Genomic DNA, 72,089 nt, shown 5'->3' on the forward strand with positions numbered 1-72,089 from the left:
CCACACCCCGTATACCGTAATGACTAAGCTTATGCAATAAAATATCACGATCAATAGAGTCAAAGTCTTTTGACAGGTCAATGAAGACAAATAAAATAAATTCTTTGTTTTCAATCCCTTGGATGATATTTTCCATAAATTCTAATACTGCGGAAGAAGTGGAGTGCCCGTTTCTGAAACCATACTGATTTGGAATGAGTGTATTGGAATCTTGATGAAATGCGGTAACTCTATTGTAAATGCATCTTTCAAATATCTTAGCAAATGTATTAAGAATAGATGGGACGATAATTACTCATAAGACTTCTATCACCTTTTTTTATATATTGGGATTACACGTGCAATTTTCATATTATTTGGGAATATACCAGTTAATAAACTTATATTGAAAATGTCACACAATGTTCTCACAATAAATGGTATAACTTGTTTCACAACCCGGATACTTATAAAATCAGATCCTGCACTAGTGTTATTTTTCATCTCAGAAACAATAGACAGAATTTCACCACATGTGATAGGCTTAAAGAATATTGGTGAATACACAGGGGTGCTTAAGAAGGATATAAACTCACCATCATCTTTAAAACCTTGATTCATTGACAAATCATGACCAATGGTTGAAAAATAATCATTGAACATTTATGAGATTTCAGCTTTATCTGTGACCAACTCATTATCTATCTTTATTCCGTGTGAACTTAAATTTCTATTCTCATTATTTTTTATGAGCCCATTTACACATTGCCATATTTTCCGAATATCATTCTTCACAATATCAAATTTATCAGAATAATATTTACATTTTTTTTTCAACTCATTCGTAACATAATTTCTGAATTGCTTATAAACATTTCTACGGTATTGAGTTGGATTTCTCAAATACTTCTTATACAAAGCAGATCTTTTCCAAACATAACTTCTGCAAGTGAAAAGTCATCCAAACTTTCTTATTCTTCTTTTTACATTTATGTTCCTTTAATGGAAAACACTTATTATTATCTCTTGCACATAATTATCATAAGATTCATTCACTTCATTTGTGATTTCTACTGATATACACTGACTTTCAACACAAAATTTATGAAGAGTTTCATTGTTGGTGCATCTTGTGCTAAAACAAATTTCAGAGTCATCCTTTGGAGGTAACAATTCAGCCATAATAACAAAGACCGGCAGGTGGTCATTAACGTCACAAACAAGTATACCAGGTGTATAATAAGTATCTGTATTGAGGAATATACGATTATTGTCTATAGTAGTTCTACTTTTGTTTGTAATACGAGTTGGGGAGCTTATGACTGGATAAAATGAAAAACATGACATACAATCAAAAAAAGGCATCAACACTTGGGTTTTGAGTAATTTGAGATAGGTAAATATTGAAATTTCCCATAATACAGCAACCAAACTTATGAATATCAGTTTCATCAAACACTTGCATTATTTCATCAACAAAACCATAAATGGGTAAGCATGTGGTGGACGATAAATTATTCCAATTAACCTGTTCTTGCCTTTACGTGGTGTTTCTATGAATAAACATTCAAAATTATTGTACTCTTTAGTCAAATCTAGTCTCACAACATATCGAACAGATTTAAGGATATACACTCCAGTTCCACCTCCTCGTCCATGAATTGTATCATTATTTTCAAAAACATAGTCTTGCAGTTGATACATTTGTAGAGGAGATGACTTTGTTAACCATGTTTCGGTCAATCCTATATTTCAAATTTATAATTCAAAGTATTGATATATGACTCAAAACTCTCATTTTTTTTTTGTAATACTACGGCAATTAAAATGAACAAAAGATTGATGCTGATATAACTGATCAAATTTATGATTAAATTCATGCATAGTATAATACTGCTTGTATACATTTCTCATTATCTCACTTAGGAATGTTCAAAACATGAATCCACACCTCAACCAGTAGGCCTACTTTTCAGTCCCTTTAAAATAACAGTTCAGCTGAGCACGATGTGCTGAAGAAATGGAGGTAAATCTTAATGTTCAAATAGTGAGCAGGCCTAATTTATACAATATTATTGCTATCAATGATTTTAAACATTCCATTAGAGTTTCTAATTGAATGTTGTATATATTTCGCATATATATGGCTGTTTGCTTATTTTTTTTTTATTTCTATATACATGTAGTATCACCATTTATAAATCAATGAAAATGTAGGCCTACTGCCAATAATCACCCATAACGCGAAGCTAAAGCTAAGATCGAAAATAGTGTAGGCCTATAAACACTCAAACATATTTCATTATTCAATTTGCAACACAATTAATATATTTTACACATCACTTGAATGACACAAATATTTTTTATTATTTTATTTTATATTTTTTTTTTAGACCTACTGCACGTGGCTACTCATCATCAATCTAATTGCCCTCTCTGCCCCAATTCACTCATATATCTTCCAGTACAAATTCTGCTAGGCATCAACAGAGGGATCAAAAGTTAGATACATTCATTGATTTGATCATTATTATTGTATTATGTCTCACAAATAGACACTTCACTGCCGTATAAAAAAAGGGTTTACAAATTACAGTTCACTGCTCTGCACAAACAGTGCACGTACAATCACAATACCCGTTCACGTTAATCGAGAATGAGCATTTCAAAGTATGAATCACCTAACATTCCCACAATACAATACGCGAGTTCTTCATCCGGGAACTTTTGTCATCTACGCATGCGCAGCCATCACACGGGTATTCATTGCAATCGTCCGAAAGACTGTCGAGAAGTCCGGACTTCCCTCCAAGTGTTGTGGAATAACATCATCGTAAGTAATGGAAACATTTTTCTCGTAAATGTAGTCTTTAAAAGTGTGTTCAATAGAATGGCACCGACGCCTTAGTCCTGTAGTTCATAACTATAAGTAATTTGTTTCTAGAAGGGTAAATTTATTCAAACCTTCAAACTACTAAGCCGAGTTATTGTTCGGATAACGGTGTGTTTTGGGCGGCTCGCCATTGACTTTACGTGTGTTGCGATTCGCCTGTTCCGTGTCATGTCACACATCAGCAGAACATCACACGCTTGTGTATGGGGTAGGCCAATGTACGCGATACGTACGGTAGATTTCTATTGATGTCACGAGTCTATGGACTATCAATCAGTTACCTTGACGCACGAAAGTGCCCACAATTTACAGGTTTCCCAGGTTTGACTGGCAAACTTTCATGGAAATCTTTGACGATGGTGCAAACTTTTCCATCGTACTGTTGCATGTTGTCGAAAAGTTTGTACTAGATCTATGAATTAAATGCCAGGAACTGTGTTGACTGCTTAGTAAACATTCGTCGATTCGTGTGTGCCGCGTTAGTGTTCGCTGCTTGTTGAAAATGTTGATGTTGTAGGTACCTAACAATAGTAACATGTTAGATCAAAAATTCTAACGTTAATCAATGGACATCGATCGAGGCTTAAATAAAGTATTAAAGACACAAGTCATATTCAGTAGTACACACTGTATACATGGTATAGCTGTACTGAACATTGCAGCATTGCCATTGGATTGCCTTTCTTTGCCTTTCTGCCTTAACCGACAAGTAGGCCTAGATATGACTAATCCCGCGAAAAACTTCTCATTTATAGTAATGACATTTGCTGGGTCAGTTTTTCGCTTCTGTAACAACTGACCCAGCAAATGTCGTTACTATAAATGAGAAGTTTTTCGCGGAAATTAGACATAGGTCCTACTTGTCGGTCAACTTTCTGCCTTGCCAAAAATGGTGGCACACGCACACACACACACATGTCATCCGTCAAACTCGAAGTACATTGTACAGGTTGGCGTTGCGTTGCACTCCAGCCGGCTGACCAGTTGCAGTGCCAGTGCCTCAGTGGGGATGATACTGCCCTTTAAAAAGTAAACCTAACATTGCAGGTTTAGACTCTAATGTTAGAGGGTGTCTGTAGGTCTTGTATGTTGTAGAGTTCTACCCATTCCATTTAGGTAGCTGTGGGTTTCATTTGTGTGGAATGAAGTGTACTTTTATGTTTTATGGTCATTTCTTTTTGACTGTTTTGTCTTTTAAAGTTTTACAATGTCAGAACAGGTGAATGGTAGATCTATGTGATGACTGATGGATGAATTTTACAGATGGTAGTTAGTATCTTATAACCACTTCACTTTTTCCTCCTTGTCATCCAATGAATGTGATTTGTTTTATTTTTCTTAGAGTTTATTTATGTTAGGCTTGGTCTACAGTAGATTTTAAAAGCAAGCTAATGGTGCGAGGAATTTGCATCAGAAACCAGTAAAAAATGGATTTGTAGTCTAGATCTCACGAATTTTGTGAGCGCCAACATTCTTGCCTACACTTTATGCATTGGATGCCAGTGGCAATTTGTGAAAATTTTGTGTTGCGAAAAAGGCCATTGGCTGCCATGAAGGAAATTTTCACGTCGCGAATATATCATGTTTTCCATTGTACAGTATACATAGTATTAGTACATGGGTATTGATGTGTACAGGCATTAAACGGTTGACTCCAGTTGAGATTGTGTGGGTGTGTGTGTACTGTACTTGCATAGAGATCAGTGTCAAAGCTGTTACATTTCATTACTATGATACTTGCAAATATCCAAACCAGGCCAGTCTTTCCATTCCATGAATCCCCATGCTGTCTTTGAAGCAGATTGCTTCACTTGTATCTTTGATGTGTCACCATGGTAACCCCGGGACGCTCCGTGTACACAGTTATACTGTGGGAGCATCCTAAGTCAATAGAGTGCTATATCGGTAAGCTTGAAAAACGTACACAGTCTGTCACAGATTTTGGCGCCTCCGTAAGTTTCGAATATCACTAGAAAGAAACTTACTTTTATATTATACATAGGATTATTATGTAATTCCTACCATTCGTTCACCTTGTTCTTCTTCACACTGGTCCAATGATCTTGAAAAAACGATTTTTTTACGGGTCCATCTCTTAGCTCCCCATCTCATTCACCATTTTCGAAGTCAGTATGCAGTACACTGCGCACGTAAATATTCATGTGCTGGCGGAGTCGCAATGCTTTTAGCCTTCTGACAAGGCCTGCGCGCGCGCACCCACCCAGAAAGCAAAGCAATATACAGCGAGAGGGTTTGCCAGCAGTATGATAAGGCCTTGCCATAAAGCTACCGAATTGACGGCCAGCGCATGCGCACAAATTCTAATCCATTGACTGTATAAGATGTCGTTCTCCCGAGTTCCCCTCGACCGAGTCGCATTTAACTCATCAATTCGAGCAGTATCATAAAACTTTATGTTCATTATTCACTCATTCAGTGAAGTAACTTTAAGTGGAAGAGTCATGTACTCAGTGTGGGATATGCTCAAGAATACTTGTAGTCTATGAATCAGTCATCTCAGTAAGATTACATTTAATTCAGTTTTATTCGTCCTAACATTTTCTCCGCTGTTTCCGATATATTCTTTTTCCAGTTTTGACAGGAATTAATCCTGCGTCTGAAGAGTGCTCATCGGTCAGTTTTCACGATCACCATCTTTCTTCCCTTTACCCGTGCTACTGTCCCTCTGGGTAACCAGCCAAGCCACACTCATCATGCTGAACATTGATGATCAAGCAGAAGTGAGTATGGTCGGCGTGACAACAAGTATCTCCAGGGCTTGACCCTCTCTTCTTTTCTGTGGCAGCTTGTTTGGGCCATTAAAGGGATGGTATAGTATTGGTGGAGATGAGGATTGGCCTTTTAACTTTTTGTGAGACACCAAGAAATTATTTGTGAACACAAGGGTGTACTATTCCCAGAGGAATTCAAAGTATATTGTTTTATGCCATATATCTAGTGAGATAGGTCTCAACCAAAACTATACAATCCCTTTAAAATTTGTAAATCTGAAATTTTGGTGGTCCGAAGAAGAAATGTAGTAGGCTGATGTAAATGGAAACATAACCGTCTGTTTTGAATGCTTGATTTTGTTATGTGTATTGAGGAGCCAATGTTACATTTTACCTTCCACCATATTATGTGTTGATGATGGGTCGAATTCTTCCCTGGCTGATTAAACAGAAATAGCTTGTTTCAAAACTTGTGCACTAGACAGAAATCTCTCTGGTGGCAAGACAACATTGACTCTTAGCCCTTTGTACTGTACATTCACAATGTTTCTTATTGATATTAGAATTGCAGAACGCTGTAAGTTCTTCATTTATATTTTTGTGTTTCCCCCCCACCCCCTTTCTCCCTCCAGTGCCCACTGTGTATGGAGCCACTGGAAATGGATGACATCAATTTCTTTCCATGCACATGTGGCTATCAGGTTAGTGAATCAAAGCAGATTAATCATTTGCAGACATGCCAACTCTTCCTTTTTCGTTCTATTTTGTATTTTCTTTTCAACCAAAAATACTGCAAGGTTCATGGAAAATACTTTTTAGGTTGTATCACTAAACATACTATTTCGGAAAAGATCTATACAAATACTGGGATTCTGTTTACAAGGTTAACATCCCTGTGTTTGTAGAACAAAATAAATGTGCCTTTCTCCCATATAGTATTTCTGTGAGAGGTGGCAGCTATTAAACCAGACAAGCTTAACAAGACAGTGTTGTTAGATATGTCGTCTACACTGAGTAGATATCACTATGACATATTGCATTCCATTCTTTTAAATGATGCTCGGTTTAAACCACAAAAATTACATCATATCTTGATACAATATCTGCGATAATATTTCTTATTTTCTGGATTCATTTTCTGAATTTATTGATGAGACTGTCAAGTTGTCAGTGTGTACTTTGAAGTGTATTATTCTGTATTTCCCACAGGATGTTCTTTCTGTAGTATGTAGTGTGGATACTCCAATGTAGTCTCTGTGGGAGACTTAAGTACCACTGAATTATTTAGAAGTGTTAACCCGTTGAAGACGAGTCCTGAGTATGCTCGGGGAGGTGCGTGTTATAGCAAAATTAGTCTGTCCTCAACGGGTTAAGTCCTGTGTTTGTGTAATCCTATGGGCATACGGTAGGCATACTGTATGTGTACCTTTCACCCGAGTGTTTCAGTGTGTATATATTATTGTAGGACTTGCTGCACTTGCGATGTGTGAACACATTCGCACGGACGATATAGGCAAAATCCACAAGCTAAATTTAAACTCCTTTTGTGAAATCGGGCCCGAGAATTCATAGCTCCGTCTAAAAATCTACTTTCCCTCCGCTCCTCCTGCAGATATGTCGGTTTTGCTGGCATAGAATCAGAACAGATGAGAACGGTTTGTGTCCAGCATGCAGGAAGGCTTACCCGGAATGCCCTGCAGACTTCAAGCCTCTCTCAGAGGAACAGTGAGTCCATTTTCATAGCTCTTTATACTGTAGTCCCATACATGCCTTTTCATGTTTGTTGTACAGTGTGTTCATTATAATAGCTTTTACTGCAGTCCCATACATGCATTTTCATGTTTGTTGTGCAGTGAATCCATTGCAGTAGCTTTCACTGCAGTCCCATACATGCATTTTCACATTTGTTGTACAGGGAGTCCATTGTAATACATGTAGCTTTTAGTGCTGTCCCATACTTGCCTTTTCGTGTTTGTTGATAGGGAGTGGAGAGATGCAAACTGATACTTTATGCTGTATTTTGTGAATTGCGTGAAAGGGAAATATACTTTTTTTTCCCTTTCAAATAGCTATGCGCTGGTAAATTCACAAGTAGATGTTATGATATTATGTATTTGTGAGATTGTACCATCTATTATGATCAATTAACAGTGGACTCCACATTAATATCTGTAATATGAACACCACAAAGGTTCATAAAATGTTAATATGTTTTATTTAAGTTTGCTCATGTAATGAATACCGGTATTGTACTTGGACGGAAGAAAAGGGTCAAGAAAGAGCAATTCAGTACCTTATTTTTGTCCTGTCCTATCAAGGTTGCATCGGATAAAGAATGAAAAGAGGCAGAAAGACATCCAGCGCAAACAGAAGATTACAGAAAACAGGAAACACTTGGCAAGTGTAAGGTGAGTTCAGTTACTGTGGGCGGTAAGAACACACCCTATTTAGACTGAGCAGTTAGAACACACCCTATTTAGACTGAGTAGTGAGAACACACCTTATCTAGATTGAGTAGTGAGAACATACCTTATCTAGACTGAGTTGTAAGATCATGCCCTGTTTAGACTGAGTAGTGAGAACTCACCCTGTCTAGACTGAGCAGTGAGAACATGCCTTACATGTACATATTTAGATTGAGTAGAAAAATCATTTCCTGTTTAGACTTGAGTAGTAATAACACACCCTTTCTAGACTACCAATAGTAAGAACTCACTCTGTCAAAACTCTAAGTAGTCAGAACACACCCTGAGATCTAGACAGGGGTTAATAAGAACAGGCCCTGTCTAGACTGTGAGCAGTCTGTCTAGACCTTAGTGGTTTCCTCATTTGTTCTATCACAACTATCAAATGACTCTGAATACTGGTACAAGAATGGCTTTTGTCTCTGCATACCATGTAGAGCAAATGGATCTTAAAGTTTGACACAACAATCATTTTAATGGAGAATGCTAAATTGTGTGACAACTTCTACTTTCTAATCCAATGGAGAACAGTGAATTCTATCAAAAGTCACTTTTAAATCTAATAGAGAACAAAGAATTCTCTCACAATTCCATGTAGGAGTTTCTGACAACTTTGCCCCCTCCTGACTGACTGTGGATTGTGTTCTAAACAATTAGTAACACCGTATAATGTAGTAATTGTACATCATATGGTTAATGATCTTTTCAACATTCAATACCTTATCTTTGGAATCAGCTCCCTGATGATATCAGAGAATGTTCATCACTAGATCAGTTCAAGTCTTCATTGAAATTTCATTTGTTTGTCAAGTAATTTCCATTAGGTAAACTAATGATGTGTTTTCCAGGTAATTTTGCTTCTATGTTTTTGTGTGTTCTTATACACGTATCTGTCTTTTCTCATTTCTGTAAAGTGCATAGAGACTTGAATGTTGTTTGTGCTGTACACAAATATTTACTATTATTATTATTATTATTATTATTATTATTATTATTATTATTATTATTATTATTATTATTATTATTATTATTATTACATACTTGCCAACTAATAAGATTTTATCAGATTCAGTAAGATTTTTTACATTAAGAATAGCAAAATAAGATTTTCTGTCTTAGAAATAAGATTAAAAAAAATACTGAGATGTACCTTCCATGTGTATTTTCTAAAGATTTGACTGAAGTAAGATTTTTAACTTCAGTTTGCATTTTTGCAATCCACGAGTAAGATATTTCATCTTGAAATTTTGGCAGGTACGTTATTATTGTTATTACTATTATTGTTATTATTATTATTATTATTATTATTATTATTATTATTATTGTTATTATTAATAATAATAATATTATTATTATTATTATTATTATTATTGTTATTATCATCATCATCATCATCATTATTATTATTATTATTATTATTATTATCATCATCATCATCATCATCATTATTATTATTATTATTATTATGATTATCATTATTATTATTAGATTTTGATGCTCATTGATTGACTTGCTTTGTGTGTTATGTGACAGGGTGGTGCAGAAGAACCTGGTCTTTGTGGTAGGTCTCTCACAACGATTGGCAGACACAGAGGTGAGTATTTGAGGGCATTGGGATATTATAAATCATTGGACTAGTGAGGGCGCTCTGTGTATATTTGTGTCAGTGCCGTATATTAAGAGAGTCTGGCCAACTCATAAATTGGACGCCATGTCGTTACCCAGCGTACAGTGCGCTTATGGTTTTAGCGTGTGCGCTTGGAGGGTTAAGTGTGTACGCGCAGGCGTCCCAAAGGCACGGTGTTGCTTGACTTTTCTTTCTCTTGCCCAGAGAGGGAGAGAGAGAGAGAGAGAGGGGGGGGGGGGGGGGAGAAAGGGGGTAGGTTGAGGGAGGGACATTCTTTCATTCATGTTGAACAAAGCCAACAATCAATCATTTTTACACATTCAAATAGACACAAGCACACAGGTATACCGTATAAATAATAGGGAAGCTGTCTAAAGGACATAATTCCTGAATATAAAAAATGATGAATTATTGCTGTGAAAATAAAAGAAGAATTCACAGTAATTCGTATCGTAAACTTTCACTAGACTGTATGCTACAATGTATGTATATTGTATTTAGCAAGTTGTCCAGGGAACAAGAATATTGTATAACAACATGATGTATTATATAAATTTACAATTCTAGCTGTGCAGAGGATAGACGAATTCCACAGTTATTACTGTTTCCCACGTAAATACATTGTAATCATCAATTACCATAGTCCCATATATGTATGAAACTGACATGAAGGCCGAATAGTATGTAATTCAAAAGGAATACACCTATGTACAATGTACAACATGAAAAAGTGACGTCACCGATATTAAGGTATATGTAAAATGATCTAAAATTGTTTAAAAATAATATCTAAAAAAGACATGTTGAACGAAAGCACAAGTACTTTACCTGGATAACATAATATGAGGGATATCCTCAGTGACATCTGTACCAAATGATAAAAAAAAAAACCACACAAATAAAGATGTCCTAATGGCGACCGGTATTCCTCCGCCATATTACATTGTTCTCTTAGCAGGTGTAGAGTACGTCTTGACAATGTTACACGACAGTTTCACATAATTGGCAGAAAAAATGGCAAATTCTTCTCTAAATTTAATGCGTCGAATGTTTACTTTCCATGAACTAGCTATGAATGGATGTCTTTTATTGTTTAAGAGAGCAAGTATTAAGGAATTTGAGCATTTTTACTTTTGCTTACTTCTTCTCACTACTTTTTACTTACTACTATTTTCATGGCAATACTTTCAACGGTTATTTTAAAAGTATATAGAAAATTCTGTCATTTTAGTATTTTCACCTACCTTTGACCATCATGGCCAAAATCTTTCCCTATCACGCGTCATTGTGTAGTAATGATGGCATGCAAATACGTGTACCATATTTGGTTTTAAGTTTGTGAATTGGGTAATTTCCAAGGTATTTAGGAACTGCATGGGTAATAGTATTTCAACAATAGAGAGTAGAATTTTAATATTACATTTTACCTGACATTGATCCTTGACCCTTACCCCCCTCCCATACCCCCCCCCCAAAAAAAAAAAAGAAAAAGAAGAAAAAATAAATAAATAAAATAAAATCACGAGAAAATCACGGTCCTATAAGCCCTATAAGCTAAAAACAAAACTTTGTCCACTCACACAAGCATACATGTCAAGTTTCATTTCCTCAAACGGTGTCCACAATATTGATTGCGATATGAAGGACAGACGGAAGGACGGACGGACGACCAAAACAAATGCCTCAGGCGACACTTTCGTATGTTATGGCGGAGACATACAAATGTGAATCAAAACTTGGATAGTCTGAAAGACACCGCGAGGAATCCAAAGAAAACAAATCAGATATATTTTTCCCGTGGCACTCTGATTTCCCGCTTTTTCCTTTGTTTTGGATCTGTCGGAAAGCGGTGCATCATTACACGAAGAGCCAGGTCGGTTCTCGCAACGCCATGCTGCGCAGGAAGGCATGACTAATCTTCAGTTTATGGCAATAAGATATCAAAATATCTTTCGTGTTGTACCTTCTATATACTTAAATAAAGTTGACCATCTTACGGCAATGACATATCCCCACTGCACCATGACTGATATTCAGGGGAAGTCCCCAAGGCAAGCAATATTAGCGCGTAGCTGCGCGTAATGAACAATGGGCACTGCGTATGAGCTCTGCTCGCGCCTGCGTGATTGACTTTGGTAATGACATGGCGCCTGTAGGTCATGGGACCAGCTTTTGACCAATCACAGGCTTCAAAACACGTAAGCCGAAAACCGAGTTGGCCAGACTCTCTTAATATACGGCACTGATTTGTGTCAGTGCCGTATATAAAGAGAGTCTGGCCAACTCGTATATTGGACGCCATGTTGTTACCCAGCGTATTACGCATTGCAGGGTTAGCATGTACGCTTCGACGTAATAATGAATACCTACCAAATAAGGGATTGGCCGCACTCTTTTTATATACTGTTGATTTTATTTGTGTGTGTGTGTGTGTATATACTGTTATCTGTTTATATTATTTCTTAGCCCCGATTCAGCCCTTTGTTCCCTTTCTTTTCTTATGTTTTATCTTTGTCCTTTTTATTCCCCTTTTCAAGCACAAAGGGACTATTGTGAAAAATGATATACACTAAATGAGAATCGTGTATTATCAATATAACCCTTAATTGTTTTGCCTTTCCAAGTACATATTTAATCATTCATGTCATCATTTGTTTTCTATGTCTTCCACAGATTCTGAAGAAGCAAGAATATTTTGGGAAATTTGGGAAGATCCTGAAAGTCGTCATCAACCAGAATACATCATACGCGGGAAACCAATCACATGTAAGTTGACCACATAGAAGTATTAATTTCTTTGATAAAGGGAATACTGCATCACATATGAAATTCCATTTATGAGTATACTTTGCTAATATTTCATTTTTATCATACATAAACTTCTGGTCAGTTTCCCTTTATGTATTTAAAAAGCTGCATCACTTTAGTGATGCCTCTCATTCATCCTCAAGTTGTTTTCTAGTCGTTGGGTTAATGTCAGGTTTGTGTAAGCTTCATACCATATGAGCATTGAGGATTAAAGGGGTTTATGGGATGACCACCGTCCTAGCATTCTCCAAGGCTCAGTCGGTTAGAGCAATGGTCTAGAAATGTGGAGGTCGTAAGGTTGGTATCCGTATGGAATCACACACTAGTACTCTATGCTCACTTTTCATTTAAATGAGAGATGTTCTGAAAGTTCATTTCTACCATACGTCTGTAGCAGGTTCATGAGATGCGTAATTTTGTCTTTAAAAAGATGAAAATGGGTAGTGGATTATGTAACATTCTCCTTGTTTTCTTTTGCTTTCTTTAATTGGATTTATCATGCTTAGCATGTGGAATTTTTCCACATTTAAAGAATTTTTTTTTTTCCTTGCATCAGTATGTATTCAGATCTGCAGAATTTGGCTGTCATTAATACATATGCAACATAATTGTAAATACAATATATCTATAAGGGGGGGGGGGGGGGGACTTATACTTCTAATGCTATGCATGTATGATGTATTTTGTATAGGTGTATAGATGTATGTATTATATGCACAGACATATATTACTCCATGACCTGTATGCTAACAGGGTCCTAGTGCAAGTGCGTATGTCACATACCAGAAGGCGGAGGATTCGTTACGAGCCATTCAAGCAGTCAACAATGTCCATGTGGATGGGAGGACGTTAAAAGCGTCGCTGGGGACAACAAAGTATTGCAGTCATTTCTTGCGAAATTCACCGTGTCCAAAACTAGTGAGTGAGATGAGCACTATTTAAGATTCATGTTCTTTCAATTTGGTTTGTGATTTTTATTGATTTGCATACAGTATCTACTCATTTTAATATTACAAGTAATTTGTGGCCACTTTAAGGGCTTGCTTAAGAGGGCTACGAAAAGAAGATGATAGAAAGGTTAGCTGTTGTGGGTCAGAATACTGACCCCATCTCCCAGAATTTGTACCACACTGAACCACTGTACTGTCAGTATCAGTATGATAGGTCTTGTCATGTGGAGAGAGTACAAAACAAAGAGATGGTCTAGTATTGGTAGAGATGAGGATTGGGCTTTTAACTTCTTGTGAGATACCAAGAAAACACTTACATTGTATGAAGTAGTACAGAGCACACCATTCTTAGAGGAATTCAAAGTTTATTGATTGAAAATCGTTTTTGGAATGGCTGAGCCATCCAAACCAAAGTAAAACAAAGCGATCATAATAAAAGTGGGTCCCACCTTTTATCAGGATTGCTCTGTTTTGGATATCTCAGCCATTTCAAAACCAATTCTCATCAAGTGAACATTGAATTCCTCTTGGAATTACATGCTGTTTCAAATTTAATTACAGGTTTCTCATTGTCTCAGCAGAAAATGTTAGAAACCTGAAGTTTGGTCTCAACCAAAACTGTAAGATCCGTTTAATCTATTATAGTGTTTCAAAGAGCGTGCTTTTGCAGGTCACTGTTTCCATGCCAATGAAGAAGTCATATCTGGCTGGTGTTTCGTAAAGCTTTTCTTAAAGTTACGGAGGACGTAAGAACAACTGGTGATCAATTTTGATGTGTTATACTTATCAGAATTTCAATAACTCAGCACAAGAGCAGATCACCAGTTGTTCTTGGGGTCGTTCGTAACTTTAAGAACAGCTTTATGAAACATCCCCCTGATGTAATTTCCCTGATTCTACAGTGTACCCCACCCATACAGATATCATACGTAAACCTGTATTAAAGCCGCATTTCCCTTGCATGAGGTAATGGGCATGATTTAGCTGACATGGGAAGTTTGATGTTGGGCAGAGGAGGGCGCTACATAACTTTATTTTACCACTTGCCCAGTCGGGCAAGCAGATTTTCAAATTTGCTGCAAACACTTGCCCAAACATTAACCCGTAGAAGACGAGTCCCGAGTATACTTGGGCAAGTGTCTATGGGAAATACGTGTTGTAGCAAAATTAAACCGTCCTCAATGGGTTAATTTTACTTGCCCAAGAAGTAAGTCCAAAATGTAAGGAAATAATAAAGAAAATCATGTGTTGGTCAAGGGCTTAATAAAATACAATCATTTGAATAAACAGCGCACATTGATTTGCATGCTAAAAACAATGGAATAACAAACTTGGTCAAGTGTTGCCGTTGCATTGCATTGGAGCTCCTGTACGTAAGGTTTGGAAAGTTGCTGAAATGAAACATAATGTGTGCTCCCTCACTTAACAGCCATTATCCGTGGGCTTCTGTATGGTTGACTTTGTGGGTTTGTTGGGGGGAATACTAAGTGAAAAAGGATGGCTTCAAAACTTTCTGCTAGCCCAATACGGGTAAGCATTTGTTATTGTTCAAAAACACTTGCCTGAATTGAATTTCACTTACCCCAGGGAATCGGGCAAGTGCTTATGAAGCACCCTGCAGAGATTTGGCTTTGTATTGTGTACTCCATCCCTGATGCCTCTGTCAAGCTGTAGTAGTTACAACATTATTTCCTGTTACCACTATCAACAAACTATTATTACTCTGACTGCTACTACTGCTGCTATTGTTACAAGTTCATTTTCTACTGATTGTAAATGCACACGATTGCTGGAATTATTATGATCATTATCACTTGAGGTGGTACTTGCAGAAGTAATAACAATTATAGTAGTGGAAGTAGTCAAAGCAGTATTGCAGTAGTAGAAGTAGAAGTAGTAGTAGTAGTAGTAGTAGTAGTAGTAGTAGTAGTAGTAGTAGTAGTACATGTAGTAGTAGTAGTAGTAGTAGTAGTAGTAGTAGAAGTAGTAGTAGTAGTTCTCTCCCCTGTGATGTATATTTCATCTCATGCGTGGCGTACAAGAAATCTTTAACATCAAGTCCTTTTTTGTCCCACCTTCCTTGTGAACAGGACTGTATGTATCTACATGAGCTTGGTGATGAGGCGGCCAGCTTCACAAAGGAAGATATGCAGATGGGGTAAGATGATGTATTACAATTGTGCCACTTCAGTAGAGGAAAGTATGCCATACGTCAAATTGAACCTGTGGGACTGAACTACTTTGACAAGATCAGTTTCAAGTTAGCCTATGGTTTAATGCCTTGTGTTGCTTTCTACTTAATTCATATGCCACTGCCTTCTTTCCACGTGAGTTCCCACTGGCATAGAAAACCCCATAGCATTCTACACACTGTCTGGCACAGAAAGGAGTACTGTAAAAGTGGATAATTTCACGCAACAATTTTTTTTTTTTTTTTTGCACTCGGTCGGGTAAGAAGAGTTTTGCATGTTTTTAATGCCTTGGAATCCAGACATCAACAGCTGGGACATATGGCAAGCTGCTTTTATAAGACACGTCTTCTAGATTTCCACAGGGAATATGGTGTGTTGACTGGGAAACTGTGAATGGAGACCTCATTCCCTCTCTTCAAGAAAGAAATCAACACCTTTTTGTTCCAGTAATTCTTGTTTTTCTTTTCAATCTTGGCTCTTTCCTACTGAAGCAATGTCGAAAATTGGTCTCACATTTCTGTGCAAAGAGAGTCACTGTGTGACAGACATGTTGCATTAGAAGACTCCATTATTATTACCTCAGCCAAGGAAGGAGGAGGTTATGTTTTCATCGGTGTTTGTTTGTTTGTCTGTTTACCAAATATCTCAATAAGCTGTGAACGGATTTCAGTGAAACTTGCAGGAAAGGTTGATAATGGTACAAGGAACAGATTTTTGAATTGTGGAATTGAGGAGTTATAATGAAATTTGAAGGAATTTTATTCTTTTGGCAGATAGGGTCAATGAACTTGGGAGTTCAAGCTGCGCATATTTGATGTTTCCCTGCGCGCATTAAAGCGCATGCTCTGCTCAAGGTGCTGCCCAGCATGCAAGAACCTGTGTGACATAAACAAAAGGCTTCTATTGAGGGTATCCGGGGAATTACCCCCGGAGGGCAATTACTCTCCGGCTAAATACTTGTTATTGGTAAGGTTAAAGTAAAGATTAGGTTTAGGGTTAGGAGTTTGGGTTAGGGTTAGAATTAGGTTCAGAAGTAGGATTAGGATAAGGGTCAGGGGAAGGGACCGGGTTATTGCCCAGGGGGTAATTGCCCTACACCCCTATTGAGAAGTGTACACTACTTTGTAGTACTTAATTTTCAGCATGCGTGCATGGGTAGAAAGGAGCTGCTTGGTTTAGGTTTGCGCTCTTCAAGTGTTTTTCTACTTATTATTACTAGTATGGAGATGTGTGTTGTCATTGTTGTAAGAGTTTTGTCTGGATGTCTGTCTGTGTAGGAAGCACCAGGAGTATGAGGAGAAATTGTTGCATGACTTGCTGGGTGGCGGCAGTGGTCAATCCCACAGTCCAGGGGCCGCCACTCACAACCACAACCACACCACCACGGCTGCAACATCGGCCACCACAAACTCATCAAGTGCTGCAACGAATGCTGCCACGTCGGGTGCGGGCGGGACGACAGAGAAAATAAAATCGCACTCGAGGTAAGACAGTTTGAGAGACGATTGGGCAGTTTGCCTGGTGCTGACCAACCATAGGAGAAATAGTAGTCTTTGAGGAGAGGTATGTAGCCTTCCAATGCAAGTTTCCTTCTAAGTCTGCTCCCTCCAGTAAGATGATGTGTAATTACATAATTTCTAGTTCAACTGAGTGATAAATTGCCCTAGAGCGATGTAAATAAGCACCAATTTATGTTTTGGTATATGTAGTAAACATGATGAAAATTTCACTGGCCCGGGGACTATTTGGGGCTAGTGGTGCTGTAAAGATTTCATGAAAATTTGATTTTCCTCTCCAAAATCTGATGTTTTTAGGATACTCCGTCTGTTTTTGTTTTGTTTTGTTTTGTTCTTGTTCTTTTATGTCAAGAAGTAAGCTTGTTCAGAAAAGACTCAAGACAAACTAGCGGGTCTTGGAGTGTTGAAGTATTTGTATGAAAGCTGCCACAGTATTTTAGATTTTTTATATTTGCTTTTCGCTCAGAACACAATGCAGATTACCTACTGTAAAAGTGGATATTTTCGCGGGACAAATTTTTCGCGCTTGGCCCGGTGAGAAGAGTTTCACATGTTTTTAATTTCACGGAATCAAGACAGTAAGTACAAGAACATATGGCAAGCAAAAATATTCGCGTGCTTTTATTTTCGCGTTAGTTTCGGGTTGCGCGAAATGCGCGAAAATTACAACACCGCGAAAATTTCCACTTTTACAGTATTATAAAGCAAATTATTACTCTGTTTAATGCAGAAACTTCAGTAGAAAGAACAGCAAATACTTTGTAGTCTTACAGAAAATTCTTAGCACTAATTCTGTGGCTGCTAGAGTAGACAGTGAGTTGAGTGGCTGGTATAGACAGGTGGCCTCTAAGACAGGTTTAGCTTTATATCAGAGATACCTTATCTCTTATGGCGTGTGTGATTTGTTATGGGGCATGGGGGGGGGGGGAAGCAGGAAAAAAAACAGAGGAACGCAAGGATTTCGTGCATTACTTGTCGTAATTGTAGAAGCCTGCTGTAGCAATTTGACTGATTATCTGTGTGGGTGGCCTCTTTTGGGGGTAGTCTAGTCACAAGGTCAGGCCATACTTGGCAAACACATGCTGGTATGGCTGATACACAGGACTGGAGATCATGACACTTCAGTGATATTTATATTCTGACTTTGACCTGATTAGAGATTTCCCCTTTTAAAGGAAAAGGTACCACTTTTGGGAGCTATTAATCAAGTATGGGTTAACCCTAAAAAGACTGGGCTATTTTGGTAGCTCGAAAGACTGGGGGGGGGGGGGGCCTAAAGGGCCCCCCCTTAAGATCTCGGCCGTGGATTGCGCGATCGCCGCGGAAATTTGCACAATGGTAGTGTGCGATGTAATCTACAAGATCGTGTATTTAGATTTTCCAAAATAGTCTTATTTTATTTTATTTTGATTAATTATGCTAATTTATGCGAGAAATCAGACTCTTTGATCTAAATCAGTAAATAAAGCTCCAAAAGTGCTCATTTTTGGTCTAATTATTCTTTGTGGCATTCTTCGCAAATGTACTTGAAAAACAATTCGGTATCAAAATTAATTTCTTATTTATTTTATTGTTTTATGAATTTCTTATGTATTTCTTTGTTTTTTCGACCTTTTGTTTTTGCTGTTTTTTTTAACAGAATTTGTGGCAGACACTTTTTGAAGCATAATACTACTAAAACAAATTAATTTTAGCCATTGAGAGTAAAAATAAGCATATATATATATGAACCATGTGAAAAAACTCAATTTGCATTGACTTTGTACACAAAATCACATTTTTGAGCCATTTTCGGTATCACGTGCATGTACAAAAAGTTATGTAACTTCAGAACCGTACCCCCGGGCGTCACAAATTTGGCGTCAAAATGTGCGGGAAACTCGAAAGAAAAAAGTCATAGAGCATCGCGGCGAGAGCATTGCGTGTTGCAGAGTAATCGCGAGAAATGTCGAGGGGGGGGGCCTTTTAGGCCCCCCCCCCAGTCTTTTTAGGGTTAAAGCAACAAATATATCAGAATTACAATGAAAAATAGTGAATTACAAATGGGAATCCTGTAGAGTATGTATGCCCATGATTTCTTTTGTCATGGTTACTACTGATACACTAATTAATGCAGTGCTGACGTACACTAATAGAAGGCGTTTTCACATCAGCCCGATAAAAATCCAAGCTCGAAATATTTTCCGCGATTGCGAATTAGAGCGCTATTTCATTTCTTATTCACATCAGCCCGAAGAGGGGGTAGCCGGAATAGTTAAAAATTTTGAAATAGCTAATTCGACAGCTGAGTATGTGCAAACAGCATCAGTAATGTGTGTGCCCTCTCAAAAATTCCTCATGATTTGTGTACAGTTTGCCTCGATCGATCGGGTCACACACGCTCGGCATGATGGAATTCATCGCGCTAATTTCTCGAGTCGTTTTCACATTATCAAATAGTGCGCTACTATCCCGCTATTTTAGAAATTTCCCGAGTTGGAGTCGAGAAATTTTCTCGATCAGAGCGATACAATTAGCGCGCTAATTTGCATTCACATTATCAAATAGCGCGCTATTTCGCTAACGCGAAAATTTCCCAAGTCAGAAAATAATGCGATATTTCGAAACATCGGGCTGATGTGAAAACGCCTATTATAGAGGAATTTGCCAATCAGTTGCAATAAAAACAACTGGACACAATTTCATGACTGAATAATGACGCACTACCCACTACATGCTGTAAGGATTAGAATCAACACTTGCTGTCGGGCGGAAGCTCGGTGGTCTCGTGGATGAGACACCTGTCCGGTAATCGGGAGATTGTAGGTTTGAATCCAGTATGAGTATATATGCCCATGATCACTTTTGTTATGGCTACTACTAAAATCTGATTAATTTAGTGCTTATGTACATCATTATAGGGCAATTTGTCAATCAGTTGCAATAAAAATTACAATAATATTTGAATTTCTTGGAGGAAGTAAAGTCCATTTTCAAGTAGAAATCATTATTAATTTCTCTAACTTAGCATTTTATGAAGACATGCGAATATGTGATCACTTGACCATGGCTTGTAAACAAACTGAGCATCACAGCTTCCTTCATTATGGTTTTGATTTTGCCCAAATGTTTGTGATCTGATTTTATTTACTTATTTGGTTTTCTGTTTGTGTGTTTGTGTGTGTGTACATTTGTATGTGTGTTATATCAAGGTTTCAATCCATAACCAGGTCAGGTTTCATTGTCAGTCAGTTCTAAGACCAAACGAAAATGTCTTCTTGGACTCTGTACTTCTTGGACTCTGTGAGTGACTGCTATCATGTCTTGCCGTTGTTTATTTATAGAAAAAAGCAGCCCTCCCCTCTTACGACACAGTCCAGCAATCGTGCTAGCCCCAACCCAGCGTCAGAAACGTGGCCATCACTCAGTAAAACAAACGGAACGGTGGGAGGCGAGGCGAAACCTCCGGAGGACACAGCCACACAAAACAGGTAATATTTCCATAGAAAGTCTGTGGAACTGTCCTGTGATAGCACACAATGCAAAGTTTTTAGTCATTTGTTAGGGCAGACACAGTCTAGTGCCTTCGACAGATTAAAAACATGATTAAAGGGCTTTTAAATTTTTTGAGAGATGCCAAGAAACCACTTACGAAATGGTACATAGTATGTCATTCTAAGAGGAATTCAAAGTTTATTAGATGAAAATGGGTTTTGGAATGGCTGAGACATCCAAAAACAAAGTAAAACAAAGTGATCATGTAATAAGATGTGGGTCCCACGTTTTATTAGTATTGCTCTGTTTTGGGTATCTTTGCCATTTCATAACCAATTTTCATCAAATGAATAATGAATTCCTCTGGGAAGTACATGTTATTTCATATTTCATAAGAGGTTTATCATTATCTCACCCAAAAATGATAAAAACCTGAAGTTAGGTATCAACCAAAACTATACGATCCCTTTAATGCATGTTTGAAGAAAAAATATGTTGTGTATGTTTCTAAGTAATTAATATCATGTACACAATGTGCATTTGATTAATGATTTTGTCAAATTTGGTATTTTAATCTAATAATTTAGATATCTAAGTTAGATGATTGATGTACTCCACTGACTAGCACTGTAGTCCTGTGATTTTTCATCTTGGACTGTAATAATATGAATGCATTTTATCTGCACCATGAAGAGTGTGTACTGTATATTCCTTGGTTGCATGAATTTACTTATTCTTTTCAATCTGTGATAACTTTATGCAGTCATACCACACAACACACACCGCCAGCAGAGAACAATGAACAAAGAGATCCCCCACGTCAACCGATACCCGCAGCGACGCACACCACAAATGGACCCGTGCCCCATATAGCGGACACGGCACTCCATTCTCGCGGCAGTGCAGCGCCCCCTATTGACATCCCCCCGAGAAGGGTGTTAGGTAACGGCACAGCCTTGGCCACCACTCCCCAGGACTCGTCCCCACAGGTAGGGGCCATCTAGCTCTCACAGTCTTGGTTATGAAAACATTTTGGTAGCCAAAAGCAGGAAGGGCGCCACTTGGTTTTCAGATCTGAGCATAAATGAAAACGAAACAATCCATGTTTATGATGTATGTATGTTTATTTAATCAATTATGGGTGGATTTATAAGCATTGTTCCTAATATAGGGTAAAAAAAGCACTTTTGTGGTTTCAATTTCTAGCATTCTTTTGTAAATGAATATAACTTAAAGGACAAGTTCACCTTCACTAACATAAGGATTGAGAGAATGTAGCAATATTTGTAGAACACATCATTGAAAGTTTGAGGAAAATCGGACAATCCATTCAAGAGTTATGAATTTTTTAAGTTTCTGTGCAGTCACCGCTGGATGAGAAGACTACTGCAGTGTATGATGTCACATGCGTACAACAACATGATGACATAAATAGTATCCCGGGGTACCAAACAAAAATCAGCCATTTTGTTGAATTATTTTTTTTTTTTTTAAAAAGGTTGTACCCTGGGTGCCAAAAAGAGGAAATTACTTTGGTGCTGGAGCTACCGCGCGCTAGCCACTACACTGCACTGCACTAAAGCACACGCTAGTGGTATCGCAGCTTCCATGCACACATAGTATAACATGCAATGGCATGGGAATGCCATGTACACGCACACACAGTGCATGCATTTTTCTCTGGCTGTCCTCGAGAGGACGTGAGGTGGTGCTACACAACGTGGTTACCCGGCGTACTACGGTACCCCGGGGTAACGTGTGATGCATCATATAAGGAAAATATAAAGAAAATTTCACAAAATTTCATCTTTTGAAAAAAGTGCGCATTCCCTTGACTCGTTACCGACATATGTTATGGGTAATATTATTCCCATTGTCTCTAGAAAGAGGCAAGTCAAGTGCTCTTTTATTATGCGAAAAAAGTGAAAATATGCCGAATTTTCTTTATATTTTCTTTATACTGTTGTACTCATATGACATCACAAGCCTTTAATAGTAGTCTCCTCATCTAGCGGTTCCAATGCAAAAATTTCAAAAATTCATAACTTTTGAACGGATTGTCCGATTTTCCTCAAACTTTCACTAATGTGTTCTGCAAATATTGCTGCATTCTCTCAATCCTTATGTTTATGAAGGTGAACTTGTCCTTTAAAATTGACACCATAATGTAGAGGCGATCTCGCTCTACAATTGATACCAATAGTTACGTTCAGACGACAAGCCTTAACCTCGAGGTCAGGAAACTCGAGGTTACATGTAAGTATGTAGTTAGGGACCGTGAAGATGCACTTGTAGTTAGCTAAACTCGAGGTTAGCTTGATGTTAAGAGCCACAAGAAATCTTATGGTTTCACAATTTTTTTTCTGTCCAAAATTCAAATATCCTCACTGTTTGTGTCTGCTATTCTTAGACTGTTTATGTTTATTCAATGGACGGAATATGATATGTTACCATTATTATAATTATGTAGTTTGTTAGTTAAATTTTGATTTTATTGGTCGGCCATCTGAGTAGTTATTCATAGAATTGGCCAAAAGTTATCATTAAAGTCTTAACATGCCCAAATTAGTCAGGTGCACTGCGTAATATACGCAGAGTCCGTAGAGTGTAATTTCGTTGGCATGGTAAGAGTTAATGCAAGGTTTGTGGCTGTCTTGACTTCTCATCCACAGGTGCAATCTCTCCCAGACCTTCTTCCTCCCCCGGTAACCGACACCAGGCAACCAGCAGCTCCGCCCCCTCTCGGGGCCCCACCCAATCTGCCCCCTCCAAGGCAACCGTTTCCCGGCGACCTAGCGAACTTGTTTGGTGGGAACGGGTTCTTCCCACCCCAGAGCCTTGCCAGACATGTGCCGTCTGTACCAGTTGGAATGCAGCCACACGGTGGTAAGTAGATTTCCTCTGCATTTATCAAAGATTGGATACATTGGCTTGACCAAAAGTTCATTTGAACACTCACCTTATCGTACCGTAACTGTGCCAGAGGAGCGTTCGAACACTCCCAAAGTGTTCTGTACTCTGCCATACCCAGTAGTGCCATAGCTATACGTAGTGAATGAAATGACATATAAACGACGTCAAACCAGAGTTCTTTCACCTTCTAACCTTTGACAACATATCCCAGAATGCTTTGCTACACTGTCTGCGATAATTCAAGAAGGTTTTGTCAGTGGAACACCAACAATATTGTTAAAATCATCGAAAAAATGTGTGTTTACATGGAATAACACGAATAACCACGAAGCGTCAGTGGGTGCTATGTACAGCTGTACGGAGTGCTCGATTTTGGATTTTCTGCATCGGTTTTTGAGGAGGTTTGGACACTTGCAGGGCGATTATTCGAAAGTGATAATAGTCCCACATGTACATCCCCATGTATGTCCAATAATTGTATTTAATTCAGTCGAAACTGAAAAGCTGTAGCTGTATCTATCATGACGAGTTTCGCTTTAAACTATAGGATGCACACATTATACTATTGATTTCCTGTGCACTCGCAATGGCTTCATCGTCATAAACATAAACATCAACCTGCAATTATTGTATCAATGGTCATGATATTTATATGTCCAGAAAGCTAACACTCTGATCATTTCATTTCCGGTGCTGGATGTGTAAAATTACAACATTTGCTATTTTTAATCCATGAATGAAAGCAAACAAACAAATTGATACGTAACTTTTGGATTTAATACTGTACTTCATTTCTGCTGAGTACTTTGACTGCCCTGTGTATTGAATGGCAGGATGTCATACATACCATTTTAAAGGGAATTTTATCTTCTTTCAAATGACATATAACTTTACTATGTTTTGTTCATTGCTTGCTAATGAAGAGCAATTGTTTGGAGAGTTGTCTGCCTGTTGCCGTGTTTGTGCAAACGGTGCTGGGCCACTGCGGTGTTTGTTTACACAAGTGTGTTGGCCCGATATGGGTTAATAGCCTTTTATCCAAACTTAGACTGTATATGAAGAGTTTGTTCGCAAAAACCGATAAGTCCATTTTTGAAGATTTTGAAGTACGGTCTTTGTCATAAAGTACAAAATAATACCTTTTAAATGATATATCTGTCACTACATATAAAGGTACATTTTTAAAGTTATGGTCAAAAGAAGCAAAATTTTTCTTATTATTCTCTTTATTTTTCTTGACCATTAATCGCAAATATCTCCATTTGGCAAATATGGACTTATCGTTTTTTGCAAACAAACTCTTCATATACTCACTGTTTTGATATATCAGAGTGGAGTGAAGGAGGTGGATGGACCATGACCCAGGAGCTCCTACCTGTAGAGAGCCAGACAGACTGGCAGGCAGCTTTCGGCTTTGCTTCCGAGGCCAAGGACAAGCACAATGATGATGATCTTGGTACGTAAGACCTCAACAAATATCCAATTCTTAGTATTTCCAGTGCGCAGAAACTTCTGAAGAGCACTGTCACAGATGCACTGTGGATTCCGTGGTGCCATTGTTGCATCCGGTTGTCTCGCGCGCGTTTCAGTTCCCATACGATTCAGTGGAGTTATTTGTCTGCTTTTATGTTTTTTTTCCTTTTTTCTTGGCTATAATTCAGCTTTAAAAGAGTTGAAAGTTTCGAAATTTTACTGATTTGCGGTCACTAGAGTCATGGTTCACAACTGCAAGGCTTCGATGTGCTGGTCACATGATGGGAAGCGAAGAAATCTTCAACAAAAAATACCCCTGGATAAAGACAGAACGTGACCTGAATGCATAAGCAGCCAAAACTGGGGCAAGTTTATCCCCTGAGCTATCCCATAATGCATCTAAATGCTGCTCTGCGCATGGCACCTAGGTAGTAGCGATACGGAGAATTCACAACTTAACCCATTGAGCATGGACTGATTTTACTGCAACATGCATGTCTCATAGACACCTACCCGAGTATACTCGGGACTCGTCCTCATTGGGTTAACATTTTTCTTAGGTGACTCATTCAAACCACTAATATCTTTAAATCTTCAACATTACAATCCATAAATTTTTGTCCCCGCCGAACGAGTTCGAGCAGGGGACTATGAAACGGGCTCCGTACGTGTGTGTGTCCGTGTGTCCGTGTGTCCGTGTGTCCGTCCGTGCGTCCGTGCGTCCGTGTGTCCGTCCGTGCGTCCGTGCGTCCGTCCGTGCGTCCGTGTGTGATCAAAATGTTCAAAATGCTACTCCTTCGCCATTTCTAACCCGATTTTGATTCTGTTTGCTTTATATGATAGCACTACATGGGAGCTTTGAAACTTCTATAAAGAATTTCAGTTGTGACCTTTGACCTTGACCTTTGACCTATATTGTACATTTTGCTTCAAAATGCTACTCCTTCGCCATTTCTAACCCGATTTTGATTCCGTTTGCTTTATATGATGGCACTAGGTGAGGGCTTCAAAACTTCTACACAGAATTTTGACCTTTGACTTCTTTGACCTTTGACCTTGATTTTTTGCCTATATTGTACATTGGCTACAAAATGCTACTCCTTCGCCATTTCTAACCCGATTTCGATTCCGTTTGCTTTATATGTGACAGTGCACCTCAAAACAAACAAAAAGTCGCCAGACATGAATTTTTAGTTAAGACCATATTCTGAAAGAGCAGACTTTAAGCTTTAAAATGATGTATAACTCAAATCAAATGGACTCTTCTAACCTATCTAAATATCGGAAAGAAAGCACAAACTCAGGAAAAGTGTGAACTGAGAAAAGAGGCTCTGAAGTACAGTGTCTATTCAAGCGCTTAATCTTTACGAAACCGTGCTGGCTGTGCGATGAATGGGACAAAAATGAGGAAGTAAACCACCAGAGTAACAACAATGAAGGGATTATCAAATTAAACTGAAATTAAGCATGCCTCATTAACACATTCTGTCCATAATTAATGCCAACATTCAAAGCAGTAGTATCGTCCTTTCAAAAGTTATTAGAGTTGAAAGTGAAGAGTGTGGACAAGGTTTTTCAGAAATGAAAAAGGGATTCTAAAGACACACCTAATCACACTATTCTACCAAAAATGTTCAAGATAAACTGCTAAAAAAAACCCACTTTCCTGCCCGTTTTATGATACCAAATTTTAGCATAATGTAAAAGAAGACCCGCTCTTTCAGAAAATATGAAAAAGTCAAGTTCGGCTAGGTTGACCCATTTCAATTATTTTCAGTCCTCACGCAAAATCAGTGTGTGCGACTTTATGTTCGTTTTGAGGTGCACAGTCACATATGATGGCACTAGGTGAGGGCTTCAAAACTTCTACACAGAATTTTGACCTTTGACTTCTTTGACCTTTGACCTTGATTTTTGACCTAAATTGTACATTTTGCTACAAAATGCTACTCCTTCGCCATTTGTAACCCGATTTCAATTCCGTTTGCTTTAAGTGATGGCACTTGGTGAGGGCTTCAAAACTTCTACACAGAATTTTGACCTTTGACTTCTTTGACCTCTGACCTTGATTTTTGACCTGTATTGTACATTTTGCTATTAAATGCTACTCCTTCGCCATTTCTAACCCGATTTCGATTCCGTTTGCTTTATGTGATGGCACTAGGTGAGGGCTTCAAAACTTCTACACAGAATTTTGTCCTTTGACTTCTTTGACCTTTGACCTTGATTTTTTACCTATATTGTACATTGGCTACAAAATGCTACTCCTTCGCCATTTCTAACCCGATTTCGATTCCGTTTGCTTTATGTGATGGCACTAGGTGAGGGCTTCAAAACTTCTACATAGAATTTTGACCTTTGACTTCTTTGACCTTTGACCTTGATCTTTTTACCTATATTGTACATTTTGCTACTAAATGCTACTTCCGGCGGGGACATATATTACGCACCGCGTAATTTCTACTTTTCCTTGTAAATTCTTTGTTGCCCAAGTTGGCCACTAAAAGATAACCTTTATGAAAATGTGGTGGCCCAATATCAATTTTTAGTGGCCCCGAGCCACTGGGACATTTCTAAAGTGGAGCTGTGATATGCAGTTTATACCTGCATCATCCGCAACCAGTTGTTTTTCTCGGCTCTTCTAGTTTTGCTTGATCATGTGACTTTGCTATGTTATACTGCGCTTTTATCGCAGGCAAATTTTTGGAATCTCCTGGCACAGATTTGAAAGCCTGCTTGGAAAAGTGATCTGTTGTCTGTTTATACTGGTTAGGCTGCGCCTGAATGGCTGCATTTTCATGGTAACCGAGTTTTCCTCCAGTAGACAGCGTGGGCTATTGAATTTCTTACATAACCACAGTGGTGATTGAGCATGAAAGTGTACAAGTTGTGCAGCATTTAGTAGTGGCAGTCAGTCAGTTACTCCAGTTTTATTATTATTATCTGTCTTTACTTCATATGATCATTCCATGTTATCTTTCCCTGTTACCTTATGTCACATTCCAGGACCATTCAATGTAATGTGTGTATCGTGTTTTTCCTGTGGTCACTTTGTCCTTCAGGCTTTGACCCGTGGAAGGAGTCCAGTCAGGGTCTGGCTGACCTCTTAGAGAAGGAGCTTCAGCTGACCCCACCCACAGCCCTCACCCCGCCCACCAAGCTCACGCAGCCACCGCCCGGTTTTGGAATGCCCAATCACTGTCTGCCATTTAGCTCCGCCCCTAGGCTCGTCAGACCAGGTATGTACAGACCATTCCCATTTTCGGACCTACTGACCATCAAAGACAAATTGACCATCAATCTCCAAACAACCAGATCGCATTTCATTGACAAGTATTTGTTAACCACTTCACTTTATGTGTACAGGTGGGACTAAGGACTCATCTAACAACAGAATATTCATATCCATGAATATGTGATCTTCACCTGACTGAACATCGTTGTTTTCTTGTTTGATGAAACCAAACAATATTCTACCTTTCTTCATAGGATGTGGTCAGAACAAACAAAAAATCGCCAGACATGGATTTTTAGTTAAGGGCAGATTCTGAAAGAGCAGACTCTAAGCTTTTAAATGATGTATAACTCAATTCAAATGGATTCTCCTAACCTATATAAATACTGCAAAGAAAGCACACACTCTGGAAAAGTGTGAACTGAGAAAAGAGGCTCTGAAGTGGAGGGTCTATTCAAGTGCTTAATCTTTACTAAGCTGTGCTACCTGTGCCATGAATGGGACAAAAACATGATGTTAACCACTGTAGCACCAACAATTAAGGGATTATCAAATTAAGACCTCTGACTGTGACTACTGATAATACTCCTGCACTCAAAATCTATTCAAGCAACTGAGGAATGGGGTCAAAAGAAGTAGATAATGGGAAGAAATTCCCTGTGTAATGAATGCTTCAGTCATGCAGTCCTCTCTGTAAATATGAAATTTGTAATTGTTATAAGCTTGTGGCAAATGTCCTTTTGATTAGTATTTGTTAGGTAAGTCAGGATTTAAAACAAAATTACCGCAGGGCCCTTTTTCACAAAAAGTTAATTTGATAGCAATTCTTGCTTGAATGACAGTTGCCATGGTAACGACAAGAATCCAGCTTCCTGATTGGCTGTTACTATGGGAAGTTGCCATTCCAGCAAGAGTTGTTATCCTTACATCTTTCATGAAATGGGACCCTGATTTCACTTGACTTCTGTCTCACCTTGGTTGATATTTCTTCTCCATTTGCCAGCAGTTTAAATCTCTTCTTGCATTATTTGGGAAATTCAGTGTTCAAAATGTCAAATTTGATGTGAAGAGTTTGTAATGAAGTGATATATTCTGTCAATTGTTGAAGCTTTTTCCTCATTTCTTCCAGATGCCGGTGGCAGCAAAATTCTTCCCTGGATGCAGAGCCAGGCTCCGCCTCGGGGCCAACCCACGTCAGAAGCCCCACCCACTCAGCCCCTCCCACACCATCCTACAGCCAATCATGTACCGAGGTTTCATCCAGTGTCAGGCCACTCTCCCCAAGCAACACACCCCATGGTAGGGTGGAATTCACCTTACAGGAAGCAATCAATCTGTTCTTTACAAGTATTGCTTTAAAAAAAGATATGGAAAGTTTCTGTTTACAATAACTTTCCTCAGGTTTTATGAAACTAGACAAAAACCCTGTAATACTGATTAAACAACTATCAGTAGGGGAAAAAGAATAGTTTAATTGTTTAACTTTGAGTGCTGTTAGGGCGAGTGAGAATTGATAGTGGGAGCAGTTTCTTGTGAAACTTTACTGACTCAATTCTTGACTAACTGTAGTGTCTACAGTATGTGCTTTAAAACCAGAAGCATTTGCGGAAGGAAGCATTTGAGGCAAGAAACTTTTGCCAATTGAAGGTGACAGCCTTTTTCCTGGCATTAAACTTTCCAAAGTGGCTCTTGCATTGAATGCATTGTGTAGACAAAACTTTTGCTTACATTTTACTTCCGTGAATCATGGCTTCTTGCAAAATTAGCAAAAATTTCTGTTTTGAGGGTTAGTGATATATTTTGAAATGAGATGTGCAGTAATCTGCCAATGTTTTAGTATTTACACACCAGCTTCATTCTCAAGATTTATGTTCACTTAACCTTGTTGATCTTTATTATTTTCTACCCTTTTAATCAAAATATATGTACTTTTTTACTCATTTTAGTAGAAGTGTTTCTTGTCCAGGACACTAGAACACAAGAACTAACTACACCAGCAGTACTGTTCATGGCTTGAAGACATGATAGTATGTAAGACTCTTCATATTTTGGGGGGCCTGGTTTATGTTAATACTGACAATTTCCCTTAGTCTAACTAGAATAATGTTGAACGCATGTAGGACTGGACATCTCCGATGCGCATGTGAATTCAGTCAAAATGAAATGTATGCTCTTGTGTTCTTTCGCTGACTCGTACCTCTGTTTTTTTGACATAGGCACTAAGTAGATGGTGTTTTGTAAAAGATTGTGGTGTTCAGCGAACAGATGTTCCATGGTTTCTCATGCCATGAGGTCTTTAATTTTGTTCTTCCTCATACCAGAATGACAACGTGCATCTCAAGAACTGGCAAGATGGACTGCGAGCTCTCTTACCCAACATCAACATCAGCTTTGGCCCCTCCCAGCAACACCAGTCATTCATGTCTGAAATGTCTCGAGTCACGGCCCTCCAGAACTCAGGTAGGAGTCCAGTACTTGAAGGTCAAAGGTCACAGGTCAATAGGCACAGGTCCTTCATAGGACTTTCATAAAATAGACCCCTCGTCTCTTGTTTATTATGTTGTAAGACCATCCCCTAACAATGTCTAAGGTGACAAAAAGAAATATATGTATAAATGGCAAACTGCATGAAAATAATACAGAGATCATAGCTTGGTGAAGGTACAATGTTCCTCGAGTCACCCAAGGATTCTGTGTCACTTGCTACAGGTGACTCATGGGTGGGGTCGCCAACGGGGTCATCGTGGGCAGTGCAAGACCCAGCCATTATCAGCATACGAACAGCGCCCTCAGCGTCAAACTCAAGAGAAGCCAGTAGCACAGAAGGTAGGATTGTTAACAAATGACTTGATAAAAGTGTCAAAACTTCCATTGTAGTACAGTGAATTGACATCTTTACTTCACTTTAAAGGGAAGGTAAACCCAAAGAACAATGTGGATTGAGTGAAAGCAGCAACATTAGCAGAACACATCAGTGAAAGTTTGAGGAAAATCGGACAATCGATGCAAAAGTTATGAATTTTTAAAGTTTTGGTGTTGGAACTGCTGGAGGAGGAGACTACTAGAGGATATGACGTATGAGTGGACAACAATACAAAGAAAATATAAAGGAAATTCAACAAAAATTCACTTTTCTAGAATTATGAAAGAGCAATGGACCAACCGCTTTCAGAAAGCAGGGGGAATAATTGCTACCCTTAACATATGTCAACATCAAGTTGATGGAATTTGTAATTTTCATGAAAAATGGATTTTTGCAGGATTTTCTTTATATTTTCTTGGTATTGTTGTCCTCTCATACGTCATAACCTCTAGTAGTCTCCTCATCCAGCGGTTCCAACATCAAAACTTTAAAAATTCATATCTTTTGCATCGATTGTCCGATTTTCTTCAAACTTTCACTGATGTGTTCTACTAATGTTGTTCCTTTCACTCAATCCACATTGCTCTTGGGGTTTATCTTCCCTTTAAATGGCAGGCAAATAAAAATTGTGGAGCTTGTTTTGAATATGTTTAATGCTTCAGTTGTTATAGTCTGTGTGAGTGAGTGGTGATTTATCTTAATAAGCAGATGTGCTGTTTATTACTACTTCTACTGCTGCCAGTACTGATACTACTACTACTACTTGATACTACTTATAGTACTTCCACTACTACTGTCTTCCACTGATGCCATCTGTAGTGATACAATGATCATAATCTTTCCAGCAATTTTGTGAATTTATGATCAGAAAATGAAGTAGTAGTAATAGCAGAGTAGAGGTTCAAGAAGTAATCATAACTGCTCGGTCGTGATTTGGCAAAAAGGTGTATGTCTGCCGTTTTACAGCGACTACAAAGCCGAGAAAATCGACTTTAAAGTTTTGGCAGTTTCCTTGATCGTAGAAGCCACCTAAACTGTGCAACGCTCAGGGATTCAATTCCATGATTTAGTATACACTTCAAATTTCATTTCCTGATAATTTTCTTGCATCTAACTTTAAAGAATACTTCAGAATTAGCACTTTTAGCATGTTTAGAGACATACACCTTTTTGCCAAATCACGTTTACAGGGACTGCGACCCACGCTATTTTGGCAAAAAGGTGTATCTTCACATACACCGTAAGAAATCATGCATTTAACTTGGCAAAAAAGGTGTATGTATAGAGATACACCTTTTTGCCAAATCACGTTTACAGGGACTGCGACCCACGCTATTTTGGCAAAAAGGTGTATCTTCACATACACCGTAAGAAATCATGCATTTAACTTGGCAAAAAGGTGTATGCATAGAGATACACCTTTTTGCCAAATCACGTTTACAGGGACTGCAACCCACGCTATTTTGGCAAAAAGGTGTATCTTCTCATGCACCGTGAGGAATCGTGCATTTAAGTTGGCAAAAAGGTGTATGCATAGAGATACACCTTTTTGCCAAATTAAACTATAACAAAATATACCAGAGATTTTGTAGGGAACAGGGTGTATGTGAGACCATTTCTAATCAAATGTTAACTCTTGACAATCTTTACTTCATTATTACAAAAAGATTTAAAAAATAATAAAGAAAAATATCAGGATGCACAACTTGTTCATCAAACATAGAAAAATGTGCGCAAATTACAACTCACCCTAGAGTCTAAATATTAACAAAACATATTCTCATGGATATGCATGGTTAAGGATTACAGATGAAGAATTTTTCTTCTTCCTTCTCCTCCCTTTTTTCAAAAACTTCTACTTCCAATGAGATGATTCATTATATTTTTAGCTTTGTGCCCCTTTTTTTCGACAAAAGGTTCGTTTGTTTTCTCTACTGAATGCTTTAGCAAACAAAGAGGCAGTTGTTTGCACATCATGTATCTGTTCTTAAAAACGCAGTTATGCTGCTCCCAATTTTTGCAATAAATTCAATAAATGTGAAAATTCAGGTAGGATCATTTAACTGTTTGCATCCACTAAGCACTTTGAGCAGTACATCCAAGTATCATTTCCAAAGACAGGGACACATCTTTCTCTAGACCTTTGTGTGTAACTGCCACTAAATGTCTGTTAGGTAACAGCCCTATACGCATAGCGTAATGGGTAGCCGATCTTACAGTCACACAGCACACCATTACACTATGTACAGGCTTCTACATGCACTGCACAGCACGGACAGTGCAGGGATCACTGTCACTTTGAAGCGTAGAGAACTCTCATCCCACAGCCACACTTGCCGGAAAAGCTGTCATTTCAACAGAAATGCTAGATTTTACGAATCTGCGCATCTAATGGCATAGAAGTGGCCATAGAAGTCTAGGACAAACGTTAGATCTGAACTTCTAGATATTAGGTTCTATCTACTCACCGACTAGCAACAAGGAGAAACTTCTGCAGTGCAACGGGCTGCCAGTTTGAGTCAGGAGCATGGCCCGCTACCGCACCGACCGGTGAAACGGTATACATACATGCCAGCAGCACGTATAACAGAGTATATAATATACACAGAGTATAAAAGATACACCTTTCTGCCTTATCATACTTCGCAACTATAATTCATGATTCATTCGGCAGATGGATGTATCTAAAGATACACCTATCTGCCAAATCTTTAAGTTCTCCCCAGCGTGCACGGTTAGAGGTGTATCTAGAGATACACCCTTTTGCCAAATCATGTAGTTCTCTATCCTGGTACGTCATTGTACGTCAAGGGTGTATGTAAAGATACACCCTTTTGCCTAATCAAAAGCAGGAAAATTGATAAAATAATACAGAGATAGCCCCAAGTATCTCGGAATCAAAGGATCGATGACTTACGAAAGTTGGTCACATGAAAATTTCGGCATCGAAAACCCTCCAAATGGTAAAAACCAAAAACATGATATTTTTCAGACATACACCTTTTTGCCAAATCACGACCGTGCTGGGGTAATAATAGTGGTAGTAGTAGAGTAGCAGTAGTAGAAGTAGTAGTAGTGGTTGTAGTAGTAGTAGTAGTAGTAGTAGTAGTAGTAGTAGTAGTGGTAGTAGTGGTAGTTAAGTGGTGGTAGTAGTAGTAATAGTAGCAGCAGTAGTAGTGTAGTAGTAGTAGCAGCAGTAGTAGTGTAGTAGTAGTAGTAGTAGTAGTAGTAGTAGTAGTAGTAGTAGTAGTAGTAGTAATAGTAGTAGTAGTAATAGTAGTAGTAGCAGTAGTAGTAGTAGTAGCAGCAGCAGCAGCAGCAGCAGTAGTAGGAGTAGTAGTAGTAGTAGCAGCAGTAGCAGTAGTAGCAGCAGCAGCAGCAGCAGCAGCAGCAGCAGCAGTAGTAGTAGTAGTAGTTGTAGTTGTAGTTGGTTGTGTTGCTGTTCTAGAGGTAGTGGAGGCAGTAATGTGATAATTTTGATTGTTGTGATTTGTCTAGCAGGTGAAGAGAAGCCACACTGGTTGGAATCTCTCCAGAATCTAACAGAGACAGATTCACCCACACAGATACAGTCACAGCAAACGAATCATTTCTTCCCCGCAGAACACATACACAACAGGGGTAAGTAACACCACTTGTTTTCCTTAACAGGGGTACATCTGATCCTAACTCCACCACTTTTAGCAGGAGTGAGTCATACCACCTGCTTTTCTTACTGCGGTACATATAGTCCCAACTCCACCACTTTTTAACCCGTTGAGGATGAGTCCCGAGAATACTTGGGCAGGTGTCTATGGGAAATGCGTGTAATAGCAAAATCAGTCCGTCCTCAACGGGTTAATAGGGATGAGTTACACCACCTGATTTTCTTAATGGGGTACATACATTGTAAAGTTCCAAATCCACCACTCGTAACAGGGTTAAATCATACCACATGTTTTCCCTACTGGGTCCATTTACTCCCCCCTCCACAACTCTTTAACTGGGTAGCCTGCTAGATGTACCCTGGTAGGGAACTACCAGGGTACATCTACTCCCTCTTCCACCACTCTCATTAGGGGTAAGTCCTACCACCTGTGTTCCTTCCAAAGTTATTTATTCCCCACTCCACCACTCTTAACCCTAACTAGGCCGGGCTATTCAGGTAGATGATAGAGCCGGGGGGGGGGGGGGGGGGGGGCCTCCCAGGCCCCCCCTCCGGATCTCGGCTGTCGACCGTGCAATCGCGACGAAAATTGGCACACGCATTGCCTATGATGTAATCTAAAGTACCATGAAGTTAATTTTTTCAAAAATTATCATTTACACTAAATTATGCTAATTTATGCATAATGATGCATGAAATCAGACAATTTGGTATAAATCACTAAATAAAGCTCAAAACAGGCACATTTTTTGTGTTAATATTCTTTTTAGTGTCCTTAGCAAATGTAAGAGAAAAAAATTGTGCAATCAGAAACAATTTCCTAAGTATTCTATTGTTTTTTGAATTTGTTATGTATTTCTTTGTTTTTTCGACTTTATGTTTTCCATTGTTTTTTCGATGAAATTTGTCCATGACATTGTTCCGAACAAGAAAATGCATTTTTAATTGATTTTAATCAATAAAACCCCAAAATAATCATGCTTTTATGAAGTTTGCCTGTAAACACAGTTTGCATTGAAATTGTACACAAATTCACGTTTTTGAGCAATTTTTGGTCTGACATGCACGTGCATATTTATGCGCAACTTCGGAACCGCACACCCGGGCATCGCAAATTTGGTGTCAAAAGATGCGGGAGACTCGAAAGAAAAAAGTCATGAAACGTCGCGGCGATAGCTTCTCGCAATAGCGATACATCGCGCGAAACGTCGAGGGGGGGGGGCCTCGGAGGCCCCCCCCCCGGCCTAGTTAGGGTTAACTCTTTTTGTGCCACGTTCGCATGTCCGACTCATTCTGGAACTCCTGAGGAACATTCTGGAACTCCTGAGGACGGACAGTCAACTGTCCGAAACGTTGAGTCTCCTCTTACTCTCCTATACTTCCTTGGTTCTATACTTCCTTGGTTCACAGTCCTTTTCAGGACTACACTCATTCCAGAAAGAATACTCTTACTCAATTCTCACCTCTCATCCAACTTTTCTTTCTATCCTTCTCCTGTCACTCCAACAGTCCTTCTCAGGACTATACATACATGGTGAACCGCAAACCAAGTGTATCTAATACCACGCCATGCAAACACCTTCTCTCAAAAATCATATGTCCGACTCAGTCGACGACTTGCCAACTTCGCATATTCCGCTCAAACGCACAGACCCGCCCAAACCGATTGATAAATCGCCAAATGCCACAGTACAATTAAGGTGTTTCTGGTGATTCCGTTCCTCTCGTCTATAGCTTGCATTTTATGTGGTGATTGACTAACAAACAGTGTTTCATACTGGATTAGTGTGCAAATTCTTAGTTTCTGTCACTGCTTTGTGTGCAAAAGTCATACGTTTACGGTAATGTAGCGGCTGGGCATTTGAAAGAAAAGCAATTATAGATTTGTCATAGAATTTACATTAATGCCAAGCTTGGCATTTTCTCTACAACTATGCGCACTTCATCTACAATTTAACATAAATCTATAAAAGTCATATCGATTCGAAAAACAGACTGTTTTCTCAATGCATGACGACTTTGGTGTCTCAGAATAATGTGGCACACGGGGGGTTTCCACCATGGCACATAAAGAGTTAAGAGGGGGGTAAGTCCTACCACTTGTGTTCCAATGTCCATCTACTCCCCACTGAACCACTCTTAACAGGGGGTATGTCCTACCACCTGCTCTCCCCAGCGGGGTCCATCTACTCGCCTCCCCCCCCCCCCCCTCCACTACTCTTCATGGTGCTGTAGGCAGTCTTTCCTCAATATTTACTTTCCCGTCTCTGCTACACAGTGACTTGGTATTGTCTTTGAATATTTCTGTTCTGGTATCTTGTGATTCTTTGTGAAGGCATGCCACACTTCTTTGTGAAGGCATGCCACACATGATTTTTACCTTGCATGCTTCGCCTGTTGAGTCATCTTTTGCTGATTGCTTGCACATTGGAGATGTACTTTGGCTTCACAGACACAGTGTTACTAGTTCTCACATTTTTGTGAATTAGTATTGAAGCGATGTCAGAATTTACTTGTGGTGTTCTCAGTGATAGTCGTACAATTTTCAAATCTTCTCATCTATTCAACAATCGATGGAAATTCATAAGACGATACATACAGTCACAGATATGTGGAATTATAGAAAAATGAATTAAAAATAGCATTGCACCGGCAAACACAAGATATGAATTCCTGATATGAAGCTTACCTAGAGACAAATTGCAGCATTAAAATGGCTAACAGTGACCTAAAAGTAATTATAAATGTACATGCATATAAATTTTTGAAAATCTGAACCAAGGGAACTGACAAAGTTAACATTTATAAGATTGGACTGAAGAAGTGTAAACCCAATTTAGACTTGGGCAATCAGACCTTGTGATTTATAACTGTGGCCAGAGTGTTTTGTGTTATCATACATATTCTTTTCCTGTGTGTAGCTTTTGAAGATCTTGGACTGTCATATTGTATTGATTGATGGAAAATTGTGAGGTGATGATATCGTCTGCTCATTTATTTGCATAATTTTTATGCATTTAAAAACTGTTTTCAAATTGTTATGCAATATTTAGTGAATCTTTTCAATTTGCATACAATAACTTTTTTTGTGTGTATTTAAATCCAAGTTTGATGGAGCTTTCATCGCTGTGCTTGTCAATGTTCTCTCTTTTTTCTTTTTTTTTTTTGAATCACAGTGGAAACTTGATATAAAGAGATATGATGTAACAAAATAGTTGATATAACAAACTAATTTCTCCAGTTTCATTGAATGTATTTCCTTTGTTTTGTATTGTTTTTTGACCACTAGAAAAAAAAAATAATACAGAGAACAAATTGTCTTGGTCCAAAGGATCATGTTATATTGAATTTTCACTGCATTTCTGGACTTTATTTGTGTCTGAGGCATGTGTTTATCATGCATGTGAATATTCCTTTGATTTGGTTTGAGTGTATGGTGTCCCAGCTTTGTGTTCACATCAGTGTTTTTGTTTTTGTTTGGTTTGTTTTGCCTTGCCTGTCTTGGTATGCCCCTTAGGGTCATCATGGTCCAACCATCTACCACCCCCTGGGTTCAATCCCGCCGTCAGACCTCACTCCCAATCCACAGAACCACACAAGATTGAGAGTAAGTCACCCCCGCTACTGGATCTGAATGGATGAGTCCAAACCCCTAATTTGCAAATATGCTGCCTTCTAGACATGCATGTATTATTAGTAGTCAATTCATAGACAAAATTGTTGTGCCGTTCTATTTGTTTTGTTTTCTTAAAGGACAAGTTCACCTTCATAAACATAAGGATTGAGAGAATGCAGCAATATTAGTAGAACTCATATGACATCACGAGCCTTAGTAGTCTCCTCATCCAGCGGTTCCAACACAAAAATTTAAAAATTCATAACTTTTGCATTGATTGTCCAATTTTCCTCAAACTTTCACTGATGTGTTCTACTAATATTGCTGCATTCTCTCAATCCTTATGTTTATGAAGGTGAACTTGTCCTTTAAGCGCTTGAATAGACCCTATACTTCACGGCTTCCTTTCTCATTACACACTTTTTCAGAGTGTTTGCTTTCTTTCCAATATTTGGATAGGTTAGGAGAGTCAATTTGAATTGAATTACATGTATATATCATTTTAAAGCTTAAAGTCTGCTCTAACTAAAAATATATGTTGGTGACCCTTTTGTTGGTTTTGTAATGCAGGGTCACAAATATTGGGTTGTTTTCTGCTTTTCTTCTCATTTTTTTTTCTCTTTCATTTACTTCTCTGCAGACTTGTAGCAGTTCAGACGTCCACAACCAGGACCAGCATGCTGACACGACATTGACCTTTGAACTGTGACCCTCACGCCATCATGTACCAAACATCCTATCCACCCAACCAACTCTAATTTATAAAATGTCAATGTTTCAGTGTTAAAGGTAGGGAATACCTTTTACAGACCTCCCAAAATGCAGCAAAACATTGAATATGAACCTCAAGGGACTTGTTTAGGCCACTGCTGAGAAATTTGGAAGTCAACAGTTACCTACAATTTGAATAATGCACAAAACTCAACTACTCAGTAGTTCTGTGTATCAGCCACACTTAAGCCTTTTGGTTGCAGTCTTCTGTATTTTTTTATCTATAAACACAAATCTAAAAGTATAAGAGCTGATGTAATAACATATAGAGTGTGTGGCAAGAATGTATATAGAAATATTTGTAAGTTTTGATGAACTTTCTTCACAAAATATACATGATGGACACACATGCAGTACATGGGTCTGCAAAGGTAGCCTAGTAATGTACTGGAATTTACGGTGAGCCCCGAAAAGAATTCAATTCAAAATCTAACGGTCAATAAAAATGTACTAAATGTTACCTTCCACTTTCAATACTTTATGGGAGTTTCTAAAATGATACTCTCTTCAACATACCACTGTATTTATACAACTCTTCATTTAAGGCATGCAAATGGGATTCCCTACCTTTAACAACACTCCAGTTAATTTTGGTTTCATTTAGTGGGGTTTTCTTTTTGTACAAATCATAAAGCGATAATGGTTTGAAAGTTTCATGACTCCAGACAATAATTCAAAGGAGCTCAAATTCTAGACATTGATTGCTAGATCAAAGAAGTGAAGAATGAAATCTCCCACAATGCATTGGTATCTGGGTTCACCTTTCTGGAGGGGTGGGGGAGGGGGGGGGGGGAGGGGGAGGGGGTTTCCTGTTATGTATGTCTGCATTGATAACTCATAACTTTATTTTGGCCAGTCATCTCCCTTAAACTTTGAATCATAAGATGTCTTTCCTCTCCAGGATAATACAGAGAACAATGTATGAAGCATTATATGTCAGATAGATATTCTATTAGTCATCATTAGTACGATGAATTTTCAGTTTTTGATTGTTTGACTTTGGGAAAAGGATGAATTGGTAGTGTCCTTGAAATGTTTCTGTGAAAGATCTTGTTTTTAATCTTTATTCATCAAACATGTTTATTCCTTTATGAAAGTCTGCATGTGCTCACAGATGTGTAGAAAAGTAGAGCAAATTTCAGTGCTGTTCATCTTAAGACTCTTCAGGCAGTGGCCCCTATGAGTCAAATCATGGCTTCCGTTGGATGTGCCCATAATGGGGTCATGTGACTTGCCATGTGACCAGTCATATGACCAGTCACATGACTACACTCAAGAGTAAAACTCAATGTGCAAAGATGATGAATCAATGGTTTGCTCAGAATTGTGAAGCACATCCTTGTTGTCACCAAACCAATCCTGACTCTTTAAAAGGCTGTTTGATCCAAAATTTGACGAGCATTTCTTAGGTGCCAAAGACAGTAGTGAAAATAATGAAAAACCTGCACTGAACCTGAAAGTGAGTGTTAACGGGCAACGACATAAACTGCTCCCTTGACAACTGACTAACCCGTCAAGCCCTGGTTGATTTGCTGCCAAAATTATCATTCTTTCTTCATTAAATTGTCCACTCTGCATTTGACTGCATATCTGACGATAGGGAAAGATTGGATGGAATCATGGATAAAGTTAACCTGCCTTACTGGCCACCTGGCGATATTGGCCACTCTTTTGTGCCTCCCTTGGGTGGCTGGTATATACAGGACTGACTGAATGCTAACCGTACACCAGTGTGAACCATTCATCTGTCTAATGACATTTGTGTGACTAAAGACGCTGCTTGGGTTTCAAAAGAGAAAATTTGGTCATTGTCCAGCGGGGGTAAACCTGGCCCAAACTGGCCGCTGCTTTCAACAGGATAGCTGGTGTGGGATTCTGCTGCTGCCTATGCTACTGATGAATTCAGGCCCGGGAACCTCCATTATAGTGTGTTTGGTTACAATAAGATCCTGCTTTTACTGAGGTTAATTTGCCAATCCCAATTTCCCATTACTGTATTTAACTTGTGTCTTTTTAGCACGTGTTAATCAATGTACCAGTGATAATGAGGGGGGGGGGGGGGAAATGTTGTCCAGGCGACTTTGTTTTAACAGTTTCTCGGAACATTTCTCTTTTCTGTGACAGACAATTCTGACTGAATAAACTTGTATTTCAAGCTCCAGGTGAAGTCCATTGATAATTGTCATAAGATAGTGAGAGGATCTGACATTCTACATGGTCATCTCATCTGAAAATGTCATGATGTATCATCAATTTTGATTTTTGACTTCCGAGCAGGATGAAATTTTTGAGGCAGTGTTGTGAATGTCACTTATTCTTATTCAAAATTATCGTAATATCAAAGCATCGTCATTATGCAAGCATGGGTACCATTGACTGATTTATTTTCCTGGACCTTTGTTGAGATGGTCTTGGTGTTGACAGTAGGCTCTCTTTAAATGAAGGATGCAATAGAAGAAGAAATGAAATGAGAAAATGACTCATTCAGATGAGAACAGAGAACAAAGTGATGGTGACAAATCAAAGGTCAAAGGTCATAGGTCATCATCTCTTGATGCTGACGGGTGACAATCTGAGGAATGACCTCATAAGACTTGTACAAGAATCATCAGCCGTGCATGGTACAAGGCTGCCACGCCATCTTAATATTTGTTCTTCTGTTCTTTGATTGGTTTGTTGGGAGACAAAAGGGCGCTATACTCTAAAAAAAAAAAAAAATCTACCTTATTGAATTAACGTTGTTCTTGTTGCAAGCTGCAAATTTACAATCCTCTGAAGTTGTGAGGCAAAGCAAATGTTGCATAGGGGAAAGCAGATGTTCATATGAAAAATGCAAGTTAATAAAAAGGGAAAACTTAGGAATGTCAAAATCATACATTTCACACTGGAAAAACCATGGATGACAAGTGATTTATTTCTACATTATTATATACAATATGTTAGCTCCCTTCCATAGCATTTATGGCTATATGTTTCTCAGTTTTTAAGGTTTAGTTCACTGAAGTTGTAATGATCCCAATAGTATAGGGCTACTTACATCACTACTAAGTAATCAGTCATCCATTAAAGATCAATTGTCAAACGTGGCTATCTATAGATGCTGCTTTATGAAGCAAGCTGTTGGTTTGCATCAAACACTTTGCACAATATCTTTCTGCTGTGTTGTCTTGGCATTTTTTTTTTCCGACCTGGATTTCCCAAAATTATCATTATTTAGCTTTGGAGAGCATGTGTGTATGACCTGCAGTTCAAAATTTCAAAATCATTTTATTGGTAGGACAACAGGTACCAATTTTGTTTTGATTTAAAAAAAAAATGTGGACTGTTCTCATACTTATTTCTACTTTCTTTGAAAAGTGAATTAGAAGAATTATGCTATAACAATAAGTTATATTTATCCTAAAATTGGTATTCTAAAATTGAGAATGTGTAGGCATCTGTTATCTTCTGGCTGTGGTTAGCTGGACGGGTGCTGACAAGCATTGCCGTTGAACTGCTAGAGACTTACACTGAAAAAGACGTTTGACAAGCATTTGACAGATACTGTGGAATGTCTGCATATGTGTAACACATTAAAAGATATGCTAATATGAACTGGGTGTTTTAGGTATGGAGAGCAGAACAAAGAAGAGATATGAGTAACGATTTAAACAACTATGTATTCTGTTTATGAGAACGAGGTATTTGGAGACTGGGAAAATAAAAACAGAGGTTAAGAAAAGACCAGAAAATATAATCTCAAAAAGACAGAAAAGAATGGCCCCGCGTTTTGTTGATTTATTTGAATAATATTATTTGCAAATGTGTGTATGTGTGTGCTGTGTGTGTATGTGTATGTATTTCGATGGGGAAGTTTTTTTTTTTTTTGTTTTTTTTTTGCTTTTGTTTTGTTTTTGTTTTTTTTTAGCTCACCTGAGTCGAAGGCTCAAGTAAAGCAACGTTTACACTTTGGCGAGTTGGAGTCGCGAGTCGCACAAACTCGCGTGAAATGTATTTTTTTTTTCCTGGAATTTGCATGAGTGATATAAGAGTCAACGCCGAGTTCACTACGCTCGCTGTACGAGTGAACCGAGCTCGAAACGAGACATACCGAGCTTAGTATGAGTTGCAGTGACCTTTATACGACTTAAAGCGAGCTTTAAACGAGTTGTCGAGATTTTATTACGAGTAATAAGAGTTTTATACGATCGAGGGGCGGGAAATGCACATTTTTGGCGCTCAAAGATGGATGCCAGAAGCAATTTCGCTCTGCTTGAGGAAGAAGAGACCCTGATCTTCTGCACGATTGGTGCGACCCTGTTGTCAAGGAGGCGCCGCAGAAAAAGAGATGCTCAAGAGAGGACCAAAATGCTTCAAAGGAGGTTTTGGACAAGACCCTGGTTGTTGAGGAGGCCAAAGTACGAACACTATGAGACGCTGATGGCGGAGTTAGCTGGTGAAGACCTTGACGGTCTTGCGGGGGGATATGACAAGGCGAAAGAAGACCTTCGTAGATCTCTGACCTCATCTGCTCGCTGGAGGAGCTATAACATAATGAAAGGATACCAGTCACTTCAATACTCATAAGGGTACATCGTTTATATTTCACCATGTTACACAAAACTAGAAAGTTATTGAGCAGTTAACCAGGAATTATACGGTATCACGAAATTATCTCGAGAGTACTGAAACAAAAACAAAAAATCACAGTTAACCAAAATGTTCTGCACACGTAATAAAACATATTTTGAGATCTTGAGATTAATGACAGTAATGTAACACTTTACTGTTCCTTTTCTTTAATACAGAACAATGTTCATTATCATAATGTTTAATCACCTATTAATGTATCCCAGAAAAAAAAAAAAAACCCAAGAACTGAATAATTTTAGTAATAATTTTGTGCGTTATTTTAATTCATGTTATTGTATGGGACAATGTCTGATCAAAATTTTTGTTCACTGCAACACTTAGTGTTCAAAGCTTGTTTTAATATCGAGTGTTAAAATGTACTTGCGAATCTTTATTCCTTAACATCTGCCATATTAATTCAAACATAATTATGCAGGTGAATATATACAAAACTACAATATCAGCGAAATTGAGAACAGTTTGAAATTCACATGTTAAAAGTAAGTAACTCCTTTATAACATTGAGATTAAATATTTCCAATTACTCAGATACAACTGGTTGACGAAAATGTAAATTTTAAGAAATGCCTATCGTGAAAGCATGCATATAATTTTACTTTGACGGAGTTAACTCAAACAAATAAGGTTTCTGTGTGGTGAATCGCAATTTACGTGTTTAATCTCTTGTTTTGATGTTAGAGGTAATACATGTATTTAACATTATGTTCAGTTAAAAAAATGAGCTGCATGTCAAAGTGCTTTCAGAATATATGTTTGGATGTAAAAGTTACATTAAACATAATTATGCTTCACAGTAAGCATTCTTTCCTTCCAGAGTGAAAACCTAAAACTTCACCTCATGGACAACTGTACTGGAATGATTATTCTAGCAGATGATAATTACAATTTTCATTAAAAAAAAATCTGGGCTGCATGTCCTTACATGTTTTCAGAATATATGTTGGGATGTAAAAGTTAACCTTTGAAAAACCTTTGAAAAAAATGTAAAAGTTAACCTTTGAAAAATTATGCTTCACAGGAATCATTTAGTGAATAGGTGAAAACCTAAAACTTCACCCCACTGTTCTGGAATTATTACTGTAGCAGATAATAATAAAAAAGATTATAAACATCTTGGTAGTGAATGTGTGTCGTTCGTTATTTTCATATTCTTGGTTGTTTTAATCAATCTGAACATAATTAGACAGGCCATGCAGCTCATTTTAAGAATATTTTTAAAAATCGACCAACCACAATGTTGCAGTGGCCTTAATGGATATACGTGTTGAGTATCCTTTTCACCGGTTTTATATCATGGCGTTATCATGATAAACACACGAACGGAGTTTTACCCTCTAACAATATGGTGGATTAGTCATTTTTGTTATTCGTACATGTACTTGTATTGAAAAATAAATGTTCATAATAAACATGTATTACTCGATCCGTACTCTCTTTTCTTTACAACAATTCACCCCACATTCACCTTTTCCAGCAGTTCTCTGTCCTTGGCTTCTTCAGAGGCCACCTTGGGGGTTGTACACCTCCTTTCATTTTGCCCTTGCCCTTGCCAACAATTGATAAGTTGGTGTAAGAGGAACCAGCTTCATGCTCTGCTGGGGGTCATCAGCCGGGTGGTCTGGTCATTCTCACTGCTGTCATCATGCCCATCAGTCTCAGTATCCTGGTCGGGGGAAGAGTATTTAATTCGTCTTCTCTTGGTTGGGATGCTACTTGTCCTTTAGAGGTCTGCAAAAAATAAGTAAATCACTCGATCAACATCTTTTACAAGAAAGACACACGATGGCGATTTCTATATTTTGTTTAAATGTAGCTTATTACAGATCTTAATAAAATCAAATGCATATTTACCCTTCCCAATGTTCTCCCTTTCATCCTCACAATATGTCCCTCCAGGACGCGGAATGTATTGAGAATCCACTGATCTCTCTCACTGTAAGGTGTGTCTCTGGTCCCCTTTCCAGACTTTGGGTTCATCAGACGGCTGTACTGTGTCCTCATAGACTTGAGGAAAGTGTTCAGCTGTTCAACTGAAAAAAAAAAAAATCGAACACTGGGAATGTAGATCACATAAATTAATGGAAAGAAACAAATAACTTTATTAGATTCTTGTTTCTCATACAGTAAAGTATAGCTAACGGGATAAACGAAATGTGAGGATCAAAGTTTTTAGGACTAAATATTATGCATGTCATGTTGTCAGTTGTTTACAGGATTTTCGATAATTATGGCAATCATAATCATAGTAGTAATCATGGTAATGTATTCAACAAAATATATTTAGCGAAACTCCGTTTTGCCACCAGAGCCCCCCCCCCCCCCTAAATAATAGATATTAATATTCATCTTCACTTACCGGAGCACACCGGATCGTACTCCTTGGCCTTCGATCTCTTCGATTAGCGTTGTCTTCTTTGCAGTATCCTTGTATGACTTTAGTCGCCTGTTATACAGACAGTCGTGATCTCTGTACCACTCTGCTTATTCTACTTCTTGCTCTTCAGTGAATGTGTATGCAGTGAGGTGTTTTTCGTCTCTTCGGGGTGGACTTCTTAGGGGTGGACTTCTTGTTTGGGGTGGACTTCTTTGTTCTTTTTTTTTCCCGTCTTCCCTGGCGTGCCACACGGAGAACCTTGCGAGTGGAGAAAAATGGGTTCATTTTCCTCCCCAACCAGTTCAACAGGCGAGGCCTGATGCTCAGTAGTTTGAGCTTGGACCTGGTCTAGTTTGATGTCTTGTTCTTTTACCTGTCTCTGCTCGTCATTAATCTCCTCTTCCGTCTCCATTCTCTCTTCCTGCACTTCTTCTACTTCTACCCTTGTTTGGATGACATTATTCTTTCGGTGTTTAACTACCTGAATGGCCATAACTCTTGGATCTCTTTGGTCGGAGCATATTCCTCTCCTATTTTTGCTAGTTGTAACAATACAGTGACAATGGCCGTTTTAAAAGTACGTGTACATGCGTGGGTCGATTAAAATGTTCTCTCATTTTAAAATATATATGGAAAATATAGAATACTGGATATTCATTATTCAGCTGGCATGTCAATGTGCATTTGCAACGCAATCTGACTAAACTCATACGAAACTCGCTGTAACTCGGGGTGCTCGATCTGAACTCGCGCTAATCTCGCGGGGACCTCTCCTTCACTCGTAATACGATCGCAGTGCTCGTATCTCGCTCTAGTAAACTCGGAATGCACTCGCGTATACTCAAATATGGCGAGTTATTACGAGTTATTACGAGTTTATCTCGAGCTTCTTTCGAGTTATTGCGAGTACCGCGAGTATATAACGAGTCTAGCTGAGTTCAGCACGAGTTACAGCGAGTTAGCAAAAATTTTGAACATGTTCAAAAATTTTGGGACTGCTCACGACTTCAAGGAGAGTTGTCCCGAGCTTGAACGAGCTCCGCCGAGCCATGCCGAGTTGTCGCGAGTTATCCCGAGTTACATGGTGAGCTTCACGCGAGTTATCGCGAGTGCCTCATTTTGGCAACTCGCCTTAACTCGCCATAGCTCGCCATGTCAACTCGCCAAAGTGTAAACGCTGCTTAAGCCATTGCGGTCGCTCACCGTCTGGCGTCCGGCGTGCGTTGTCTGTCGTGCGCCGTCCGTCGTGCGTAAACTTTTTACATTTTCATCTTCTTGAAAGCCCCATGACAGATTTTTCACCAAACTTGGCAGGTAGCATCCCTAGGGGATTAGACTATCAATTTGTTCAAATGGGCATCATTCCTCCCTTGGGGGTCCCCAGGGGACCAAACCCCCCAAATTATAAGGAATCTTTAAAATTTTTCTCTCAAACCAGAAGTGATAGAGCCAAGTTAATTGCATTGATGAGTGTAGTTTCAAGTTTGTTCATAACGGATCAAGGGGTTGCCCCCTTCGAGCTCGGTGTGGGGCGGGGGGGGGGGCAAAGGGGGATCTGAATTGTACATTTCATCTTCTTCTTGAAAACCCCATGACAGATTTGCACCCAACTTGGCAGGTAGCATCCCTAGGGCGATAGAGTCTCAATGTGTTCAAATGGGCACCATGCCTACCCTTGGGGGTCCCAAGGGGGCCACCCCCCCCCCCCCACTTTCCCCATTAGTGAATCTTTAAAATTTTCTCTAGAACCAGAAGAGATAAGCTAAGATAGTGCTATGACAGGGCTCGACACTAACTTTTTTGTTTGATGGCCCGATGGGGCCACCAAAATCTTAATTTCACATTTTTGGTGGCCCGAGAGAAAAATTTGGTGGCCCCGAAAAAAAAAAACAATAAAAAAACATTAAAGTCCTGTTTTTCTAATGAGTCAGATATCTAAGTTTTATCCAGTCATAGTAAGAATTGGAAGTTGAACATATCTACTCATAAATAAGCCTCAACAAACTTGCAACACTCACTCTCAGGCACTCATTCAGTCCTTTTCATCCATCCTTTAAACAATATAACTGCTAATTTCCGGCGCAAAAAGTTACGAATGAATTGACGTACGTACTTTTCAAAAAATTTTGGTGGCCCGAGGCGGGCCATCAAATTTGCCTTTTTTTTTAAATTTGGTGTCCCGTCTTTCATTTTTGGTGGCCCTGGGCCACCGGGCCACCGGGCCACCGTTAGTGTCGAGCCCTGGCTATGAGTATAAGTACATTAGTGACTGGAGTTTCTACTTTGTTCATGGCAGGTCCAGGGGTAGAATGGGGGGGGGGGGGGGTGGGGGGAGGGGACCAACACGATTTCTTCTTGGTCAAATTTGCTACCAAACCAAGTGCATTATCACAAGGGTTACAATTCATCAATACCAGTACCACAGAACCCCGTATTCAAAAGGCAAATATATATATATATATATATATATATATATATATATATATATATATATATATATATATTGTTTGAAACTAGAAATACTCTGAGCAAATACATTAGTGAATGCATTCCGCTTTCAAAGCTATTTAAAATATATCCAGGGGTTGGGCGGGGATCAAAAGGGGGGGGGGGGGAATATTTACATCGAAGGTGGGTTTTGTTATTGTTTTGTTTTTGTTTTTTTCTAAAGACGGTGTACATGGCAGATACAGCTCACCCGTGTGATGGAGTGTGCATATGGACACCATGCCCCCATAGAAGTCCTCAAAACTGCCCCCTCCCCCAAGTTTGCAATATTCTCAAGTAGTATACTAGTAGTCTACAAGAATGTGTGGAAGATGAACTTGCGATACTCGGGTGAGCTCGAGACCCCGGGTCTCTTGTTTTTACACCTAGGGCCTACATGTATGCGTAATAAAATGACATGTATTGAGATGTCGGTGTCTTTCAGTCAAAAGACTGAATTGCACAAGTGATTACGTCATAAAGGAAGGTGGTGTGGAAGTATAAAAGGGAACTTTGAAAGATGGTTACAAAACAAGTATTGATATCAAAGGAAGAGGAAAGTACATGCATTAATCAAGCAAAATCTTATCGCAGTGTTTACCAACAGAAACCATTATACTTTATGTACATGTATATGTATAATTATATACAGTATGTCCCCCCCCCCAAAAAAAAAAAAAAAAAACCCATCAACAAAACTTACAATCAGATTTTCGCATTGATCCCACCCAATATGATCGAACTGTCTAAATGCTGCATCAAAGTCTTAAAATAATTATAACATCTTAGCTCTATTTTTCTGAAAACCCCACCGAATTTAGTTAAGCGGTCACAGAGAAATGTGGATTGTTGTAAAGCACGTCATGAGTCTGATTCTTCCACGTTTAGCACTTCGATGCTCGTGTGTGTGAATACAATAGACGGAACTTTGAGGGAAGAGATTCCTGACATCCTCTACAAAATTCCTCACTTCTCTTTGACCAATGAAGCAAATCTAATGGGGTTTTCTGTAAGATGTGGGCAATGAGTTATAGTTTCATACCCTGAATTTGCATTTAGATTGATTCACTATTTTTAAAGATATCATTGCGGAGGGCCTCGTATTTTTTTTTTTTTGACATACGGTACATAATGGTGCACTTTACAAATATATAAAAACATGTCTAAAAAGAGGGCAGAACACAAAAACTTTCGCCATCTAGCGACTTGATATGGCATAGTCTTCGGCATGTTGACGTAACAAAATGAGATAACTCGAGAGATAGAGGATAAGGTATAATAGAGAGAGAGAGTTTGAGGAGGAGGAAGAAGATTAATAAAATGAGCTGAATGGAGGGAGGAAAGTTGGAATTGAACGTAAAGAATTAAGAGGTTTATAAAGAGAAAAGGGATGAGCCGAGAGAGGAAATTTCTCATTTCATAATTGCATTTACAAATGAAAATTCTGCCATATTCATCTAATATTATTTTAAGAACTAGTACAAGTCAGTTGTTGTGCATCAATAACAGATTGTCACCTAACGTCTCAAGCCCACCCCCATCGATTCATATGTCGTAACATTACGTTTAGCTCGATAAAGATAGTCATAGATTTTTTTTCGATCTCCTTTGCTATAATATACTTTCTTTGCCGTAGAAATGAAGACAAAAAGATGAATAAATGTTGAAATTGCAAAAGTTTTAAGAATAAATAGTTTCATCAGAAGGGAAAGCTTCCTTGTTATTCATAGATTCAACAGATATCACAGTCCAGACACCAATTAGGTCATTGTTTCTTTGTTGTTGGTTGTTTTTTTTTTCCTTCTCATTTTGCAGTCACTTTGCATTATAAGGGCATACCAATAATTTTTACTTCATCAGAGACTCCAACCCAAAGCACCTTCTGATCTGGAGATTCTCCCGCCTGAAACCCCTAACAAACGGGAGACTCCAACTTGATGTGTGCGAAGCGCGAAGTTCCTAGGGTTCTAGATGCTCTCTTGTGCAGCTATCTAAGGCTTATGTTTTCAACACACGATAGAAATAAGTAAGAAATCCTTTCCAACGGGAGACAAAGAGCCAGGGCGGGAGAAATTAAATCTCAAACGGGAGAACGGGAGATTTTGCAAAAATGGGTTTTCGGCGGGAGATCTCCCGTCGAAAACGGGAGAGTTGGAGTCTCTGCTTCATGTTTTGTTCGATCTTTTCACTTTCAGTACATCGGAATTTCTGTCTTTTCTTGATTACATTTAAGTCTCGAACATTTACAGAAGAAAAAAAAATAATCAAGAATTTAAAATAAACTGTTGGTAGATGATGCTCTAAATTAAACTATAGTTTGCATAGAGTGACCATTTCAACCCTTTGTCATTAATTGTGATGCCGGTTACCCAATTGTGTAGAGCGGAAGCAAGTTGCTATAGTTTAGGGCGGTGAGTTGGCTCAGTCGGTAGCGCGTCTGCCTCACGATCACGCGGCCCGGGTTCGAACCCGAGTCTGGACTGAGCAATGTTGTGTGTAAACATACCGTCCCCTCTAGCAAGAGGCAAAACACTCTGTCCCTCGGATAGGACATAAAAATAAATGGAGGTCCCGTGTATGAGAGAGTCACAGCTCATGCACGTAAAAGATCCCGCTTCATTCATTCATCGCAAAGAGCAGGGTGTCTGACCCGGTGAAGTGGTCCCACCCCACATCCAACTGGACCCCATGGAAGACCAGCTTAGTGTAGCTGATGGGCTATCCAGCCATCTTCACAGATGGAAAATGAACAACAACAACAACATAATAACAAACAAGGGGGCAAGGAGTCACTTTATCTAACACTTTGTCTGTCAGAAAATAACCAGTTGATACATCCTGATCTTCAATATTAGATCATGACTTTCATATCCATCTAAAGAATTCAATTCAATTCAATTCAATGAAGGTTTATTGACAATAAAAAAGAACATGCAGCTCATTAGCTGAAATTGTTCATTTTACAATTAAAACAGAAATACAACATTGTACAAAATAAATATATGTATTTGTGAAATTGTCTATCGATATGTATCGAAATGACGGAAACACTGTACAAACGATATGAGGGAAACACTGTACAAACAGATAAAACATTGATGTTTCGTCCCGGCCTCAAATCCCTGAATTTTGAACCAAGACCCTAAAATTCCCATGGAAATTATCAACAAACAGTACATGCATAAATATTTTCTTTTTCACTGATTAAAACCTTTGACCTCTTAACCCTCAATAAAAATGCATGTATTAAAATCATCAATAATGGAGTACGAATACTGAAAAATATTGCACATGTAAAGAAACAAATGATTGTAAAAATCATTGAGTAACTGAACTGAGCAGGGAGTAATTAAATTTCTGAACAATAAAGTAATTGAGCTTAATTATCGATACACATCATAAACACAATCGATTATGAATGTAAACAAACTCAAGGCGCCGTTATGGCACAACATGTGGTTCTCAAAACAAGTCTAAAGCACATCTCAAATATAAAACAATACTTCAACACAATTGACAAAACATTAAAAAACAGTGTATTTATCACAAAGGTATTGAGTGCTTCCCACCCCTCACCCACCAAGTCCAAATCAATGAACATCCAAGTTATTAAATAAAAAACAAGATATCCAAAAATCCAAAAAGTTTCAACTTACACCGAACCTATCACAAATCCATGCATCAAAACATAAAAGAGAGAGAAAAAAAAATCAGCACCAAACAACAAACTTATAGCATTCAGCCTGACCCTTGACCCTTGACCTTTGACCCCACGCCCTCAAAACTCTCAAGAGAATCATTGATGGGCAGAGATATGCACTTGAAATTGACCTTGACCTTTTGGACATGAACAAAATACGCATGAAATTTACTAGAAGGCTTTATAATCGACGCAAGGAGCAAAATCCAGACACTTCTAGTGCATGGTACATAAATAAGTTGATGAGAAGTCATTCAGTTTTAGATTTTGCACAACATTTCGGCAAGGACAGGTCGCTGGATGAGGGCGTCATTCCCCTTCGCGCATGCAGACATCTTCACCATCTTGATGGGCAGGAGGAAGGTTTTTTTTTTGTTTGTTTGTTTGTTTTTTTTTTGAGTTGGTAACCATCGACCACGAGAATACGATCAGGACGAAGGATCTCGAGCCATCTCCGCAAAGGCTCGTCAAAGGCCCGAGTCGCCGTAAAAACAAACAAACATAAAAACAAAACAAAACGAGGAATGTTCGCGTGCATTTTAATTTCTCGAATTTCGCGAGCGCCGACATTCGCGAAATTAAAATGCACGCGAAATTTCTTGCCTACAAAATATGCATTGGATGTCAGTTGCAATTCGCGAAAATTTCATGCTGCGAGGAAGGCCATAGGCTCCAATTCGCGAAATTTTCATGCCGCGAATATATCGTGTTTTATAGCCTACGTGAGTAATAACTAACGTGTATCCGAGATGAAAGTCTTTCTGAAGTTAGATGGTTATAGCGCCCTCTTGAGAGGCTGTCCTTTGTGAACTGATTTGATGGATTGAACTCTAAACCAAACATAACATGCACTAAAAGAGGTCTGTATGCTATGTAACTATGCAGGGAGATGTAAGAGAAGGGGAGACAACTACTGCTCTCCTTTGAAGTCATGCTCGGTGCCGCCAAGAAGTTATGCTTTCAACTACAAGTGTTAACTAATGCTTTGACAAATCAAAGAGAGCATCCCTTCCCTGTACTGTAGTTTGCCCTGTTTTTCAGTGTGATGACAATTTTTGTGTTTACGTGCCTTGACATGGAGCAGCCAATAAAAAAACAGTCTTTTTTTTTTTACAGCAACAGCTGGAACACGCTTTAGCTGAGTATTTTCTTTGAGAGATTACAATATCCCAGATTAAAAGATAGAAAACTATTAAAGATGAGCAAACCGTGTGCGCATCATTGAAAAATATTGGGTTTTTAAGAGGACCTCATTCTCATTTCATTTCGATTTGCGCGTTATGAAAACAAACTAGAAATGCATCTTTATGATAATGATTCTTTCCTAATTGTTCTGAATCAATTCGAGAATTTCATTTAAAATCTTGCGGTGAAATATATAGCTTGTAATTCAGTGAAAAGTGAAATGCGTTCTTCGTCTCCAAACTTCGTCCAGTAACTTGAGCGATGTCGAGCATGACTTCAAGGTGTATCGGAATGTATGACTTCACAGTGATAACGCTTTGAAACCAAACAATATGTTTGCCTACTAGAGTTGCCACTTCATCTATGAATGTAACACATCCGTGGTTACATAGATCAAAGGTAATATAATATGATCTCTGAATACCACGATTAATGTTTTCGTAGATAGAGGGCAGCATCAACTTGACACGACGGCAACTAAATGTTAGTTCATAATCTAATGTCTGTCTTTTTAAAGCTTGTCTTATACCTAAATGACTGTTCTTAATGCATGTACAGTATACACACCAGCAAAACAGCCAAAAAATGCCACATGTTCTTAACTTTATCATCAACTTCACTTCCCTTGCCAGTTTTGGTTTTCACCTATTAAAGTGGATTGTTTTGTTGCAAATGCATTAATTGGATTGTCAGCTGATATAATACATTGACGAAAAGCCCCTACTGGCAAAAATTATTAATACCATTCAATTCTGATATGGAAGTTTCATTTCAAGAGCAGACTTCCTTTGGTTGAGGCAAGTAAATTTTGGTACTCTTTCTAATGGGTTAATTTTGTATTGGTGAGTTTGTTTTATTTTTTTTTTCTTTTCTTTCTTTTGCCTGACGTCTGGAAATTATGACTGGTGGAAGAGTTGTCTAGTTAAAAGTTTCTGAAATTTGCAGTCTTCGAAGTCTTAATTTTAGACCTGAATAAAAGAACGACCCAAGTCCAAGTTTTGGCCAAATTCAGTTTGACATGGGAAATGTAGCTTATGCATGGACTCATCTTGTGTATGGGTAATGATCAACCCTAATTACCCCCGGAAGTGCCTGAAATGAATGAGTGAAATCTTATATGAATGTAAGAATGACCCAAATTCTGGGCCCCATTTCATAAAAGTTGATATGATAGCAACTCTTGCTGGAATGGCAATTTTCCATAGCAACAGCCAATCAGGAAGCTGGATTCGTGTCGTTACCATTACAATTGTCGTTCCAGCAAGAGTTGATATCATATCAAGTTTGTATGAAATGGAGCCGAGGGGGTGTGTCATCAACGTTTGTTAGCGCTAACTAGTTGTCAGCGCTGACAATTTCAGCAAAATCCTTGATTTTGATAGGATGATAACGATTATGCTCTTGTCACTGACTGTTACTATGGTGATTGTCAGCGCTGACAACTTGTCAGCAGCGCTGACAAACGTTGATGAAACACCCCCCCCCCCCCCCCCCCCCCCCGCCGCGGGACGCGATTTTTTTTTCCGTAACCCTAACGCGTCGAAATTGCCTATTGTGTCACTTGAGCAAAGACTATCAGTGTACTGGCTGGTTTTATACGCATGCGCTTGGACTTAGTTATGCATACTGTACTGCTATACAGTATGTACACATATACCAGTGGCATGGTCGTCTGCTAACACAGAATCAGATTCGAATGTGAATGGCACGCCCTTCAAACATAACAACGGGTTTGTGTGTAGGTGTGTGTGTGTGTGTGTGCGTGCGTGTGTGTGTGTGTGTGTGTGTGCGTATGTGTGTATGTGTGTGTTTAAAAAAGAAGGTGATTCAGTAGCACAAGTGTGTGCGTAAGGCAGATATGGATTGGCTTGAAGAAAGCCTTTTCTGAGATATTCATGCAGAATTCTATGTCAAGTAACACGCTACGCATGGTATGATTTGTATATATAGGCCTATATTGTATACTGTGTGTGAGAAAAATATGATTTAGAAGCACAAGAGATAAGAATTCAGGTGCTTATTTTTGTTCAAATTCATTTCATTGTAAACATGGGCCTGATATCGATGAAATTCTAATAAAGAATATATTTTTTTTTTTGTGTGTGTGTATTATTCTGTTGGCACTGCAAGTATACACTCAACAGTAACACGTTCCCATTAATCGAAGTTCCAGAGGAAAATGAGAAGTGAGGACACAAGTCGTACATGGTAAATTGGAGCTTTATTCGAAGACGTTTCACATGAGCAAGCCGTTTAGCAAGTATATCATTTTACAAAACTCAGCACTCGGTATATCGTGTACAACATAAGCAGGGAGGTGACTCACCTTGCTGGTATATTAGCAGGGAGGTGAGACTAAAATTCTCTCACCTCCCTGGTACACGGGAGGGTGCCTTTTTCAATCAAAGTTACAAATCACTGGTCACTTTCACTGACAGCGATCACTTGTGTTCAGATTATTTATGGGCTGCCTTACGCGGCAGCCTCAAAAGTGGAGTGAGCGTCAGGTGGTGTCCGTTGACAAGCCACGAATGATTTTTTTTTTTATTTTTTTTTTTGTGGGGGGGGGAGAGAGAGTAGGATAATAGTGCTGCATGATATAATGATGTGTACATAGGCCGTGAGGTAAAAGAAATTTCATTTAAATTCAATTCAATTCGATTTTATTGTCCGTTTCTGGAAATTTGTTTTGTTAGCATGCATACAAGTTACATCGATACATACAATATACAGAGCACACGTTTAACATGGATACACATGATAAACACGCAAGAGATATACAGCAATACAATGTCAATGTCATTGTCAGAAATATATAACATTAAAGAAATATTAATCTGTATAAATCAACGTTGTGTTGGGTGTGGAGTGCATTAACATACACAAGTGTGTAAACATGTATCAGATTTATAATAACTATATAAAACTTTTGAACAATATAAATCAATTCATCTTTACGTCTAAATAAGTGATGGTATTAAAAATCTCGAAGGCTATTTATGTGCGTGTGTGTGCGTGTATATGTGTATACGTGTGTGAACGTACAAAAATGTAAGTCTATGTTTTTTGACAAAACCGTATAAATTACATCCATACGATTGTTCTTTTGCTTTTGTTTTACAACAGCTAAGATGCTGTATGATATAGTAATTTGCTAGTTCACTGTTAGGATGGCGTTAACAGCTGTCTGTGAAGGGTTAGTGTATAGGATCGCATTATGTTGTATAACATAAAAAATCTACGGTTTAAAGATGTTAAAAGCAATGACAGTATTCAGTGAAACATTGTGCCAACATCGATCCATGTGACGTTTACATGAATGGTAAGTCCAGCGTGGCACGACATAACTATGTGCATGTATAAGGTTGAGCCAACATTGGTTCGAAACCAAGATGTTCACTCCACTAGGAATTAATCACCTACACAGTGTTCAAAAATTCATTCTGCCCCCCTCCCCCGCAGAAAAGTGGTGTTTTGATGTGCTCGTCACTTAATTTACGAAGAGTATTTTGATAATTTGTAAAGAAATCATTGAGAAATTTATTTGAAATGTATTTTCCATGATGTTTTGATGAAGTAATAGAACTGATGTCACAAAGGTTATTTGTAAAATATTTGGAGTGATTACTATAGAGGATGAATTTAAAATGGAATACAAACATGTATTTTAAAGGTCCTGTTTACCGTTGAGAACAGTGATTTAAAAAATGTTCAAGATATCACTTTTGATGCATATTATGTGTAGGTCATTTCGTTGTATCACAAAACATCCCACCATATAAAACGTTTTCAATAAAGCATGAAATATAAGGAGATATCACTAGTTTTCTCACTAAACCATAACTGTAGACGGTTTAATCTGGAAACGTTTTTATTATAACTATTGTACACATTTTGTATATCTAAAATACATAACATCGATGATAATGGTTCAAATATTTACATTGGTTGTTTCTATCCCTAACGCACATTTAAGAACTATTTTGAAGCACCAATGCTGGGTTTTTGTTTCATATGCAAAAGGAAATGATGCCTTTACGTTAGAATATGAAATTTTGCATACATGTACTTTTTTTTTCTATTCTCTTGTATAGGAAGTCGCTGGAAACGTCATAGATTGCCTGATTTTCTTGATCGATTATAATTTGTTGAAAATTAGAATGATGCCTTTCTTAAGAAAGTTTTCCTCAATCTTTAACCAATAATATTTTCTTATTTGCCAAGGTTTTTTTTTTTTTTTTTTTTTTTTTTTTTTAAAGAAGTTATCTTTAGTTTGGACTTCCCCTTACTTTAGGTTTCAAACACAGACATGTAAATTCATCTATTTCAACGTTTGACGTTGTATCTCAGATCAGCAAAAGTTGTCGGTTTCTACAGCCTGGATGCATTAGGATGCGTGCAGAAAATGCACAGAAATTGGTTAGGAAAAACATATAGCACTAATAGTCATATGAGCGGTTGAATTGGCAGAAAGGGATGAAACAAACTTTATGAACATCCCAGCTGGCAGACGGAGGTCAAAAAGACTTCTCAATTTGGTTGCAACTACATGGTCAAAGTTGTCGCAAGTCTTAAAATGACAAGAAAATTACGTGATTTCAACGTCTCTTTGAAACGAATTTATCACGTCATGTTATGGACCTCCTGATGTGTTACGTCAGTTTTCCGACATATTTATTACCTAATATTGGTGACATATTGATGACGTAAAGTTTACGTCAATTTTGCGACGTAATTTTTACGTCATAAACACGTATTAATGACGCAATCTACGTTGGTTTGCAACGTATTCGTAGCGTTATCTAAATGACGTCTTAATACCGTAATATATACTTTGTTTTACAACGCATTTATGACGTCATATGAGCGACGTATTAACGTGAAATTTTCTTCAGTTTTGAGACGTATTTATGACGTCATATTAGCGACGAACTAAAGACGTAAAATTCAAGCTAATTTTGTGACGTATTATTCACGTCGTATTTACGACGCATAAGTGAAGTAAAATTTACGTTGCTTTGCAACGTGTTTATCACATCATATTAATGACGTATTATAACGTGAAATTTAGGCTACACTGTTTTGGGACGTATATATGACGTTATATTAGCGACATGTGAACGTTATGTTCCCGTCAGTTTGCGACGTCTTCGTGACGTCATATAATTAGGCCTACGAATTATAGAGTTTTATAGTTATATCAGTTTGCTTTGCAACGTGTTTATCACGTCATATTAATGACGTATTATAACTCTAAATTTACGTTGTTTTGCGACGTATCTATAACGTTGCATTAGCGACATATTAACGTTATGTTCACGTCAATTTTGCGACGTCTTCATGACGTCATATAATTAGGCCTACGAATTATAGTTTTGTAGTTATATCAGTTTGTTTTGCAACGTATTTATCACGTCATATTAATGACGTATTATAACGTTAAATTTATGTTGTTTTGCGACGTATTGATGACGTTATATTAACGACATGTGAGCGTTATGTTCACGTCAGTTTTGCGACGTCTTCATGACGTCATATAATTAGGCCTACGAATTATAGTTTTGTAGTTATATCAGTTTGATTTGCAACGTATTTATCACGTCATATTAATGACGTATTATGACATTAAATTTACGTTGTTTTGCGACGTATTTATGACGTTATTATATATAAGCGACATATTAACGTTATGTTTACGTAAGTTTTTCGACGTCTTTATAACTTCATATAGTTAGGCCTACTAGTTATAGAGTTTTATAGAGTTATATCAGTTTGCTATGCGACATACTGTCGTCAGAATGACGACATTTTCACGTCATTACTGTCGTCAGAAAGACGTCGAAACTGTCAACAATAAGACGAATTTTTGTTCAAATGGAAGATATAAAAATGACGTCATTATTTAGACTTCAGAAAGGCGCAATAATTGTCGTTTGTTTAACGTAAATAAGCAAAGAAAGCAGACATCATTTAGACGTCTTAAACTGATGCCAAAAAGTCGTATTTCTGCTCTAATGGATGACGTCTAAAAGACGACATATTTGTGACGTCTTTCTGACGTCTGGGTTGTTATACAAAGACGTCATAAAGACGTGTAAATTACTAATTTAAAGACGAGACTGACGTCAAAAAAAAATCTTTTAGACGAAAATAAACAAAGATACTGGATGTCATATAAACGTTTCAAACTGACGTCAATATGTCGTATTTTTGCTCAAATGGAAGTTGTCCAAAAAACGTCATTGGTGGTCATATAAGAGTCGTCTTAATGACGTGTAAATCACAATTCTAAAGACAAGATGTACGTCAGAACGTCATGAGCACGTCGTTTACACGTCAATTCATGACTTTTTAACGTATATTGGAAAAGAAAACAAGGAATACATCTGAAAGACGCCTTTTCTTCAAGAACAAGGGAAATGGACGTGATTTTGACGTCATTTTGAAGTCGTGGCCATTTGGTTTATCAGTATTTCAGTTTAAGATCTAATAAAGCGCTTGTGAGCACCTCAAGGTACGATCATTATAAAAATCTAACCTACCCTACTCCTGCAAATGTCCTAAGCCTTACATCTACGTCTACCACCCATTCATATATAGTTGCTAGCACTGTTGTATCACGTTTAAGGGGAAAAATTTGTAATGCTTTATGACATGGTTACTAAACTAGGTCACAGCAGGCTCAATCTTGAAATGTATAAATATGTGTTCATAAAACACGCTGAAGTTTGAATAACAAACATTTTTTAACAATAGAGTGCACAATTTCTGACACTTTAATGATTATGACCAGAATGTTTACTTTTTCAGACGTGAACAACGACCAGCTGTGACCTCGCTTTCAATTTCTTTCAGAATAACTCTTGATTATCATACGTTTTTTACTTTAGCATACACAAAACTTTGCAAGTAACGATATACTGCACACCTACCACACCCACACAAACACATAAACACACAAACACACATTGCACGCACTCGCACATACACACAAAGACACACACATAAAGTGCATGGAAGGTGCAATCATTGCACTTTCAGGCACCCGCCCTCGAGTTTTCGGTGCAAAGAAAACACACACACACACACACACACACACACACACACACATTGCAACATTGCTGATAGATTCCGTACTTTTGTCCAGGCTTGGTATGGAGCTATATAGGTGACCATAATATGATGGCTATCATCGTTTAAACGTATATCAGTTTCCTATAAATGCATATCATAAAAACGCGTAAGTAGCGTCTGTGACTCTGAACAGATGCTTGATGTTCCAACTTAATGAAAAGTCCTTAAATTTGGCTAATATCGGGTAGATTAATTTTCTTTTGGTTATCCTTCACCATTAGAATAAATGAAATTAATTGATTTTGTGCCAAATAACAACACATTATAAAACGATCGTTTCAAGTCGCTTCCACAAATGTGTATTATTACTCATAAACTCATGAACCCACCTGGGAATCTGATACCGGTTAATGCCAGGTGATTGTTTCTATAATATATCGATCATGAAGTTTCATAAAAAAGTTACGAGTATAAGAAGAACTCGAGTTTTGGAGCGCGCTCGGTAACCAGCTAACACGTGTGAATGCGGCTAGTGTTCTTACAAACAAACAAACAAACAAACAAACAAATCAGTGTTTTAATATTCAATCATGAATTATCTTCATCATTTCATTGAATCGACTTACAATAAGGGTGCTAGGCCATGTGGGCATTAAAGGGAGGGATCGAGTAGGATATATTGATAGTCGCAATGCTTTTTAGACTGATGATAATGATGAAGCTGAAAATATGCAAGAGATTTCGTGAAGTTGTTGATGGATTGGTGACATGAAAAAAAAAGTATTGATAGTGCAATACGGTGGAGGATATAATTGCTTGTGGAAATATGTATGCGATGGTAATACGAGTAGCAATCATGGTGATGATGATGATGATAAGATGATATCCAGTTGTGAAATGATAGTAATGATGTTTATGGTCGATCCCACAGAACTCTTTTCTGTGATCGATCCCTCAGTTTTATAATCTAATTTTCAATTCAATTCAATCATAGTTTATTTCCAATCAACGAAAATCCAAAAAAGAAAAAAAAATAGTACAAAGTATACATGTGATGAAATATTGTTCAAACGTTTGCAAAAGATTCATGTAATATATAATTATACGAGACAAGTTATAGAACAACATATAACATGTACAATATTTAGGAAAACACTGTATAAATACTTCGTGGGAGAGCGGAAAATGAATTCGATTATGGAAAATAGTGATCCACTAAAAAGCATAGCTTGTCGGACGTGGATCGCTAGACAAATAATGAGTAAATTATATACTATTCTATAACAATATACATGTAATTATTTTGAGATACACCGGTTGGGGAAAAAATATAGAATACCAATGCTAGTGCCCGGACACTGCTCACTGAACCACGTGTACCGGGAAAATATGACAAGGACAACACGTTCGTACACACATTCGATTACCCACACGTATACACTGTAAGACGCGAGACAGTACCGAGAGGAGAGAAGACGGTAACAATACAAGTCTACGAGGAACAAAAGACAGGAAAGGAAGAGGAGAGAAGAAAGAAGGAAGAGAAGTCTGCACACAGAACACGCCAAGTGCTGCGACATCAGGACAGGTGAAGGCTCAAGCATGAATCAAAACAATTTAAATTATCTAAGATTATAGGTAGAAAGTAAATATTTTCTGAGTTTGTATTTAAATGTAACAAATTTGGGGGAATCTTTTAAACTATTATCTAAGTTATTCCAAAGTCTGGGTCCGGTATAAAGAAATGTATTTTTGGCATGTGCGGTTCTCATTAGTGGAAGATGAAATTCGTCGGATCGTCGCGTGGGATAGTTATGAACATGACTATTTCGATGAAATGAATCATGGAATATTTTAGGTAAAAAGTTACTGTTGTAATTAAACATAAACTGGCCAAGTTGAAACACATACAAATCATTTACTTTTAATATTTTATGGTCAGAAAACAAAGCATCTGTATGTTCTCGGGTATGTAAATTAAAAACAATTCTAAGCGCTTTCTTTTGCAGTAAAAGAAGTTTATCAAGTAACATCTGATATGTATTACCCCAAGCAAGAATCCCGTAGTTTAAATAAGGTAGTATCAAACTAGAATAAAGAGTTAATAATGCAGATGAAGGAAGATAATATTTTAATCTATTCATTACGCCAATGTTACGTGATATAATTGTACATATGTTATCAACATGATTCCTCCATGAAAGCTTGTTATCGACGCAAACACCAAGAAATTTAAAGGAAGAAACTTCTTCTAAGGGAGTAGTATCAAATGTTATTTTGCCTGGGAGGCTATCTAAAGAATTACTAAAAAGCATAACTTTTGTTTTTTGAATATTTAATGACAATTTATTTGCGTATATCCATTGTATAACCTTTTTCAGTTCTTCATTGACTGTTCTTATTAAAATGTTTGGGTCAGGGTGAGAAAAAAAAAGGTTAGAGTCATCCGCGAATAATATGAATGATAGTTTCTCCGAGGATCTATGAAAATCATTAATATAAATAATGAATAACAATGGGCCTAATAAACTCCCTTGTGGAACACCAGATGCAATTGTTTTACTTTGAGAGTCAAAGCCGTTAACAAATACAAATTGGGATCTTTCTGATAGGTAACTCGTGAACCACTCCAAGGCCTTTCCACGTATTCCATAATGAGACAGTTTGCGAGAAGTATTCCGTGGTTAATCGTGTCAAAGGCCTTGGAGAAGTCCAAGAAGATACCTATTGTGTGTGAATGTGTGTCGAGTGCTTGTGTGACTTTGTCGATGAGGGCAAGTAGTGCGTGTGTTGTGCTGTGATTTTCCCTGAATCCAAATTGAAAGTTTGAGAATATGTCGCAGGTTTTAAGAAAACGTACTGTCCTGATATAAACTATTCTTTCAAGAATCTTAGAAATAGAAGATAATAGAGATATGGGTCTATAGTTATTGACATCATCCTTCTCCCCTTTCTTGTAAATAGGAATTACTTTCGCAATTTTCATGCTATTTGGCACATGGCCAGTTGTAAGTGATGAGTTGATAATGTGTACTAAGGGATCCACTATTTGAGGAATTATGTTTTTTATCAAATAGTTGTCAATTCCGTCATGGCCAGGACTTTTTCCTTCTTTCAAATTAGCAACAATCTTTATTATTTCTTCTTTATATGTTGGGTCAAAAAATATAGTTTTGGAGTTAGGTGTATCTAAGAAATCATTAAAAGATTTACTAGAAAGAGGAATATTTTGAGAAAGATTTTTTCCAATTGAAGAGAAAAAGTCATTGAAAATTTCCGCCATGCCAGCGGGAGTGTTGCTGGAGGCATTGCCCCACCGAATTTCAGAAATATTAGATGAATTGTTAGATATATTCATAGCATTCTTTAATGTTTTCCATGTGTTTTTAATATCATTTTTGTATTTGCTTATCTGATTCACATAGAACATTTTCTTCTGCGTACGTAATAATTTGGTGAGTGTGTTTTTGTATGAAACATATTTTTTCTTATTTTTTTCAGTGGGATTACATCTATATTTATAAAACAAATTATTTTTCCTGTTTATAGATCGTAATATAGACTGGGTTATCCACGGGAGTCTTGGAATTTGCTTATATCTATTTTTTATATTACGCAGGGGAATATGGTTATCGATTTCGGAGGTAAGAGTAGATATGAAATAGTCATAAGACAAGTTGACATCTGTAGTGTTGTATACAGAAGACCAGTCGATTTCTTTTAAACTGTTTTGAAGACTTATAAGATTATCTGCAGTAATCTTACGACGCTTATAATAATTATTTTGTTTATTCAGTTTAATTGGTACCTGAGCAAATATAGGAAAATGGTCAGTGATGTCTGAGAGGACGATACCAGACTCAGGAAGTGGAAAAACATTACAAAAGATGTTGTCTATGAGGGTAGCCGATTGGCTGGCGACACGGGTAGGCTTGGAGATTAATGGTAAAAACGAAGCAGACATTAATGTTTCTACAAATTCTTTTGAAGTGTTTTGGGAGTTACATTTCATGAGATCGATATTAAAATCGCCCATCAAAAATGTATCTTTATTAAGTATCATGGGATTTTGTACTAAATCCTGCAAAACAGTCAAAAAATCATTTAAATTCGAACGAGGGGGCCTGTAAATTACGCCAATCATAATATTTTTTCCATGTGGATTTATCAATTCAATAAAAAGGGATTCAAGTACATCACTCATAACACTAATCTCCTCATGTATGATATATTCAAATTTTTTCGAGATGTACAAACCAACTCCACCACCAACTCTCTCGCTTCTATTTCTAAATACAAATTCGAATCCGGGTAAAGAAAATAAATGACTGATATTAGAGTTCAGCCATGTTTCTATTAACCCTATGATGGAGCAAGATTTATGATCTGGGTTTTCTAAGAGTAAGCGCAACTTATCAAAATTTTTGTTGATACTGCGTATGTTAAAGTGAGCTAACAAAAATTTTTCACCAACTGTATTCGTGATCCGATTTTTATACTGATTTTCGGTCAAATAAACACACGATGGACTCTGGACTGGATCATTTGAGTCAAAGTTATATTCAAATTCTTGTGCTGAGGTATTGTATTTATCGGATATGTAATCTTCATATACACTGGAAATAATATTTACATGATCAGATTCAGAGTGCCTTACTGTGTTATAGAATTCATCACTATTCAAAGAATTAAAAGCAAAATTTGTTGCGTTAGCCATGGGTTAAAATATAAAACATTCGGGAATTAATAGCTGGCTTCCCGTCTGGTCCTAGCTCAGCAGCTACGTGGGGGTATGCAGACCTAAAAGAAGAAAGGAAACCGAAATGCGTACAGAGAAACATGAAACACACACAAAACAGGGAAACGAACATGAACACAGATGACACAGAATCAACATCGTTGCGGATGGTACACAAGGCCATTGCCTCGTGTACAATGCCTAACATGAACTTATTCAACAAGCAAGGACGTGTGCTACACGTACTAGGCAGTGGAGAGTGGAAGTGGACAGAGCTCCCACTGACAAGAAAAAAATGTAAACAATCAGCTATTTACCGATATACATTTGTTTGGCAGGAAAAGAAATCATCCATATCACTGAATTATTCTTCAAACATATCAAACATTTACATGTATATATGCATATATAATTATCTCGCAATCAATAATCACTAAACACCTCCGGTCTCCTACGTCACAGAAATCCCAAAGGGGGGGGGGGGGCGGCAGTAGCCCATAGTCATTTCATACGTTTCGGAAAGTACAACAATCTCTGGCTTTTAATTTCCCTCATGGAAAACAAGAGCAAAGAGACAAGCTAAGATACAGCTAACTGAGACGCAACTTGGTATATTAAAATTAACCTAGGGATAAATACCAGTCGGATACCTCATAAGAGGTGAGCACCCTCTGAAAGGGTGAAACTTTGCAGCCGCATGTGCAAAAGATTGAACTGAGCAACTTTGAATAGTAAGGCAACGACCAGCCAACCATAAATGAATAACAATGATGTGTTTTACGTAAGACTTCGTTGCCAAAAGATATACCGTATAAAATATGTTTGGCACGTTGACTCTCACATTTCGAACAGATTTGTAAATGGCGCGAGTCATTGATTTGAGTTTTTCTATCGAGGCCAGGATGTTACGTACATAATGCCCCAAACGAAAACTGGCCTGTAGCACGTGGTATGACAAAGATGAAAAATGTTTCGTGTCGACGACCGTGTGTTCGGAGTAGCAAAAGAATAATGTAATATAACAGCTAAAACCAGGGAGCTGGCCAAACAACTTGTTAGCTATCAAACAACAATGCTTTGTTACGTAATATTACGATGACACGTGTCCCCATTTGAGCACACAATAGTAATGTTACAATAAACGAAATTCACGTTTGAATCGCAAACGTTTCGCTCTTGGATCCGGGGTAGCAAAACTCAAAAGATTGTTACGTAAAAGACTCTTCGTGGTGTTCAAGCCAGTTTTTACACGTTTCAGAACAAATAAACAGCATTGAAATTAACGATGGAAGTGGAGCAATAACCCGTCAACTCTAAGTCATTGAGTCTATTTTTACGTAAATTACAGTGAGCGTCTTTATAATGTTTGTGGAAAAATAGTCAACAGCTTTTACAGCTTAGAGGCTATTATTTATGAGTGGCGGGAAATGAAAATAAAGGGATCAGATGAAAACAAAACAAAACAAAACAAAACAACGACTTCAAGGAACGTGACCGTCAAAAGAAGCAATACAGTCTATGGAGGACGGTTGGGGCGAAGACCATTAACTTCTATAATAGCTATGCTATATATCGTGATTCATTAGCAAGTTTCAGAATAACCCACATAGAATTACTTAATGAAATGGTTGAAATGAAATGATTTTGAGTGGCTAATAAAAAATAATTGTTTCTTTTATAAAACAAACATTCAATTGTTTAACAGGAGTAGCATTGGAGAAAAAAAAACTGTTCTACTGTAAAATTTCCTTATCATAGTTCATTTCGATGTATATATATATATATATATATACATATATAATAGAATTCATTCACAAAATCAAAGACTTTACACTATGAGTAATAGTAGCTATATGGCAACGATCAACCTGACTGTGAGCGACGATGGTGTCTTACGTAAGACTTTATTGCCAAAAGATACTATGAGGTATTGTTGCACACATTGACTCTCACTTTCCAAATAGATTTATAAATAACGAGAGTCCTTGATTTAAGCTTTTCTATCGAGGCCAAGATATTGTGCGTACATAATGCCCCAAAAGAATACAGACCTGTAGCACGTGACATGACAAAGATGATAAAATGGTTCGTATCAACGACCATGTGTTATGCAGAGTAACAAAAGAACAAAATAGTGTAACAGCAGAAGCCAAGGAGCAGGCAAAAGAACCTGTTAGCTATCATACAACAATAATGCGTTACATAATATTACGATGACACGTGTCCCCATTTCAACACACAATAGTAATGTTCCAAAGAATAAAATTCACCTTTAAATTACAAACTTTTCACTCTTGGAGCCGGGGTGGCAAAACTCAAAAGAATGTGACGTAAGGGATTCTTCATAGTGCTCACGCCAGTTGTTACTTCAGGTTTTAGAACTAATGAACAGCATTGAAATTAACGAGGGGAGTAGAGCAATGACCCGCGAGCTCTAAATCATTGAGTCTATTTTTACGTAAATTACGATGAGCGTCTTCATAATGTGTGTGGATGTAGCCAACAGTTTAAACGGCTTGGAGGCTATCGTTTGTGGGTGGCGGGAAAAGAAAAGAAAAGAAAATAAAGCAATTGGATGTACAAACATCAACAAAAAAAGAATTTCAAGGAATGTGAGCGTCGGAAGATGCTATACAGTGTATGGAGGACGGTTGGGGCGAAAACCATTGACTTCTGTTATAGCTAACGTAATTCACTGCCAAGTTTTAAAGTAGCCCTAAAACCCGCTTTTAATAACAGTTGTTTAACAACAGTAACATAAAAGATTGTTCTATTGTTACATAGGATTTCCTTATCATGAGTCATGTCACTGTGTATGCAAACACAAGCACATTGGACCTACATCTTCAAAATTTTTATACCAAAATTTATGACGTGCAAGGCATTTAGAGTTCATGTGCAAAGTCGAGGACTTCATACTGCAAATCTATGTTAACAGTCTAATGATGCAGCTGGGGCAACGACCAGCCGACTGTGAATGACGATGGAGTGTTACGCAAGGCTTCGTCGCCAGAAGATACCGTATGAAACATTTAATACACATTGACTCTCACTTTTCAAATTGACTTGTGAATGGCTGATAATCTTTCTCACTAAGGCCAGGATGGTACATACATTACGCCTCAAACGAAAGTGGCCTATGTGAACACCTGGCGTGATAAAGGTGACAAATTGTTTCGTTTCAACGACATGTGTTTCAGAGTAGCAAATGAAAAAATAGCACTGCAAAAGACAAGGGGCAGGCCAAACAACCTGACTTGCAAGGTATCGAGAGTTCATGTGCAAAACCCATGCTTTATACAATAATATGTAAAAGTTTAATCAGGCAGCTAGGGCAACGACCAACCGACTATATGGACGACGATGTTGCGTTACGCAAGACTTCGTTGCCAATAGATGTAAAAAGTACCAAAAAAAAAAGAAAAGAAAAGAAAAACCAAACAAACAAATTGACAAGATGTTTGATATCAGCAACCATGTGTGTTTTAGACCAGACGGCGGACCAAAGACCCGTCATCTCTAAGAATAATATGCGTTATGTGGGACTTCATTTCCCAGTTGTCGCCATATCTATGGAATATACAAATTAATTAAACCTAGTAACGGTTCATAACTGACAGGCTAACTGAAATTCAGGCTTGAATTCCAAAATTTCATATCACTTCACAATCTTAAGAATCGAACAATTCCTTTCGTCTAAATATTTTCTCCGAAAGAAGAAGATTGCGTTCGATTGTAACGATCGAGGGGGAAATTTCTCACATTTCTAATACAGACGTTGGAAAGGTAGAATATATATTCTCCATATGAACAAGGAGCACATTCTCAGACAATATAACCTAGTTTTGTACATTTCTTAAAGTAAAAAATAATGGTGAATTACCATAAAGCTTATATCCTCATACCCTCTGTTTTATCAACATTCTCATCAGTCGCGTAAAGTGTCATTAACACTTCTTCTGATTTTTGTCTTATGAGGAACCTGGGTTCATAATCCAATTCAGAGACATTATTTATCATGCACTGTAGTGCTGTCAGTGTTGAAATCAAAATGACGTAATTGTGTTCAGTGGATTGGGAAACTATGTGAGAGACTAGATAAAGTTTACGTATCAAGGGCCGCGAGTTACAGAGCAGAATGAGGCAGTTAAAAAGATGAGCAGCAGTTGAGACTGGCGGCATTACCCGTCGTACTAGGCGGCGAGCAAAAAACAAAACAAAAACAACTATTACAATTTGTGTTGTAGGGCAAACAGCTTGTCTCACACTTCCCCTAACTGGAATATAATACTGTATAATCACAAGGTACCTTCTTTCAGGCTTTTCTATTTTCGACATTTTACTCTAACACTGTACAATCATAAAGTGCCTTCTCTATTGGCTGTTATACTTTCAATTTGTATCACTCATATAATGGATTCATTATGAGAGAACAAAAAAAAAACAACACACACACATTTCGGATGAACATCAGCTAATTCTTTATCGTAAAGAATAGAAATGTGCATTTTCCTTACTTTGAAATGAAGTTTAGCTTTCTTCAGCCCTTCCATGCCGTCCAGGCTGCTTGTGAAGAGAGATTTGTGTCGTTCTTTCTCGTCTGCAATATGACACGGGTGCCCCTTACAATGATTCGCGTGGCTAGCTTGTCCTTGGTTCTCAGGCCGTACGCTACGTTGGCAAGTCGTCCACGCTCTCGCTTCATCGAAGCTGGAAGATCGGTCCGTACGGTGATTCTGCGGTGGGTAGTGCTGGCTGCGTCGGTGGTTGTTGCTGGTTGAAGGGATGCGCGTTGTCGAGTACGTGTAGATGCCTGCAGAATCTGGTCTCGGTCGCTCATGCGGCCGAATCGAACGATGATCGGGTCTGGGGCGACGGTGTGGCTGGTTGGTGAAGACGCGGCTGCGTCTACCTGTTGTGCCGGTAGTCTGCGAGGAAGTCGATGGGCGTTCATGAGTGGAATTCTGGCCGATTCCTCAGGGGAAATGTTGAGGATCTCTGCGAATGTGTCGGTGCAAAGTTTTACTACATTTTCATTGGAAACCTTTGGGATACCGTATATCAATAAGTTCTGTTTACGTTCATGGATTTCGAAGAGCATTAGTTTTTCGTCCAGTTCAGATTTTGCTTTCTCTATTTTGTCGAGCAGGTCCGGTAGTTTGGTGGATTCGATATCATCAAGACGGCAAGACATGTCGGTTGCACTGGTTTCCAATGCTGTGACAGTTTGTTTTGTTGTTGTTAACTCCTGTCTCAGTGACGTTACGTCGGTGATGAGCCCGTCGATTTTACCGTTTAGCTGGCGGTTATTTGCCTCGGTTGTGTTTTTAAGGTCCGATATCATGGATGCTATATCATTGATGGTCAACAGCGGGTCACGGCCCGGCGCTTGCTGGAATGCTGACGGTGCGGACTCCTGCGGTGCGGGACTGGCGTTAGAAGATGTGGAGCGGTCGTGATCCGAGTCTGCGTTGGTTTCACTGACACTTTTTTGAGTTAAATTTGCAGTTCTTCGTGTAGCCATGCCACCAGTCCCTGTTGTTTTCGATGTCGTTGTTTTTGACTTCGTGCTCATGGTGAAGGATATCAAACAATGGAGTTATTTCCTACCAATATGTTGTGGAATGAGAGCTGATGTGTAGAGTTTGGGAGCTCTGCAGCAGACACGTCCGTTCAGTACCGCATGTTCGAGACATTGAAGCAATGATGGTCGTGATGATTGCTTGATATTAAAGGAAACCAAAACCCAAAAGAGAAATATGGATTGAGTGAACGCAGCAACATTAGTAAAAGTTTGAGGAAAATCCGACAACCGATGCAAAAATTATTCATTTTTCTAGTTTTGGTGTTGTAATCACTGGATAAGGAGACTACTAGAGTCCATGACGTCATGTGTGGACAACAATGTAAAGAAAACATGAAGAGAATTCTACAAAGAAATCATTTTTCATGAAAATTACACATTCCATCAACTTAACTGATACAATGTACTGACATAAGTTATGTTAAAGGCAGTAATCATTCCCCCTACTTTCTGAAAGCGGTTTTTATAGTCAAATGTTCTTTCATTACGCAAGAAAAGTGAAAAAAAGTTTTATGATTTTCTTTATATTTTCTTTATGTTGTTGTCCACACAATACATGATGTCATGAACTCAAGTATCCCCTTATCCAGTTGTACCAACATCAAAACGTTAAAAATGCATAACTTTTGCATCTTTTACAATATTGTGCGATTTTCCTTTAACTGTCACTGATGTGTTTTACTAATGTTGCTGCTTTCACTCAATCCACATTTCTCTTTGGGTTTGGGTTTCCTTCAATGATGGTCGTTTTGGTAGAGGTAACGAGGCACTTGATGAGGAGAACTATAGGGTTGGCAATGATAAAGTGAACATCCAAAAATATAGACCTATATATTTATATTGATAGATCAATTCAAACCGTCCGTGATATTAGAATTTTAAATGAAAATGAGTTGCTGTTTGCTTTATAAATGCTGTTTCAAAATGCCTTTATAAAGCTGATTGAATTAATATATCAATATAGAGATTTTATCGATCGAAATCAATGATTACTCTCCCCCATCTTCATCTTGGATGTTAGTGCATGAGAATTTAATCATATCTGATCTACATGAACCTGAACTAAAAAGGAGCGTATACTACGCCTTTCTGAATCATTTCTTATTAAAGCACAATCATCGTGAGGTTGGAGAAGTATAAACCCAAATTAACCAAGTAGTG

General features: G+C 38.1%; 1 protein-coding gene across 1 annotated transcript; it reads left to right on the top strand.

The window, feature by feature from the left end:
* Positions 1 to 2,755: 2,755 nt before the first annotated feature.
* Positions 2,756 to 38,409, top strand: LOC140246940 (CCR4-NOT transcription complex subunit 4-like). The gene is made up of 20 exons (XM_072326258.1): positions 2,756 to 2,812; positions 5,466 to 5,613; positions 6,237 to 6,305; positions 7,217 to 7,329; positions 7,923 to 8,012; positions 9,603 to 9,663; positions 12,370 to 12,462; positions 13,258 to 13,422; positions 15,545 to 15,612; positions 16,924 to 17,130; positions 20,487 to 20,633; positions 21,401 to 21,626; positions 23,310 to 23,523; positions 24,881 to 25,006; positions 28,086 to 28,262; positions 29,388 to 29,557; positions 30,580 to 30,718; positions 30,968 to 31,084; positions 34,623 to 34,742; positions 38,285 to 38,409. Exons 2-20 carry the CDS (start codon positions 5,587 to 5,589, stop codon positions 38,407 to 38,409), a joined length of 2,454 nt encoding a protein of 817 aa, XP_072182359.1. The 5' UTR covers positions 2,756 to 2,812; positions 5,466 to 5,586.
* Positions 38,410 to 72,089: the final 33,680 nt, after the last annotated feature.

Source organism: Diadema setosum, chromosome 3, assembly GCF_964275005.1.
Source record: "Diadema setosum chromosome 3, eeDiaSeto1, whole genome shotgun sequence".
NCBI classification, from domain to species: Eukaryota; Metazoa; Echinodermata; class Echinoidea; order Diadematoida; family Diadematidae; genus Diadema; species Diadema setosum.

What these genes read in the sequence shown, in the direction of transcription:
- LOC140246940 (XM_072326258.1), top strand. Translation starts at nt 5,587, where the DNA reads ATGCTGAACATTGATGATCAAGCAGAA. An exon ending in TGGAATGCAGCCACACGGTG is followed by an intron (nt 23,524 to 24,880) that starts GTAAGTAGATTT and finishes TTGATATATCAG; the next exon opens with AGTGGAGTGAAGGAGGTGGA. An exon ending in CCCAAGCAACACACCCCATG is followed by an intron (nt 29,558 to 30,579) that starts GTAGGGTGGAAT and finishes TCCTCATACCAG; the next exon opens with AATGACAACGTGCATCTCAA.